We start from the raw sequence: 72,089 nt of genomic DNA, 5'->3' as shown, positions 1-72,089 counted from the left end.
CAGTCACTTCCTAACTCGTATAGTGAGTTCGTAAGAGAGTACTATATGATGAACCACGACGTGACACTTATAGATCTCACCTACATGCTTATTGCTGCTGAATCAACAATGGTTTGGCGCAATAGAAAAGCAAAGTTGATTGGTGAATCTGCCTTCAAGACCTCTATGGATATAGACAATGGTAATGAAAGACATGCAATGATCGAAAAGTTTGATCATAAGAGAAAGGCGATGTCTGAAGTAGTTCCATGTGGTTCCAAAGGAGTCAATTTGCTTTTATTGCCAAGAGAAGGGGCATTGGAGACGAAGTTGCCCTATTTACCTAAGAGATCTAAGAGATGGGAGAGTCAAAAGTATGACTACGCTTTAGGTAAGAATCCACTATCTAACTCCATTAAGTTCCTATTCATTGATTCTTAATACATGATGTGATAAGATTGCATTTGAATGTTTTGAAGGATCGGTGAAAAGAAAGGAAGCTTGATAAGAGAGCAAGATGAATCTAATCACAAGTGATGGATCTCGATCGCATGGACTTGAAGATTGGATTTTGAGCTTAGATAGTTATGATAGAGTTGTTAGAAATTTTCTTTTACATAGTTTTCAATAGATTTTGCATTGTAAAGACAAATGTTTTTCCGCTGCTTTTAATAAATAAAATAAATTTGGTTTGACTTATTTATTTGTTTACTTCCTTGCAATGAAATCGTTATGAAAATTGATGTTTGCATATTTCTACAACGAATGGATATGATTCTTAGTTATGTTATTTATGGAAATGTCAAGAATTTACCAAATAGGGAGAGTTTCTCATCGCCCAAGTTTCAATTGGACAGAAACTTGGAATCACGCAACTTGGTTGCATGATGACTGAGAAATTTCATATTTGGAAATTAGACTAATTCATTGACAAAGTGTCAAGTGAAGGACTAAGATATCGAGTACACAAAGTTGTGTGTTGATCGAGTTCACCATAAGAGTAACAAAGATATTCGTCATGATTTACTAAAGGCTTAGTAAATATGATTACACTTACAAGATTAAGTGTAATTTTGAATTGATTAAAGGGTTTAGATCAATAGCAAAACGAATAAGAAGAATCAAGTAGGCAGAAAGATAAGAGTTTCTCCATTCTAAGAAGAAGGGAGAGTAGCTTTTATGCTTCATGATAGGTCTTAATGATTAAGAACCATATCTCAATTGATCCTCTAAGTGAGTCTTGGTACAATTGTATGTCCAAGAAGAGGAATCAAAGATTAATGAAATGGTCAAATCAAGAAGACAATCATACTTCGTTCCAATAACAAGTCTTAAAGTTAAGATTGTGACAATGAGTGAAAAGTATTAAAGGTTTATAACATTCATCAAATGTGGAAAGTTGTGATGTCTTGGATAAGACAAAGACCAACTATGACCAATTTATGAAGTGTTTTGATACAAGCTACACTAACTCTTGAAAATTTGTTTGTCAAGAAATGTTTATTGACAAAAGAATCTTATATGTCAAGGAGTCAGTGGGAGTCTTAATGGTCTCGAAAAGTTTCAAGAACAAATCAAATAAACCTTATCGACCATCACTAGCACACGAGTTGAGGTTTACAACCTATCGTGAAGACATTATTTTGTTTCTGTGCCAATCCAATCGAGTTAATTATGCATGTGAGTCCTATGAGTTCTCATTTGAATGCGTAAAAGGCAGGGACCTTGATCAATGAAAGGTGCATTGATAGGAAAAAGGTAAGATGCCTAACTACTTGGAAGACGTGGTGGGCAGCTGTGCTACCATAAGGCAAGAAATCAAGATTAAAGGAAGTTCGATCCATATGAGTTTGAATTTGTCGTAAACTTTGGTTTTAACAAATTCACATGGATAGGAACACATACACCGTTTAAATCTAAGTGTCATAAGATTTCCTCCTTCATGAAAATGATTGTGAGAAAATGCTTTCACTAAGAAAGATTTTAAAAGATAGTGATTGTAAAATTGCATTCTCGAATTCGATCATGGTTACGGCATCCCTTTCCATAATTTGAATTGTGAGGTTTGGAAATTAGTCTTAATTGTTAAGACACACATATGAACTATCTAAGGCAAAAGTGTATAAGTTCAAGAAGTCTTGATAAAAGATTATCAAAGCACTAAGTATTAAAAACATGGACTTAATAAATTTAATAGGTATTGTCTTTCTGGAAGTTAAGATGTTTATGAATACATCTCGAAGCTAGTGGGAGCATAAGTGTTATGTTTTATAATAATCATCATGATAGTGGGAGCATAAATGTTATGATTGTATGATTATTAAGGCAAGTATTGCATAGTTGGCAATATTAATTATAGAAAACAAGAGTCATACTTTGCAAAGTTGTAAGAGTTGAAAGGTTGTTTTGCTATAATTAAAGGAGAGAATATTATGCTTCATTTCAAATCTAAAGGATTAGGTTGTGAAATGTTAATAAACTTAGTCAAGGGTACATAGCATGTTCTTAAAATTTCGATTATGATTACGACATTCCTCTTCACAATTCGAATTTTGAGAACATAGAAAATAAAACATTGTGCGTCGTGTCCCATACGCTTCAGGTATAGGATCGATTGAAAATGCTTTAATTTTTGACCATTCTAAAATTTTCCAATTGTGAAAAGGGACTAGAATCGGTTTTGACTAAAATAATTAAACAACTATCAAAGGACAATCCAAAGTTCGACGAGGATTGGTCGCTTGTGAGTAGTTGGAAGTATAGTATTAGAAATTATGGAAATGTTTCCATATTGAATGGACCATATCGACCTAATTATGAATAGATAAGATTCTATTAAGAATGAGTTGTCATATGGAAAATATGGAAGCGTGTCCATATTGGAAAGTAAATATTGAAAATCTATGTCTAGATTAGAAACTTTTATGCAAAAGGATGTTCAAAGGAATGTACTTTGAGAGAGAGACATCATATCTAAGGAATTGTCTTGTAACATTCTACGTTAGAGGAATTTGTAATATCATTGGCAAAAGTCTTTGAGACTTTGGTGCAGTGACATTACAAAAGGAGCATTGCATAAAGTGTTAGAATCTAGTATATTCTATAAGTAACAAGAATTTGATATTCTTACACTTAAGAAAATGGATTTGGAGTTGTAAAATGAGAATGATTGGAAATGTGTTCAATTTGTCTACTTCACAAAAGTAAGAACCATAGGTAAACATTGTGTGCATGCTAGGAGCATGGGACAAGTGTTGGAATTCAAGTAAGAAGTTGATTACCCGAAACGACAAATAATGAATAATCGATACGGTGATAAATAAAACGTGTTTTGTTTATACTCAAAGGTTTGAGGCCATATGGGATTAGTATTATTCTTGTGTTTCACCTTGCATGTTTTGACTTCCTGAATAATTGAGTTTATTAAGAATAATCGAACTATTCAAACGGGCCACAGTCGTTCATATGTTGGAAGTAGATATGAATGAAGACTGTCGTGAATTGGTGTGTGGATTGTCTAGAAGAGTATTAGACATAAGCAAATGTTTGTTGCAACGTTCATGAGTGCTTATGAATATGATTTGAGCATTGGATTAAACCCACGCTCACTTGGATCACTATCTTGAGTGATTAGTGAGACGATAACATCTTATATTCTTGAAACCGAGATGTGTGAGTTGTATCTTGCGAATCGGTTGCACATTGATAATATGTAAACGCACTAGTAACTTGGTGTTATAAAACATATTGTTGTGTGTGATTCGGTATGTGAGTGCAAGCAAGCATTGTATCAAAGTTTATCCGTTCCTTTTATTCAAAGAATAAAAGCGATATCTTTGGGCCCCTCGATGGTTTAGTGATGACATACGTAAATGCTCGGCCGGGCTAGGGCTAATTTGATTTGTTCAATTAGTCTGTCGTCATAAATCAGAAATCGAGAACTAGTACAAAGAGAATGATTAGAAATCATATCTCATACGATATCTAGAATGGAGGAATATATGATCCCTTATCTAAGGACACGCGTATCTGATATGATCAGAGTTGACAGCGGCTTTGGAAAGCTACGATTGCAGATCAGGATCTGAAGTCATACGCAGAATAGTTGTTAGAATTATCCAAGTGGGAGACTGTTGGATTAGTGTCTAAGTCCATAACTATTTTGGTATGTACTTGACCCGATGGTGCATGGTCCTTTTGGGTTGCCTTCACCAAAGCAACTTGATAGGATGAATTATGGAGAGTAAGGATTAAATATGATTTATTAATATGTTATGGGAATAATATATTAAAGGAGAAATCATATTGTTTAATTAATATTAGTCAATAATTAATTGGTAATTAGTTTTGTGACTAAAACAGATTAATTAAACTTAAGGGACTGGAATTGTAATTATAAGATAATTGCAATTTGGGCCATGGATTGCCTTGTATTAAAGGATGGACGAATTCTAATGGGAAACCCATAAGGAAATCGTCCATGGGCTTAATTAAAGGAGTCTATGGGTTGCTTAGGGCTTAAGCATCCAAATTAGGGTTTCCTTGTTAGATAACCCTAATAGCCCAACTATATAAAGACCCCTTAAGGCTCAAAAACGTGGCTAAGCTTCTTGTAAGGGTTTACACACGTTTTTGGCAGCCTCCATCCTCTCTCCTATTCATCCTCTTGCTTATGGTGTTTGTGAACCATTAGAGGAGTGACACTTGTGACTCTAAGCATTCCAAAGTCAATCCAAGGTGGAGTTGTGATTGTTATTGCTATATAACAATCAAGGTATATTCTTAAACCTAATTACATATTAATATGATTACTTGTATGTTAGAATTAGGGTTTATAGTCTTGAATTCAAAGCATGTACAATAGAGAAACCTAGATCCAAGCATTAGGGTTTGTATGAGCACATAGGATGTCTTATGACCAAAACCCATCAATTAGTTGATTGTATGGTATTGTATGTGTCATGTTTGGGTGGGTATTGGTAGTATTGTTTAATCATTGAGTGAGCGTCGTAAGGGTCATACGTAGTTTAAATTAGATGGCCTGAGAACTCTGGTATGGCCTTACTGTATGGTTCTTGTTTGATATATTGCTTTCAGGCATGATCATATGTTTGACTGTCTATATTATTTACTAATTATGTGTGATTATAAGGTGATCGTTAATATTAGTAATAGCCTTGGTATGATTATGGGATGACTGTGTGACATCCCCATTTTCACGGCCAGAAAAACCGATTTTGTTTATGCTTTATAAAAAAATCAGAGTACTTCTTTTAATAAAAATGTTGCGGAATTTGTTCACAGTAAAACATCATAAATACGTTATCAAAACATTTTCGAAGGAACGTATTTTATTTATCTTAAAACGTTTGGGATGTCATGGTCAATACAGAAACATAAGCATAAACGGAACTTACATTTATTTACACTAGTGATCTACATCTCTTTAATCTCTCAGTGTAATGTGACTTCATATCAATGTTGGAATAGTGTCTAAGGCTACAACTATATTAGGCAAGTATTTGACCCGATTGTGCATGGTCCTTTTGGGTTGTCTTCACCATAGCAACTTGGTAGGATGATTTATTATGAGAGAATAGGTATTATTAATATATTATGAGAATAATATAAAGAATAATGATATAGTTATTTGATTAATATAAGTGATGGATTAATTGGTATTAATTTGGTGACTTAAAGAGATTAATTAAATAAGAGGATATAAACTGTCAATTGTTTGATAGTTAAACTTTAGACTGTAAATCCTTCTTGGATAGGGGTTGGACGATTTCTAGGCTAGGATAAGCCTCAAAATCGTCCAAGGCATTTTCTTGGGAAGGATTGGGATTGCTTTGAGTAATAGTTATCCAACTAGGGTTTGAGTTATAACCCTTAAGGAGTCTACAAGTATAAATAGACCCTATGGCAAAGGGAAATCGGTACTTCATGCCGAATTCCTTCCTCTCTCCTCTCTCTCAAATCATCCTCTTTGCTAGTTGGTGTTTGTAAGCCATTAGAGGAGTGACAATTGTGACTCTAAAGCTCTAAGAACAAGAAGATCAAACAAGTGTTTCAAGGTATGCTTCTAACTCTGGTTTAATTTGTTTTGTTCTTATACCTAATAAGCCATTAGGATTCTTGGATTCAATGCATGTTTAATTAGAGAAACCTAGATCCAAGCATTAGGGTTTGTATGCGCACATAGGAAAGTTCTTATGTACAAAACCCATCAGTGGTATCAGAGCCTAGATTGTTTTCTATTAAATTGATGCTTAATTGTATGAATGCTAACTGCAAAATTTGAATTTTGTGTTTTTGAGTCATGGACTCGGCGAGTCCAATTTGGGTACTCGGCGAGTCCGAGCGTCAGGATTAGCCAAAAACGGGATTTTTCCATGTTTATCTTATGGAAACTTACCTTAATCATATTAGATCAACCCAAATCCGATTTTGTGATATATATGACTATATTTTTGATCTAATTGAAGATATTTATCAATTACTAAAATATTTAATTTCCTTATATGATAATTATTAATTATTTTAATTAAGTTGGTAAATTGTTTTTCAAGAAATCAAATATGGATAATTATGTGGTTAATTGCTAATTTGAATTATTTGTTATTTGATCCTTTATGTTTTAAATGTTTAAAACTTGCCCTCAAGTTTTGAAATTTGCGTTTTGTGATTAAAAGTTTAATTTAGACAATTTAAATTTCAAACCCTAGAATTTTACAAGTTTAAAATCCAACCCTATACTAATATAATATTACTAGATTAATATTTATATATGTATAACTTAAATGCTAGTCTTACCGTTAGTAGGCCTCATTCACAAAGCCGGTCTATAAGGTGGGTAGAAGGTTGCGGCCTATAAAATGGTGCTTAATGGGTGTACACTCACACCCACCGCTTGCTTGATCGGTGGAGGGTCGTTAGCTGAACGGGTAGGATAGGGCAAGCTCATCCTCTCATTAAAAGTATAATAAGAAATACAAAGTAACTACATGTTTTCTTAAAATTTCCCAATCTGAGTTACTTTAGGAAAAGTGAATTGATGCAACCCCATGAAATTACACTTTGCACCTTGCTAAGAAGTTAGTGGAGCGTGTGTGGTTTACCGGCACACTAATTGGTTCTAAGCGAAGGTGGCAAAGGGTGATTCATTGTTTATCATAGTTCGATGGAGCGTGTGTGGTTTACCGGCACATCGAATAAGTGATCGTTACAATCAAGGCACCATGTGAATTTGCATGGTAATTCACACTCGCTTTGTGATCATCGGTATCCCAGTCACAAACAAGAGGGGCATATAGAGATTTAAACATGCCATTGAAAAGTCTCAATGAATCTCATCCGAACCTAGGAATTCTCAATACATTTAGGACTTAAAGTTATGTTTTTCATGGTGGAGAATTAGTGAATCGTCATTCACTTACCTTCAAATTGTTTGCATATTATATTACGGCATCCCTTTTCTAATGTGTAAATATTGTTGTTGGATCCTAACCCTAATTTTTCTTATTGGGTGATGATTAGGGATTCATATTCTAATCTATCTTTGTCCTTTCTATTTATAGATGTCGAACGCCAACAATGCTGCTGCGAGTTCTTTCACTTTGATGAGCCTTTGTCAAAAGGTCACCTTTGATGGAAAGAACTTTAGCGAATGGATAAGATACATTCGCACGATTGCTCGCTATGAGGATAAGGAGTATGTCCTCGATGAGAAGCTCGAGAAAATCAACCCCAAAATTGCTACTCCCGCCGAAATAACCGCTTTGGAAACTCACGAGCGTGATGCAACGAAAGTGCATTGCATCATGATCGCGACAATGAACTCCGAATTCCAAAAGTCCTACGAGGACATGTATCCGTACAAAATGCACCAAGACTTATTGGAGAGATACCATCAAAACGCGAGACAAGAGCGTTATGAGATTTTGACTAACATGATTTCCGCTAAGATGGGTCATGGAGAGTCTCTTACCGTGCACTTGCAAAAGATGCAAAGGTATGTCGACCACCTTCGCAAGTTAAATGTTGACTTTGGGGAAGACTTGGCGATCGACATGGTGCTTCACTCTTTGCCTCCAAGCTACAATCAATTTAGGATGACCTATCACATGAACAAAGAAGAGGTCACCCTAAGCAAACTCCAAGGTCTCTTGAGGGTCGCTGAGAGCAACTTCAAGGACAAGTCTGTTGCACCAACTCCCAATCCGCCTGCTGCTCCTATCTTGGCAATTGGACAAGGAAAGGGAAAGAAGAGGAAGGCTTCGTCAAAGAACTATCGAAAGGCTAAAGCCCGAGATGGTTCCTCTTCTAGTGGGACCAAAGTTGATCCCGCTAAGCCCTGCCCTAACCCGAAGGAGGCAGAGTGCCACCACTGCCACAAGATAGGACATTGGAAGAGAAGCTGCCCGGAGTACATGCAAGCCATCAAGGAAGGAAAGATCAAGCCATCTTTCGCAGGTATATATATAATTAAATCTAACGGTTCATCTCACAATACTTCTTGGGTTCTTGATACCGGTTGTGGTTACCACATTTGTTCTAATGTGCAGGGACTAAGAAGAAGTAGAGACGTGGAGCATGGAAGAATAAATCTAATCATGGGGAACAGAAGATCGTTGCATGTGACCAAGATTGGAGTGTATTCTTTAGTGCTTAGGAATTGTTTATCTTTAGATTTGAACAATTGTTGCTATTCACCAGAATGGATAGAAACATCATTTCTTTTCACGGTTTGTTTAGACAAGGTTTTATATTTTCTTTTAATAATGAGAATGGTTCTATTCTAGCTTATATAAATGGTGTCTTTTACTTTGAAGCTATACCATGTAATGGAATTTATGAAACTGTTATGATTGTTGATAACTTAGGAAATGATGTTTTGTACTTGGATTCTTCCAATAGTATGGATAAGGCATCCTTATGGCATTGTCGTCTTGGACATGTCAACAAGAAACGCATAGCCCAACTCCAAAAGGATGGAGTGTTGGAGTCATTCGACCTTAGGGAAGATGACACATGCGAGTCTTGTTTACTTAGAAAGATGACTAAGTTACCCTTCGCTGGTACGTGCGAAAGGGGTGAGGGTCTATTGGACCTCATACATACCGATGTGTGTGGACCATTTAGATCTACCACGAATGATGGTAACCGCTTCTACGTGACTTTTACCGATGACTATAGTAGATATGGGTATATCTACTTAATCAAGCAAAAGTCAGAAACTTTTGAAAAGTTCAAAGAGTTCAAGAATGAAGTAGAGAATCAATTGGGCAGGAAGATCAAGATGCTTCGATCCGATCGAGGAGGAGAGTACCTAAGTCTTGAATTCCACGATTATCTCTAGGAGTGTGGAATAGTTTCACAATTGACGCCACCTAGGACACCACAATTGAATGGTGTGGCGGAAAGGTGTAATCGAATCTTGTTGGACATAGTTCGCTCTATGATGAGTCGTGCTTCACTATCTATTTCTTTTTGGGGGTATGCCTTAGAGACTCCTGCCCATATCCTTAACCGAGTCCCTACTAAGAAGGTTGCCAAAACACCTCATGAGATGTGGACGGGGAAAGCTCCTTCGTTAGCACATATCAAGGTTTGGGGTTGCGAGGCTTTCGTAAGAAGAGATACTCACGACAAGCTCGAACCTCATAGTGAGCGATGTATTTTCATCGGCTACCCGCATAAATCCTTTGGATATCTCTTCTATAGACCGAAGGACAATGTTGTCTTTGTCGCGAGGAGAGGAGTTTTCCAAGAGCGGGAACTCATAAGCCAAGGAGACAGTGGGAGGCAAATCGATCTTGAAGAGATTCAAGAGTCGATAGATGAAGGAACCTCTACCGCTGGCGCTCAACCCGAGGAGGAAACTCCGGTTGAACCAATTGACGTATCATTACCTCTTAGACGTTCCGAATGAGTTATAGTTCAACCCCAGTTCTATGGTTTTCATATTACTACTGAAGGGGACACGTATATTAGTGATATTACACTAATAAACCTTGATGAACCTAATAGCTATAAGGAAGCCATGGCAGGCCCGGAGTCTGCGAAATGGAAAGAGGCAATGGATAGTGAGATCCAATCCATGTATGATAACCAAGTTTGGAATTTGGTTGATAATGTACCCGGACGTAAGACCGTTGGGTGCAAATGGATCTTCAAGAAGAAGACCGACGTGGATGGAAAGGTACACACGTTTAAAGCACGATTAGTTGCGAAGGGCTTTACTCAAACTCCCGGAATTGACTATGAAGAGACCTTCTCACCAGTTGCAAAGATAAAATCTATTAGAGTGATGCTAGCTATTGCCGCATTTCATGATTATGAGCTTTGGAAAATGGATGTCAAGACCGCTTTCCTTAACGGGAAGTTGGTTGAGGATGTTTACATGGCTCAGCCAGAGGGTTTGTGGATCCGAAGCATCCGAATAGAGTGTGTAAGCTTGAGAAGTCCATTTATGGACTAAAGCAAGCGTCTCGCAGATGGAATCTTTGCTTCGATGAGAAAGTCAAAGAGTTTGGATTTGTACGAAGCAAAGATGAATCGTGTGTATATGTCAAAGCCAGTGGGAGTGTAGTAAGCTTTCTCGTTCTATATGTCGATGACATATTACTCATAGGAAACGACATCCCGACTCTGCAGGAGGTTAAGTCCTGGCTCGGGAAGTGCTTCGCTATCAATGACCTCGGAGAGGCTTCCTATATTTTGGGAATAAGGATAGTAAGAGAGAAAATTAAGAGACTAATAGGACTTAGTTAGAACACTTACTTAGAGAAGGTACTAAAACGTTTTAGTATGGAAAACTCGAAGAAGGGAGAATTACCGATACAAAGCAATGCCAAGTTGAGTAAGACTCAAAGTCCGAGTACTGAAGCCGAGATAGCTGAAATGAGCCGAGTTCCATACGCTTCCGCAGTTGGCTCAATCATGTACGCTATGACTTGTACTCGCCCTGATGTAGCCTTTGCTTTGAGCATGGTTAGTAGATATAAAGGAATCCAGGCAGAGCCCATTGGATTGCGGTGAAGAATATCCTTAAGTACCTTCAAAGGACGAAGGAATGGTTCTTAGTCCTCGGAGGGAGTGATGACTTGAAGGTGCGAGGGTATAGTGATGCCAGTTTTCAGACCGACAGGGACAACTACCATTCGCAGTCGGGCTGGGTCTTTACCCTGAATGGAGGAGCAGTAAGTTGGAAATTTTCCAAGCAGGAAACCATAACTGATTCAACGTTCGAATCAAAGTACATTGCAGCGAGCGAAGCGTCGAAGGAGGCAATATGGCTAAAGAACTTCATTGGTGATCTTGGAGTTGTACCTGCCATAAAGGAGCCCATGGAGATTTTCTGTGATAATGAAGGTGCGGTTGCCTTGACCAAGGAACCGAGAGATCATGGTAGATCACGACATATCGACAGAAAATATCACTTTATTAGACATCGTGTAGAAGAAGGACAACTCGTAGTGAAGAGGATATCATCAGAAGATAACCCAGCAGATCCGTTTACGAAGGGACTGAGTAGGGTTAAGCATTTGCAGCATGCTAGGAGTATTGGGCTGAAGGATGATATTAGCATAGATTAGATAGTATTAGAAACGTGTAATAGATAAATGTAATTAACATTTGATGATTAAATAAAGGAGTTTTATTTATAAGTAATGTTACTATCTTATGTTAATTGTTTAACTATTGTTTCACTTTGCATGTTTTGACTTCCAGAATAATTGAGTTTATTAAGAATAATCGAATTGTTCAAATAGTCCACAATCGTTCATATGTTGGAAGTAGATATGAATGAAGATTGTCATGAATAGGTGTGTAGAGTGTCTAAATGGTGTTAGACATAGCAAAAGATTGCTGCAACGTTCATGAGTGCTTATGAACTAGTTTTGAGCATTGGAACAAACCCGCGCTTGTTGGAATCACCTTATGGAATGTGATAGTAAATGGGTGATCGCAAGACGATAATATCATATAGTCTTAAAACCTAGATATATGGTTTGTTATTGGTTAATTGATTGTACATTGATAATGCGAAAAACGCATTGGTAACTTGATGTTATAAAACACATTGTTGTGTGTAGTTGGTTAATGAATAAGTAAATGCATATAAGTCGAAGTTTATCTGTAACTTTTATCCTAAGAAGGAAAAAGTGATATCTCGGCCGCTCGATGATTTGATTTGACTTATGTGTCAGGCCCGGTCAGAACTGAATTGATGTGTTCGATTAAGTTCTATGTCAAATAAATCGGAGATCAAGAAACCAAATGCTAGACTAATCATTCCATTGAATTGTCAACATGATATCTAACAGAGGATTGTACGATCCCTTATCTGAAGGAGAAGATTGATTAGATCAGAGTTTGACAGCGTCTTTGAGAGCTACGATTGCAAATCGGAATGTACCTGCGCATATAGTTACTAGACTTATCCAAGTGGGAGATTGTTGGAATAGTGTCTAAGGCTGCAACTATATTAGGCAAGTATTTGACCCAATTGTGCATGGTCCTTTTGGGTTGCCTTCACCATAGTAACTTGGTAGGATGATTTATTATGAGAGAATAGATATTATTAATATATTATGAGAATAATATAAGGAATAATGATATAGTTATTTGATTAATATAAGTCATGGATTAATTGGTATTAATTTGGTGACTTAAAGAGATTAATTAAATAAGAGGGTATAAACTGTCAATTGTTTGATAGTTAAACTTTAGACTGTAAATCCTTCTTGGATAGGGGTTGGACGATTTCTAGGCTAGGATAAGCCTCAAAATCGTCCAAGGCATTATCTTGGGAAGGATTTGGATTGCTTTGAGTAATAGTTATCCAACTAGGGTTTGAGTTGTAATCCTTAAGGAGTCTACAAGTATAAATAGACCCTATAGCAAAGGGAAATCGGTACTTCATCTAAAGTAGAGAACCCCTGGCCGAATTCCCTCTTCTCTCCTCTCTCTCAAATCATCCTCTTTGCTAGTTGGTGTTTGTAAGCCATTAGAGGAGTGACAATTGTGACTCTAAAGCTCCAAGAACAAGAAGATCAAACAAGTGTTTCAAGGTATGCTTCTAACTCTGGTTTTGTGTTGTTCTTATACCTAATAAGCCATTAGGAGTCTTGGATTCAATGCATGTTTAATTAGAGAAACCTAGATCCAAGCATTAGGGTTTGTATGCGCACATAGGAAAGTTCTTATGTACAAAACCCATCAATCAACACCTGTGATATAAATAAACTGAGTGGGTCAGGTTGGGAAACCTGGTGAGTACATAGGGTTTTCAACCCACAATAATATAATTATTATGTTTAAACAATCAAACAATCAACCCAATTACCCATCCCCGTTATCTTCTTTAGTCTTAAGGATCTACCCTAAGAATCAACTATTCCTCGTTTATTTATTCCTAAGGATCATCCTAAGGAATCGGCACGAAGTCCATCGTTACCAAGGCTTATAGATTATAACTGGTGAACACATAGTCCAAAACATCTGGTAAACACTTAGTTCAAAATACCTAGTGAACACACTCAGTTCAAAAATACTTAGTGAACACACTCAGTTCAAAAATACCTAATGAGCACCTAGTTCAAAAACACCTACAGGTAACGAGCCTACTAGCATTCCACTGGACTGTCTAGTATCGTCCATGGTCGTCATCTATACTCCACTAGATGACTAGGTCACTATCAACATTGATGTCTTTCATCGTGTTGTCACACAACAACTATTTCATCTACCCATGTTTTACCCAACACATTTTGTAGATATAAAATACATATACAGTTTAAATCATTCAAAACATGTATAAAAATATTTCACCCGACATAGACAGCAAGTATTCAGACAATATGCACACATAGCACGTAATTTATATTAAATACTTCATATCTATGTGTAAGATGAAAGGGACTATGCACTCACCTGAAAGGTGGTGACTTAGCACTTGGACGGCGCTTCGATACCCTCAAAACAAATTTTCCTTCGATAAAACCTAGTATCAATACCACTAGGGTTTAGTCTAACGATAACCGCGAGAAATTAATAGTCTGACTATTATTACTATTATATAAGCGTTAAATAACGCTCAATATAACTCATAATAATAGCCCAAATAATTATTTTAAGGACCTAATAACATTACTATAATTATTTGAAAGCTATATTAAAAATTGCGTAAGCGTAGCTCACTTACAACGGATTTTAAAGAAAACCAGGCTTTGCTCGGAGCAGCGTTTCGAAACTGAAAGACCCGTTTTTTCTCGGGACTCCGGAACCTCAGGGCTTCCTTAGGGTGCTAGGGGTTTTACCTAGGGTTTAGGGGAACTTAGGGGAGCTAGAGAGAGAAAGAAATTATAGAGAGAGTGAAGAAAGGTGTGAAGAGAGTGGCTGCCTTCGCAGCCTTTTATAGGTGCTCAGCTTTGGTTACGCTGGGCGTTCGGACTCAGCTACGTTGGGCGTAATGCTCAGATAAGGGTGCCAGGGAGCCTCCAGTTGTCTGGCATTCGGAAGGGATAAGAACCGAAGTAAGTTGGGCGTACCCGGCCTCGGACGCGGGGCGTAGATGCGAGGCGATGTGTCACTCATCCGAAGCGAGGCGTGATCAGTAAGCGACGGTCCAGGTCATGCCACGTCCTCATTATTGCATCAGGCTTCGCAAATTCATGCTTCAACTTTAAAAATTTGTAAATTTCGCGTACGAGCTCCGTTTTTGGCATTCTTTATATCCATGCAAAGGCGGGAACGTACTCTACAACTTTCATTTAGACTATGTCGTCTAATTTTGACTTTATTTTAAAAGTTATATTATTAACAGGCCGAGACAAGATTGGTCCGTTAAAAATTCATAACCTCTTCATCTGACGTCTGTTTTCACCCATCTTTTTCTCATTCCGCTACTCTTAATGAGATCTTCGATTCTCGTTTAGGTCGTGTCGGCTAAAAACCGCTCGATCTAATAATCAAATTTTGGGATGTACATTGCTAATCCGAAACTTCGAAAAACCATAACTTCCTCATACGAAGTCAGATTTGGGTGTTCTTTTTATGGACGCTCTTGGTTTAATGTATTCTACGAATTTCGTTTAGATTGCCAAGGCTAAATCTCTTTCTATCGTAAATTCACTATTTACGCTTCCCGATATCGTGTCGGTTCCGTCGTGAAACTTCGACGGGTCATAACTTCTTCGTTATAGCTCGGATTTCGGCGCTCCTTATATGTACAGAAACCTTGTAACATATACTAAAACTTGGTTAAGATTATGTATTCTAAATAATATTTCACCGAAAAGTCTTTTTCGACACTTATTGCCTCTAATTTGACTAGCCCGGATCTACGGGCGTTACAATTATCTCCCCCTTAGGATGATTATGTCCCAGATTCATCAACGAAACATGGATCGTATAATGACTCCATACGTCATCTCTTCATCCTAGGTAATAATTATAACTTATGTATTCCTTCAAGTCTATCTCTAAGACTTATTGACTGTAAGCAATACTCGATCGTGCACCTGCTTTCTATCTCAGGTTAGACTCCAAATTAAGACCTACCATCATGTAATGCACGTTTAGACTCAGGTCTCTTATAGTTATATTCCAAACCAGACTATACCTTCCTTCATGTTCTAATCACATCTTAAAAGGTTGCATTTCTAGCAACCGTCGCGATACTTCCACTGATCGCTTTGATTAATTCTTCCGGCTCAAGCCCGTGCTACATAGAACTTGATTTTCTGAACCATGTAACATACTCATGGTAGTTGGACTCAATTCGATATGACCACTCGGGTCGGAATATTAACAATCTTTTTAGTCATTCCCGAAATGATGGTAACGGCATACTTGAATAAAACGGTATAAATTACTAGCTTCTTGGTAGCCTTGTGACTTTTCCTGATCCAAGCATGAGTCTTGTGCTTCCGGTAGTATATGCATCTACTACCTTTCACACCTACTCATACTCATCCCAAGTATTGTCTCGTAGTTTTCCAATTCACCATATAGGAAAATCACATAACAGTTTAACACATCAGATAACAAAACGAAGGCTTTATTATTTCTTGAAACTATTACATAGGTGTTCAAGTTCATCTAGAATATGTCTCTAATAGGCTACATCATACGATATTATGGCTACTGCATAACTTGATCTTTGGATATGAAGTATTCATCCTTGATTCCTCGCGTGGTTTTCTGCTTCGTCAAGGATCATGTGAAATGCCCTTGGCCTTGGTGGCGTGTTTGGCCATGCTGCTTCATTCTTCTTTGGGCAATTCTTTGAAAGATGCCCCCCTTCTTTACATTCATAACACAACCTCTTGTAGGATGTACACTCATTGGCGTAATGCCCAGACTTTCCACACTTGAAACATGTCACCTCATCGCTGCATTTTCCAAAGTGTTTCTTCTTGCATTTATCACACCATCTTGCTTCACCTCCTCCTCTAGGATTTGAGAATTTTCTCTCCTTGTTGGACCTTGAAGATCCTTCAAACTTCTGCTTCTCTCTTGTCTTATCTTTTTCTAGACCCTTTTCTCTTATCTGGGTCTCTACGTTCTTAGCTGCCCTAACAGTTGTTTTCAAGGTAGTTTCCATTTTGACCATTGGGCTAAAGTCTGTGGGCAATCTGTTAGCAAACCTATCGATCTTTGAGAGTTAAGTAGGTACCAAGTGGGGAATAGCTTCATCCTCTCGGTGAATGTGGTGGCGTACTCATCAACACTCATCTTCCCTTTCTTCAGGTTCTGAAACTCGTTGTTCAAATCTATCAAATCTATCTCTGAGCAGTACTACATTTTCAACTATTCCAAGAACTCTTCACATGACATCCTTAAGGCTTCTCCTTATGGCATCGTATCTGCCAATAGCTTCCACCAGCTCAAGACTCCAGTTTTCAGTTGTCTTATAGTGAAGACGGTCTTCTGTATCTCGCTACAGTCGCAGCTCTCAAACACCATCTCCATCTCGGAGATCCAATCTATAATCTCAACAGGCTTTGGGTTTCCTGAGAGACCTGGTGGTTTCGCATCCCCAAGAAATTCTGGTTCATTCGCCCATCCTTTTCGTTTCTCCTCTCCAGGCCATCCCTTCGTTCACCTGGAGTCCCCACTTGACTCGCTTGGCGGCTGTAGTTCCCTTCCTCAAATTGTTCAGGAATTGGCTCGGTCGGCTCAACATGTATGGTAGGTTCGTTCCTATTTTCGTGGAACATCTGTCTCATTTTTTCCCTTTGTTCAGCTAGCATAGCCCGAATCATGGCTTGAACACCAGCCATGGTGATTGGCTCGGGTACATCTTCTACTACAACAAGTATTTGGTGAATCACCGGGGGTTGATTCCTATTCCCATTTGTATTCCCAGCTCCACTACGGGTTCTTTCCATTTTGATCTATACATCGAATAAGGTGAATCTAGACCTTTATTTAGGATTGACATTTAAATCATCCTTATCACTCCGAAACGTTTACATGCTAGTTCTAATATCGTAGTCGTACGTTTAGAATCCTAAACAAAAAAGGTTTCTACATCTGATCGGCAACAGACCATAGATCCGATCAGACTATAAAGCATAACAAATCATTTAGCACGTAAAAGGAATTTAGGCATCATTCATAAAACATGCTAGTGCCTGTGTCTATTCAGGTGTATTACCTAAATCTATTAGAGACACTCCTCACAATCATTGCTTAGCATTCTAAGTTTAAGTCTAGAAATAAATCCATATTCCTAGTTCGCTTAAACTAATGATCTGATACCAACCATGACATCCCCATTTTCACGGCCAGAAAAGACCGATTTTGTTTATGCTTTATAAAAAAAATTAGAGTACTTCTTTTAATAAAAATGTTGCGAAATTTGTTCCCAGTAAAACAAGATAAATACGTTATCAAAACATTTTCGAAGGAACGTATTTTATTCATTTTAAAACGTTTGGGATGTCATGGTCAATACAGAAACATAAGCATAAATGGAACTTACATTTATTTACACTAGTGATCTACATCTCTTTAATCTCTCAGTGTAATGTGACTTCATATCAACACCTGTGATATAAATAAACTGAGTGGGTCAGGTTGGAAAACCTGGTGAGTACATAGGGTTTTCAACCCACAATAATATAATTATTATGTTTAAACAATCAAACAATCAACCCAATTACTCATCCCCGTTATCTTCTTTAGTCTTAAGGATCTACCCTAAGAATTAGTTATTCCTCGTTTATTTATTCCTAAGGATCATCAGTGAACACACTCAGTTAAAAAATACCTAGTGAACACACTCAGTTCAAAAATACCTAATGAGCATCTAGTTCAAAAACACCTACAGGTTACAAGCCTGCTAGCGTTCCACTGGACTGTCTAGTATCGTCCATGGTCATCATCTATACTCCACTGGATGACTAGATCACTGTCAACATTGATGTCTTTCATCGTGTTGTCACACAACAACTATTTCATCTACCCATGTTTTACCCAACACATTTTGTAGATATAAAATACATATACAGTTTAAATCATTTAAAACATGTATAAAAATATTTCACCCAGCATAGACAGCAAGTATTCAGACAATATGCACACATAGCACGTAATTTATATTAAATACTTCATATCTATGTGTAAGATGAAAGGGACTATGCACTCACCTGAAAGGTGGTGACTCAACACTCGGAGAGCGCTTCGATACCCTCAAAACAAATTTTCCTTCGATAAAACCTAGTATCAATACCACTAGGGTTTAGTCTAACGATAACCGCGACAAATTAATAGTCTGACTATTATTAATATTATATAAGCGTTAAATAACGCTCAATATAACTCATAATAATAGCCCAAATAATTATTTTAAGGACCTAATAACATTACTATAATTATTTGAAAGCTATATTAAAAATTGCGTAAGCGTAGCTCACTTACAGCGGATTTTAAAGAAAACCAGGCTTTGCTCGGAGCAGCGTTTAGAAACCGAAAGACCCTTTTTTTCTCGGGACACCAGAACCTCAAGGCTTCCTTAGGGTGCTAGGGGTTTTACCTAGGGTTTAGGGGAACTTAGGGGAGCTAGAGAGAGAAAGAAATTAGAGAGAGAGTGAAGAAAGGTGTGAAGAGAGTGGCTGCCTTCGCAGCCTTTTATAGGCGCTCAGCTTTGGTTACGTTGGGCGTTCGGACTCAGCTACGCTGGGCGTAATGCTCGGATAAGGGTGCCAGCGAGCCTCCAGCTGTCTCGCATTCTGAAGGGATAAGAACCGAAGTAAGTTGGGCATACCCGGCCTCAGACGCGGGGCGTAGATGCGAGGCGATGTGTCACTCATCCGAAGCGAGACGTGATCAGCAAGCGACGGTCCAGATCATGCCACGTCCTCATTGTTGCATCAGGCTTCGCAAATTCATGCTTCAACTTTAAAAATCCGTAACTTTCGCGTACGAGCTCCGTTTTTGGCGTTCTTTATATCCACGCAAAGGCGGGAACGTACTCTGGCGTTCTTTATATCCACGCAAAGGCGGGAACATACTCTACAACTTTCGTTTAGAATCCGTCGTCTAAATTTGACTTTATTTTAAAATTTATATTATTAACAGGCCGAGACAAGATTGGTCGTTAAAAATTCATAACTTCTTCATCTGACGTCCGTTTTCGCCCATTTTTTTCTCATTCCGCTACTCTTAACGAGATCTTCGATTCTCGTTTATGGATGCTCTCGGTTTAATGTATTCTACGAATTTCGTTTAGATCGCCAAGGCTAAATCTCTTTCTATCGTAAATTCACTATTTACGTTTCCCGGTATCGTGTCGGTTCCATCGTGAAACTTTGACGGGTCATAACTTCTTCGTTATAGCTCGGATTTCGGCGGTCCTTATATGTACGGAAACCTTGTAACATATACTACAACTTTGTTAAGATTATTTATTCTAAATAATATTTCACCGAAAAGTCAATTTCGACACTTATTACCTTTAATTTGACCAGCCCGGATCTACGGGTGTTACAAACTGAGAGCCAATGGTTGTATGATCGCAAAAATTCAGTGGTCATATGATGGTTGAAAGCCAGTTGTTGTATGAGGGCAGGTTGCCTATGGTTGGTATGTATGTATATATGTTACGTTTGAAATGATTGATGGTGGATAAGCATTGAAGCTTAGAGCCTTTGTTTGTATGTATTGTATGTATGGTGGGATATGTGGTATACTGGAAAAATCACTAAGCTTTATGTGTACATTGTTAAGTTATATTTTTTTCAGGTTGTTCGAGGGAAGAGAGCGGTGTGATTGTACGTTCGCATCGAAGCCATATTGTTATTTGTAACATACACGTTTTGAAATCATGTTTTGTAATGAATAATATTATGAAATATTATATGATATTGAGTATTGAGTTCTAACAGATAGTTTTTACTATAAATGAAGTAAAACTATGTTTAGAATAACTCGAAAAATATTGGAAGTCTTATGAGATTCCAATCAAATGTCAAATATTGAAATTTAACAAAAACATAAAATTTTAAATAAGTAGAATTTTATTATTGAAAGGTTTGAAGAATCTCGTTAGAAACATTTAGGCAAAAACATCATCGAAATCCAAGTTATAACGAAGAAGTTATGACCAATCGAAGATCCGCGACAAAACCGGCACGACACCGAATGACATAATAAGTGGGTTTTTGATAAACTACTTTTTGTCCTTGCTGATCTAAATGAAAGTCGTAGTATTTGTTAAACCGAAAATTTTCATAAAAGAACATCCAAATCTGACTCCGTATGTGGAAGTTATGATTTTTCTAAGTTTCGGAATAGTAGTGGACAGCTAAAAACTCAAAATAAAGATCGAGTGATTTTTAGCTGATACAACCTAAACGAGAATCAAATGTCTCGTCAATAGTCGTACAACGGTAAAAAGACTGATGAAAATGGACGTCGAATGAAGAAGTTATAAATTTTTAACGGATTTTCCCGCCCCCGGTCTGTTAAAAATAATAATATTAAAAATAAAGTCAATATTAGCCGACGAAGTCTAAACGAAAGTTGTAGAGCATAATTTTACCTAATCGTGCAAATAAAGAACGTCAAAAACGAAGCTCGTATGCGAAATTTATGGATTTTAGAAGTTCAGGGCACAAAAATCGAGAAAAATGCGAAATCCGAGAAAATTCGCATGGCTGAGGTTCATCCACGTCACCTCGCTCGCGAAGCCGCCTCGTGTCCACCACGTGCCCGCTGCTGATTCGACCGAAGATGCGGCCCAGTGAGAAGTCGACGCGCCTTGCACCCGAAGTCACCACATACCCTCCCTGTGTCAGCCTACGAACCGAGCCACCTGTCTTCCCTCCTTCGCATGCGAGCCACATGCTCGCTTCTCCTTGCTTCGGATCCGAGGCTCGCACCTATATAAAGGGTGCGAGACCTCCCGGGTACTTTTGTAGTTTTGCCACTTTTTCACCATTAATTTCATATTTTTGCTATTTTAACTTCCCCCGAAGCCCCGATATCATGTTTAACACCTGAAATACGTTCCGAAGTGCCCGAAGAGCCCGAGAAATTTATCTTTTCGGTTTGAAACTCAACCTTCACAAGACCCGGTTTTCAATAAAGTTCCCGGTTTTCAGCGATGAAAGCTATCTATTATAACGAAGTGTTGCACAAATTACTATTTTAACCCCCGATTAATACACAGTGAGTTCAATATATAGGAACAATTGTATGTAATGTGTTATACATGTTACGTGCTTTTCCGTTGTTCTTATTTCTGGTATTTATGATAGCAAAGTTATACCTTTGACTATATGATCAGTGAAAGGACTTAGATTCACATTAGTACCGGTACGTAGCCTCTGGCCATGTAGAGCATGTCTCCGTAAGAGAATGACTTCTATTCTATGGCATTGGCAGATGGTTAGAAAAGGCTATAAGACCGAAATCTACCAAAATGATAATCCGAAATTGTATGTCTTCTGTGCCATTTGGGCCAAAGCTTTATGGGTGTATATCAAGTATGGAAATTGTTATGTATTATTGATTGTATATCATTGATTGATATGGAAAGCTTGTCACATGATTCACATATGCCTTTGTTGTTCCTTGTTCCTCTTTGTTTCTGCCATATTGAAGTGTGTGTGTGTATATATATATATATATATATATATATATATATATATATATATATATATATATGGCATAACGTTATATTGTATCTATTATTGAACTCACTAAGCGTCACTACTTACCCCTCTCAATGTTTAACAATTGCAGACAATAATCAACCAATATAGTTATATACTGATAGAAGATTTTGAATAGTTTGAAACTATTGTATTTAGTAATCATGTATGTATAAAAGTATACTATCCTGGGTAGTTGTATATTATATAACACTTTGTAATAGTCAGTTTGTATTCAGTCGTTTGTAATCACTTTTATCAATGTAAAATATTGTTTTTATGAATATGTGTGTAGCATGTTTTGGAGTAACAATTGTTAAATATGAAAGTGTGGGTCTATCAATCATGGTATCAGAGCAGTAGTTTTAGCGAACTAAATGTCACGGATTGGTATTTAGACTTAAACTATTGGAAGTTCAATATATGAACTGATTCATTGTAATTATATGGATACAAACCTTAGGAAAGACTTAAGTAGAGTATTAGGTAGTGATAAACCCTGATGTTCTAAAATACAATGTTACTCCATATTGCAGAGCAATGACTGAACAAGTTAGTAGCCATACCCCTGAGGTGGGTGGAGGTCCTCAACCTGATGAAGTAAATACTCCAGTATCTCCTCGTGAGGAGCGACTTTTGGGTAAACTTATTGGTGTTATTCGGCAAACCCTCGAAGAACACAAAAAGAGTAGTGAGAAAGGAACAGAGAATGCCACTGGAGAATCTTCAAAAGGAGAGGTGAAGCGTCCTTCGTACAAAGATTTCAAGAGTAGTGGTGCTATAGAGTTTTCAGGTGTTCTTAATCTCATTGTTGTTCTTACTGGGATCCAGAACACAAAGAAAGTGTTTCGTATTTCTCATGTGGATAATGAAGACAAGGCTAATTATGCTTCTGCAATGCTCATCGAAGAAGCCTTAGTCTGGTGGGAAGCAACATATGAAGCTCTCAGCGGGTATGACCATGAGATTTTATCTGGGGAGATGTTTAAAACTCGTTAATTTACTAGAGAAGTATTGTCCTCTATAAATGAGGAGGAGATTGGAGAAGGAATTCCTCGAGCTTAAACAAGGAGGAATGACTGTGAATGAATATGAAACTTAGTTTAATCAAAGAGCAAGGTTTGCTACAAAGTATATTCCAATTGAAGACGAGAAAATTCAGATACTTATGGAGGGACTACGTCACGAAATCCAGGATTTCGTTTTCAATCGAGATGTTTTGTCATTCGATAAAGCCGTTGAGTATGCTCGAAGGCGCGATCATGACTTAGAAATACATGGTGCCACTTTTACTGTCCTGAAGCATCCACATACTGAAAGAAATGTTCATGTTCCCTTTATTCCACCAGCTCAATCCATTCAATCTGAATCTAACAAGCAAGTGCAATCTCAGAGTGTTTTTCATGGTCGTGGTAGATCACAATCTTTTTCTATTCAATCGCCTTCATGTCGCGTTTGTGGAAGGAATCATCCGGGCCAATGCAAAATAGACAAGGAATTTGTTGTCTGTTATGGATGTGGAGAAACAGGTCACATAAAGCCAGCTTCCCAAGAAAGGATGTTACTTGCTATGCATGTGATATTACTGGCCACAAGAAGCGTTTTTTCCCTACTCTTACTAATCAGATGAGGGGAAGTCAAGTTTTTATTAAACAACCGGCAAGAAGTCAAGCTTCTGTTCAACAATCAAAGGGTACTCCAACTAAAAAGGAGGATGTGCCAAAAGTTATGGGTTGTGCATTCCAAATGACCACAGAGGAGGCACGCGAGGACTCGAATGTTGTGACGGGTAAATTTCTTGTCAACTCTAGACATGCTCACATCTTATTTGATTCTGGTGTCTCAGATTCTTTTGTGTCTTATGAATTTGTGCATTCTTTTCAAACTGCTTGCTATGCACTCGCGCAACCATTTCAGATAGATACGGCAGGAAGTATATCATTACTTGCTAATAAAGTCTATAGGGATTGTGTCATAGAAATTGAAGGCTATAATTTTCTTGCTAACTTGATCCCTATCTCCTTGACCAACTTTGATATTATTCTTGGCATGGAGTGGTTGTCAAAGAACCACGCGGAACTCTTGTGCTATGAAAAGATAGTACGCATTCCTATTGAAGGGAAGAATCCTATCTTTATCTACGGTGAACAAAGAATCATAAAAATAATCTCTTTCCTCAAAGCTCATAAATTCATATCGAATGGATGTTCTATCTATCTGGCCTACACAGTTGATATCTCAAAAGAGGAGAAGAAAGTTGTAAATGATGTTCCCTTTGTTAAAGAATATCCTGACGTTTTTCCCAAAGAATTGCTTGGACTTCCTCCGGACAGGCAAGTAGAATTCTGAATTGACCTTGTGTCTAGCGTTGCTCCGATTGCAAAGACTCCTTATCGTCTTGCACCAGCTGTGATGAAAGAAATGATGATTCAACTGCAGGAATTACTTGACAAAGGCATTCTTCGACCGAGTACCTCTCCTTGGGGTGCTCCGGTATTTTTTGTCAAGAAGAAGGACGGATCGATGCAGATGTGCATTGATTATCGTGAGCTAAATAAGGTGACTATCAAGAACAAGTACCCACTACCTCGCATTGACGAATTATTTGGTCAACTTCAGGGTGTTAGCTATTTCTCAAAGATTAATTTGAGATCTGGCTATCATCAGTTGAAAGTTCACGATCAAGATGTACCAAAGACTGTTTATCATACTTGATATGGACATTAAGAATTTCTTGTGATGTCGTTCGGTCTGACAAATGCTCCTGCTGTATTCATGGATACGATGAATCGGGTATGCCGCCTAATGCTCGATAAATCTGTCATCATATTCATTGATGATATTCTAATTTACTCCAAGTCTGAAGCTGATCATGTCATTCATATTCATGCGGTATTATAACTTCTTCGAAAGGAGACACTATATGCTAAATTTTCGAAATGTGAATTTTGGCTTCGCCGAGTTCAATTTCTCAGCCATGTTATTTCAGGTGACGGTGTATTCGTAGATCTTACTAAAATCAAAGCCATTCAAAATTGGGAAGTGCCCCGTAATGCTACCGAAATTCGCTGTTTCTTGGGTCTCGCAAGATATTACCGGAGATTCATTAAAGACTTTTCTCGTATAGTCGTACCTCACACGAGTCTTACACGAAAGGAAGTGAAATTCGAATGGAGCGAAGCCCAAGAAAAAGCTTTCTCAACTCTAAAAGATCTTTTGAATCATGCTCCAATCTTATCACTTCCAGAAGGTCATGATGATTTCTCCGTATATAGTGATGCTTCAAGATTGGGACTTGGTTGTATATTGATGCAACATGGTAAAGTGATAGCATATGCCTCAAGACAACTAAAAGAGTGTGAAAAGAATTATCCCACCCATGATCTCGAACTCGCCGCAGTGGTATTTGCCCTAAAACTTTGGAGGCATTATCTTTTTGGTACAAAATGCCAATTATTTACCGACCACAAAAGTCTCAAGTATATATTTAGTCAGCAAACTTTAAATATGAGACAACAATGAGCCATGGAGCTGATTAAAGATTATGACTGTGAAATCATGTACCATCCTGGAAAAGCCAATGTAGTTGCCAATGCACTTAGCAGAAAGGTTTATCATAATAGTATGTGTTATACTATTACTCACACTATAGTAAAGTTCACTATTCTTGATGAACTAGAGAAATGGCAAGTAGAGGCCCTAAAGCCAGAAAATGTGAAGAAAGAAGAGATGGTACATTACGCTGATGTTTTACTTGATGATCCACGAGAATTGAAGGTATTTAAGAATCGACTATGGATTCCAAAGATTGGTGGATTAAGATAGAAGATTTTAGATGAAGCTCATAAGTCTAAACTGTCAATACATTCTGGTACAAGTAAAATGTACTATGATGTTTGTGCTGACTAGTGGTGGCCTAGATTAAAGAGACATTGGAAGATATGTACAGGAATGCTTAGTATGCTTACAGGTCAAAATAGAGCACCAAAAGTCGTATGGAACTCCAGAAAGTCTTAGTGTTCCTATATGAAAATGGGAAGAACTGTCCATGGATTTTATTACCAAATTGCCAAAGACTGCTGAACAGCATGATAGCATTTGTGTAATCGTCAACCGCCTGACTAAGAGTGCATATTTTCTCATCGTGCGTGAAACAGCTCCAATGGAGAAATACGCACAAGTATACTTGGATGAAATTGTTGCAAGACATGGTGTGCCACTAAAGATCATTTCTGATCATGATACTCGCTTCACTTCTCACTTTTGGGCGAGTATGCAACGTGAATTGGGATCTCGAGTTGCCCTCAGTACAGCTTATCATCCCCAAGCAGATGGCCATACGGAGAGAATAATCCAAACAGTATAAGATATGCTTCATCCATGTGTCTTGGGTCGTAACTGGGATAAATACTTACCTCTTGTCGAATTTTTGTATAATAACAGTTACCACGCTTCAATCAAAATGCCACCATATGAAGCATTATATGGTCGCAAATGTCGTACGCCATTATGTTGGCGTGATGTAGGACAAAAGATCCTTGGAGGCCCTGAAATGATTCAAGACACCACCTACAAGATTCAAATTGTACGAGAAAGAATGAAAGCGGCTCAGGATCGACAGAAGTTCTATGCAGAAAAGAGGAGACAACCCATAGAATTCCAGATGGGTGATTTAGTAACGTTGAAGGTATCCTCGTGGAAGGGTATTATGCGATTCGGGAAGAAAGGAAAACTAAGTCCTAAATTTGTTGGTCCTTTCAAAATCACTCATAAACAAGCATACCGCTTGGAATTACCGGAAGATTTGGCAGGTATTCATGATGTGTTTCATGTTAGTTATATGTGTAAGAGTTTAAGCATATATGATGAAGCGATTCCATTATCCGATGTGAAATTGGATAATAAGTTAAAAAATGTAGAAGAGCCTGAAGAAATTGTAAACGAGAGAACGACTAATCTACGTAATAAAGAAGTGGAGTTGGTGCTTATCAAGTGGAAACACCACTGAGGCCCAAATTATACCTGGGAAAATAAGAATGAGATAAGAGCGAAATATCCCCATTTATTTTAATCGATGTAATTTCGGGGACGAAATCCTCAAAATGAGGTATTTGTAACATACACGTTTTGAAATCGTGTTTTGTAATGAATAATATTATGAAATATTACGTGATATTAAGTATTGAGTTCTAACAGGTAGTTATTACTAGAAATAAAATAAAACTATGTTTAGAATCACTCGGAAAATATTGGAAGTCTTATGAGATTCTAATCAAATGTCAAATATTGAAATTTAACGAAAATATAAAATTTTAAATAAGTAGAATTTTATGATTGAAAGTTGTAAAGAATCTCGTTAAAACATTTAGGCAAAAACCTCATCGAAATCCGAGTTATAACTAAAAAGTTATGACCAATCTCCACGACAAAACCGGCACGGCGCCGAATGACGTAAAAAGTGAGTTTTTGATAAACTACATTTCTAGCCTTGATTATCTAAATGGCATTCATAGTAAAAACTTGAAATAAAGATCGAGTGGTTTTTAGCCGACACAACCTAAACGAGAATCGAAGGTCTCGTCAATAGTAGTACAACGGTAAAAAAAACTGACGAAAACGGACATCGGATGAAAAAATTATGAATTTTTAACGGATTTTCTTGTCCCTGTCTGTTAAAAATAATAATATTAAAAATAAAGTCAATGTTAGCTGACAAAGTCTAAACGAAAGTTGTAGAGGATAAATTTCCCTATGCGTGCATATAAAGAACGTCAAAAACGGAGCTTGTATGCCAAAGTTATGAGTTTTAGAAGTTCGGGGAACAAAAATCGAGAAAAATGCGAAATCCGAAAAAATTCGCATGGCTGAGGTTCATCCACGTCACCTCGCTAGCGAAGCCGCCTCGTGTCCGCCACGTGCCCGCTGCTGATTCGACCGAAGATGCGACCCAGTGAGAAGTCGATGCGCCTTGCACCCGAAGTCGCCACCTGCCCTCCCTATGTCGGCCTACGAACCGAGCCACCTGTCTTCCCTCCTTCGCATGCGAGCCACGTGCTCGCTTCTCCTTGCTTCGGATATGAGGCTCGCACCTATATAAAGGGTGCGAGACCTCCCGGGTACTTTTGGAGTTTTGCCACTTTTTCACCATTAATTTCATATTTTTGCTATTTTAACTTCCCCCGAAGCCTCGATATCATGTTTAACACCTGAAATACGTTCTGAAGTGCTCGAAGAGCCCGAGAAATTTATCTTTTCGGTTTGAAACTCAACCTTCGCAAGACTCGGTTTTCACTAAAGCTCCCAATTTTCAGCGAAGAAAACTATCTATTATAACGAAGTGTTGCACAAATTACTATTTTAACCCCCGATTAATTCACAGTGAGTTCAATATATAGGAACAATTGTATGTTATGTGTTATATGTGTTATGTGCTTTTCCATTGTTATTATTTATGGTATTTATGATAGCAAAGTTATACATTTGACCATGTGATCAGTGAAAGGACTTAAATTCACATTAGTACCGGTACGTAGCCTCTGGCCATGTAGAGCATGTCTCCGTAAGAGAATGACTTCTATTCTAAGGCATTAGCAGATGGTTAGACATGGCTATAAGACCGAAATCTACCAAAATGATAATCTAAAATTGTATGTTTTCTATGTCATTTGGGCCGAAGCTTTATGGGTATATATCAAGTATGGAAATTGATATGTCTTATTGATTCTATATTATTAAATCAAATCATTTATTGATATGGAAAGTTTGCCACATGATTCACATATGTATTTGTTGTTCCTTGTTCCTCTTTGTTTCTGTCATATTTAAGTGTGTGTGTGTGTGTATAGGTGACGCTTAGTGAGTTCAATAATAGATACAATATAACGTTATGGCAAATATATATATATATATATATATATATATATATATGTATATATATATATATATGTATATATATATATATATATATATATATATTTGACATAACGTTATATTGTATCTATTATTGAACTCACTAAGCATCACCGCTTGCCCCTCTCAATGTTTAACAATTGCAGGCAATAAACAACCAGTATAGTTATATACTGATAGAAGATTTTGAATAGTTTGAAACTATTGTATTTAGTAATCATGTATGTATAAAAGTATAGTATCCTGGGTAGTTTTGTGTTATATAACACTTTATAATAATCAGTTTGTATCCAGTTGTTTGTAATCATTTTATCAATGTAAAATATTGTTTTTATGAATATACATGTAGCATGTTTTTGAGTAACAATTGTTAAATATGAAGGTGTTGGTTTTTCATTATTCGACTTCCATTGTTTTTTGTAATTTAACTTTGATTAAACCTTATGCTTTGGGAACTACCGGATGTTATGATATGTTTTAAAAATGAGTTTTAATTGTTTAATCGGGTTTTAAATAAAAATTTTGATTTGAAATTTGAGACGTTTCAATTTTGTATATAACTTTTAATTAAAAAAAATGTTGATGGGTAAAATGCCCGCCTTATGTACCTTTAGTATCGTCCCAATCTGTATGATGTAGCCATGATATTCAAAATTATCTATTATTATCTTGTCATGACTACTCACTTGGTATAGAAGGTTTGACAGCCAAACCTATTTGATACCATCTTTTTTGGGTCGACCGGTAATATATGGATTGATTTTGTTTAGTATAAATTTGACGGCCTGGTTAAATGTATCATACAATTTTAATCGTTTTGGGGGTTATCTTAATATTATTAGCACCAACCAACATCAAACATTTACAATCTTAGTTGATAAATGTCCTATAAATATACGGTTTGTGATTCTATATATAGTTTAATAAAAGTCGATCAAATACTTAAAATGCACCTTAAGAACACTTGATTAATAAAGAGTTACTCATTAAATTAAAATACCCATAAAGAGAGAGTTTATATTTTAATATACCGTAATTTAGGGATTTTAAAGAAAGACCACTAGTGTTATGAAACTAAAGTTGCGAGTTCGTGTGAACTCGCTTTTTTTACTTCTAAACACCCGTGTTGATCAACAAAGTTTGCAATAATACTTTTTTCAATGTAAATATGAACAATTTGACAAAGAAAATATAATAAAAAAACTAAAATTTATTCATTAACAAGTTAATATAAAGATAACGAGTTGTATCGTCAAATTGCGGATGTTATTTCGTGAGTTTAGTGGTTGATTTATGGTCATTTTAGTGAATACTTCATTAATTAAAGTATTAAACCATGATCAAAGAGATTAATATCTTACAATTGTAGTTGAGGACATGAAATAGTTTTTAATAAATCGTATTCCAGCTGCCAAGAGCATGGACTTCGTCTAGATCACCCTCTCATCCTAATTGCATAAAGACAAGTAACAATGCAATTAGATTAGTTAAATCTAGTGTGAAAATATTATTTTAAATACATAATTGAATTCAACATTCAATTAAAGGGTCTACTTGAAATTCGTATCTTCAGTATGAAATGCATCAAAATATAGATGTAGATAGATGTATATTGCTTCCAAAACAACATTCAAATTCAAAGCTATGAAAAACTATAATTCATAGAGTACACTATTACTTTTGAGACTTTGACCAAATAAGGGGACATTTCAAAAAGTGTTTGCAAACAGGAAAAGCTCAGGAAACTTTGGTTTTATTGTAAAAGCAATTCATCGACATACACCCTAGTTTTCTATTACGTGTACGTATATAATCACTGTTGTGTCACACATAGCACTAGCAATATCAATTTCTTCATGATAAGTTGAAAAAAATAAAACAAAACAGAATAAATTTTACCCTATTTATAAGAACTGATTTCATGGTGATAAGCTGATTAGTAACAAATAATCCACATAGAATGCACAAGTTAATTAAAAAATGTAAATGTCGCTTCTATAAGTGGTAGAGTGAAAGAGGCGTTTGTTTAGTAATGGCGGCAATTCAAAGTTTGTAAAGCTGAGTGATGTACTTTTAAAAAATTGCCACTAGCATCAAGATTCCACACCTATGGCTCAGCTGGTTTAGACTCGAATCATAAGTCCATAAGAAAGTAAGAAACTCATGTGAAAGAAAAATAATAAGCCTCGAATAAAATTGTTGAAAAAATATTATAAAACTCCTCACTTTATGTTACTAGTTATTTAATTACATCTAGTAGATTACGAGATACCGTTTCGATCTCACCATATTCATAAATTACTAGAGTTGTACATTATGTTACTAATTATTTAATCCCAAAATCGGTATTGGTGAAAGTTTTGTGGATTCATAAATGGTAATGTGATCCTTTCTACAATGATTTTTAGGCTGGAGGGAATAGTGTCATTGAACGGTTAGGAGAGAGAAAAGAAAAGAAAAACAAAGAAAGATGATTGGTTGAGAGAGAGAGAGAGAGCAAATAAAAGAGGAGAGAGAGAAAGGGAAGTGCAGTCGTAGACTACCGTGGTGCGGCCTCCACCGCTCCCAGACCGTGGTGGAGGGGCGGTGTTCATGCTGGGAGATTGCGGTCTCTACCGCAGTCACTCCCTCAAATCTTAGAATATACATTGAATTGTGTCAAGTGAATTCCATCATTTAACTTCATAGGAAGTAAAGAGTTCCATCCGATAGGAATGTTACTAGTAGTAGTAGCATCAAGATTCCATACCTATGTATCGGTTTGTTTCAAAGCAAAATAAAAAACAAAATCCCTCGAATAACATTTAAACAAACCATTTAGAACCATCGATTTTTGTTACTATTTATTCAATTGCATTTTGTAGATCACTGAGGTGTTGTTTGTTTTTTCTAAAAAATCTCTTCTAACCATTTATTGTTGTGTCGCGTAGCACACGCACGGCACTTGTCCCTTCTGACCTAAAAACGGTTGCGCGTGTGTTGCGTGGTGCAGTACTTGACCATCTGCTTCAAAGCTCTTCACACCTTAGTTTAACTTATTGCAGCAGTCTGCAGATGTTAAAAAACAAACAAATTTTTTATTATATGTTGCAGTCATTTGGTCCCCCTCTTCTGCTACAGAGGGTTGCAGAGGTGGTCTGCAGACTTTAGACATTTTCGCTTTGAAAAAATAAATGGTACCTAAATCCCTTTTTTATCATGCCACATTGGGCCCAGGTCCAACACAGCTTCTTCGAGCCGAAAATCTAGAGGTTTGGCTCGGTTTATAAATCAGTCTATACTCGATTTGGGCTAACGATTCGGGTTGGCGAAAAGCGGTTTAATAAGACTATGAAATGCCATAGTGTGACATGGTTGATTTATAAACTTAAATACGTGCACAAATTTCATTAATAAAAATTATCTTTAAATATAACTGATATATGAAAATGCACTAGTCTATCAGTTTTTTTGAACCAGAACTTTGAAAACTCATATGAGAGTTTTGATTTTTCTCGATTAACCCATGCTTCTTATTCATTCATTCCCTCCACGACACTCATGTATGTTTCCTAGCTTTCAATTTTTTGTGTTCGTTTTTCATTTTTCTTCTTCTTTTTTTTTTTTTTTTTTTTTTGCTAGAATACAGTTTTGTGTCCATTGTTCATTGGCTTTTAACATGTGTATATAGCAATGTTGTAAAACTCGACGAGTTGATCGATTACTCGTCCAAGTACTTACTACTCGGCCCCTTACTGAGGCAAGTTGCAGAATCCGAGTACTCTCTGATCGGCCCCTTATTGAAGTGAGCAGTGTTGTAAAACTCGGTCAAGTCGGTGATTAATATGTATAATATACTTAATGGTTTATTGTTTAACACACATGCATGTGAGTATTACGACATATATCTTAAATTTTCAATAATTATTCACAAAGTGGGACCATTGTGTGTTTTTCAGTTTTTGTGTATTCACATGTATCTAATTTTGTTATATATTTCAATCAACTTATATGATTTTGACAAATATAATTTCCCTAAAAATATTAATACATGAATTACCGAATCTGAGTACTCTACGAGTACTCGCTACTCGGTAGTCAGACGAGTAGGTACCGAATAACGAGTTCTAGAACATGGTATATAGTGGTTGAATAAGGTGTGTAGGACAAAACCGAGTGAATTCAAAAAAAGACAGAGTTAGGTAGGAGTTTTATGAATTCATAAATGACTTTGTCAACTATGTTAGAGTTATATTGGTATTAGATGAGAGTTTGGTGGATTCATAAATATCGATGTGAACCTTTTAACCATACACAAAATTTATGTCAAACGGCTTCCAATATGCAGAGAGTGTGTTGTAAAAATTGCATTCCATTATATTCATCGCATGAGAATTGTCTTTGTACGTCAGTTGCATAATATCTAGTTACTGTCGATAATAATCCGTTCAGACCTTATCTTATCGATTTTGTACTTTTGATACCTCTCCTTTTCATTGCAACAATTGTATAGCGTGTTGCCATTAATCGACTAAAATGACATGTAAACCATTTTCATCATCTTCAAGGAAGTCACTGGTCATCACTACCACATAAACCATTTCCCACCTCCACAACCACCCCTACAATCAATATCATAAACATGAAAGCTCAAATAGCACCCTCCACCATAAAAATCGAATGTCAAGCAACCATCAACTTCACATTCCATTCAATATCACTATGAAAACAAGTTAAAGTTACATAATGATGAGATAGGGGTGAAACTGGTCGTTAAATCTTAAGTTTTAATAAAATAAATTAAAGATATTAATACCACTTTACCCGGTTCAAATTGGTGAAATTGAAACAAAAAAAAATTGCTTACATGCCTATTGAATACAATCAAACAAATTAGTGACTTAAAATGCATGAGAATAAATAATAGTTGCTCTATATAATCGCATTAACCCTAAATAACACAGATTATTACATCATCATAGAGACTCTATATCTCAACTCAGTGTACAAAGCAATCACTCAACCAACAAACACCCTCTTTGATTGCTAACCATAAGAAAAGCCCACAACAAGCATAATTTTGAACCTATGTTTTTTTTGTATATGAGCTCTCAAAGCAAATCATTATTATATCCATAATAGTAAATATCGATCACATTAATCCACCAAAATATGAATTAATTGAACAAATTAACTAACGACTACCCCATTTCCACCTTCTCCCAACTTCCTCAAGTACCTTAGTCCTTGCTTGACCCTTTTTTGCTTCATCCTCTATCCAAGATCTGCACAACATATGACATGACATGACATGACATAACATAACATAACAAAAAAGATAAGGACATGTGATGACATGACATGACATGATATGATATGACATAACATGAAGGTTTGCGTATGTATACCTGAGTATACGAAGGGCTTCTAATTCAGCTTCAAGTATTGACTTTGTGTCAAGAATTCTTTCATATTTGACCTCTAATTCACCAACATTACTACGTGTTTTATGTTTCTCATCAACAAAATTCTTCCTTTCATATGAAAGTCTCTCATTCATTTCATCAACTTCTTTCTCCAAACTCAAAAGCAACTGTTTTTGACAATCTAAAGCTGCTATTTCCTTCAAATAAGCATTCACAGCATTATCTTGACTTATCTTTTGATGCTCTAAATCTTTAAGTGTTTTAAAATAAGCTGCTTCCACCTCCAAACGATGCCTTTTTTCATCTTGTATCTTTTTCTCCCAAAATCTTCGTATCTCTCCTCTTTCAAGAAGCTCAGATTTTATCTCTTTAATTGCAAAATTTCGTGAGGAGTTTTCAGATTTTAGTTTTGAAAATTCTTGGTGAATTAGTTTGGTGAATTTTCCACTTGTGAGTGCCACTGCTGCTTGTGCCTTGGTGCAGGGTTTCCCAGGCTGAAACCGCTTCACTTGACCTAATAAATGAGGGCAAAATGGTAAATTGTCAAGACTTAGTGAACTTAATGTGCACAGATGTATAAAGGTGTTGCATTTTCTTGAAGATTAGTGAATTTGATTTTATATGGGTAGCAAGAAAATTTGTATCTTTATCTCAGAAGGGTAAAATGGTAATTTACTCATATTCAGATGGTTCATTCAATCTGAAAAAAAAAATAAACTATCTTGTTGTATTTGCTTGAAGATTAGTGAAATTGATTTTATATGGGTAGCAAGAAAATTTGTATCTTTATCTCATAAGGGTAAAGTGGTAATTTACTCATATTCAGATGGTTCGTTCAATCGGAAAAAAAGAAAGTATCTTGTTGTATTTGCTTGATGATTAGTGAAAATGATTTTATGTATCTTTATCTCATAAGGGTAAAATGGTAATTCACGCATATTCAGACAGTTCAATTGATCTAAAAAAAGAAAGTATCTTTGACTTGATACATACAGATATATAGAGTTGTTTCTTTTTAACTTAATACATATAGAAAGTCTTAAAGGCCAAAGTCATGGACACTACATTTTACCATATTACCCTTTACGATAAATAACTGTGTCTTGGATGTGTAGTGATTGCTTGAAGACTAGTGAAACTTATTCTATGTATATAGGTAACAAGAACATTAGTATCTTTATTTAAGAAGGGTAAAACGGTCATTTACAATAATAATTCAATGCATGTGAGAGAGATTAGAAAAGAAAAGAACCAAAAACTTTTCTCATTATGCTTTTGTCATCAGCCATCATGTCCATGAAAAGAGGTGGCAATATATCTGACTTCAGCTCCCTTGCATCCAGAAACCCTATTTTGTTCCTTAATATCTGGACTGTAAAAATGTCAGTTCTTAAAAAAAAACAAAAAATTAATTAATTAATTAATTAAATGATCTTTATATTATTCCTACCTCTTCGTTTAATCCTGCCATAACTTGGTATTCTAGTTTAGCTCTCCAACCAATAAGATCCTCCCGTGATATAAATCTAGAAACAAAATAAGATAAATAAAATGTAAAAAGAAAATTTTAAATCAATAATGTTAAAAAAATAATACCTCTCTGGGAAAAAACTTGTATCCAGATCAGAAGTTAAGTTTTCACTGGACAACTTGCTCAGAACAACACCAGCTTCAGCGAGAGCTATTGTACAAATATTCAAAACAAAATAAAAAATATATATATTAATATGTTGAGGGAAAATACATGTGTAATTAATTAATTATAAATTTATATTATTAGCATGTTTAATCTTACCTTGAATGTAAACAAAATCAGGATCTTCACTCTTAATGTCATCAAAAGCATTAATGGTGGATCCAGCCAATGAAACATATGGGGATATCCTATTCTTTGGATTCCTGAATCCCGAAAAAAAAAAATATTATGTATAAATTAATTATTTTAAAAAAGAATTATAGAAAATAAATCATGAGTTGATTACCTTTCAAGTGTGGAGTTGAGTAGAATCAGCCATCTTGCATATTCTCTTCTAGAACATAACTCATCTGCCATGACTTCATCTTCAATTATCTGTGTACTTTAAATGACAGGTTATTCAGAGTTATTTATCAAATAATTAATTTATATTTTTGGAAAAACTGTATAACACAATACCTTCAGATTCTTTAACCATATTAAAGCTTCTTGTTGAGTAGGATCTGCAGAAACTGAAACTACTATTCTTCCAGGCTTTTCTTTTCCTTTCTTAATATGATCAATTACTGTAATGTAAAAAAAAATGATGAACAACATGTATGCATATTCTGCTATGAATTTATGATCAATGAAACAATCTGGGAACTATGATGTGTACCTTCTTCTGTTGTTGCATCAACTTCTTCAGAAACGGTTTCCATCAATGGCTTAGTAACAGCTTCATCTACCTCTGATGTATCTTCTGAACTCGATGATTTATGATCAACAGAAACATGAAATGGGGTGGTGAATCGCAAAACGTAACCTGAAAAGAAATTATTCCCAAAAGATCGCATCATCCAGCAGCTAGAAAGTAGAAACACAATCCTCTGATTCAAACTAATAGGAGTGATAGAAAAGAGTAATGTTTAGTTATTTACCTTTTCTTGATAGAGTAAAATGAGCGAACACAGCGAGTAAAGCCACAACTGAGGTCCCAATACCAAACAGTAGAAATGTAGGCAATCCTGATTCACGAATGACTTGCTCAATAAAATTTCACAAATTTTGAAGTTTAGAAGTACAGCAGGATTGAATGCAGTTATCAGATTGCTTTGAAATAGATCAAACTCCATGTAAGTAGCTTGTTTCGTACGCAAAGTAAATGGAGCTTTCAGCAAGGGGGAAATACGAGGGTTTAAACGTTCTACCTTTTTTGTGTTTCTTTGGAGTTTCAGATTCTTCAAGAATCGCCCAACCATTGTAGTCTTCAGCATCCCGTCTATTAGGAGACGACAATTCGAGGTTATCCCGGGTAATTGAAGCAGATAGAGATATTAATCTTCGTCTTCTAGGGTTTGCGTGTCTGAAAACACCTTCATCGTTTAAAATTGGAAATGGAAGTGAAAATTTAAGAAAGAGGCGATTTCTGCTAGGGAGATGAAGAGGCAGGAAGTTGGCTGCAGAGGAAGAAGAGCACATTGTCTTCCTCATTAGAAGAACAATTTAGGGTTTTTTAGATTTTGAAGCTGAAAGAAATCCGACCTCATGTGGGTTTAACTTGGATTGTTTCATACTTTCATTTCAACTTTACGTCTTTACCATAGTTTCAAGGATTTGCCTCAGTAGTCGGTAGAATCGATTTCCTCATTTTTCTAACACCTTATCTTGTTCTTTTTGGTGTCGGGTTGAAAGAAAAGAAAGAATAAATTTTTAGTTACATAAATAGTCCTTGGGCCGTTGATAAAATCTATAGCAAATTAGCAAGGCTCTAAATGGAGCGGATACGTATATTATTACTTTAGAGAGCATGGTCCTAGTCAAAGATCCCGAAGTGAATACGTATATAACGTGGTGTTCAAAGTGTCCAAGAAGTCTCTTTGTGGAGTCTATGGAGTTCCTAACGTTTTGTTCCGAGTTTTTTTTGTAAATTCAGCAAAGAAAATGGGAGGAAAATGTTGATAGGGAAGGGAAGGAAAATATTTATTATTCTGTGTTTCCGAGTTTGAAGGAAATGAAAAGAAATAAAAGAACAAGTTTTAGTTTTTGTGTTCCCGAGTTAGGAGGAAAAAAAAAATTTATTTTTTTTCCCTTCACTTTCTTTCCTTTTCCGCCCAATTTAGAAGGAAAATATGACTCCAAAATCATTTTCCTCTCCTCGTTTTCCCTCTGTATCCTCTCATTTCCCTCCTTAAGTAGAATTTGAGAACAATGTATAAAAGTTTCGCTCCAAAGTTACAAAAAACGTGTGAGTTGACATTGTGAGTGTAGGAAATACTTAAATTTTATATAGTATTCTTCAACAGTAAAATAATTACTATAGTTTGCACGTGAACATAACTTGATTATCTTGATCAAGTGAACCACGTTAAATCTTCTTGTGTTTTTATTTTATCTTTTGAGCATCATCACCCATATTGTATTCTTAAAGTTTGTTGAGTGTTGGGGATATTAGTTGATGGTGGAAAATCGGATTCCTTATGGATCGTATATGTCCACTTTCCAAACTAATATTTCCACCTTATGCATGGGTTACAGGAAATCTAGTCTATGATGATCCAAAATGACACTTGTGTATCTAGACACAGAAACACAAGTCAAATCGTTAGAGAATTATGAGTCCGTTCAAAAAGAAAAAGAGTAGGGTTCTTTTTACGGCTCAAAAGAGGAGTCGTATATGTACATGACAGTTTAGGGTTGTGATCCTCAAATTTAGTTAAGAGAATCTTGAATTTAATGGCATAATCAATGGTTTCGAAAATTGACAAGATCTGTCAATCTTACAACGATCACCCACTAGAATTCGGTTTTACGGCTCAGTGAGCTCTACCCCTTGGACCCCGCTAAGGGTGCTGCCCTAGGACCTATAAAGGGGTACGACCCCCTTGACCCCCGATTCAAACAACACTAAAGCAGGGAATGAATTCAGTAGAAATGTATCTAACATAAATATAAATGTAAGAAAATACAATATAACTTTGACAGAAATATAATTAGGCACATACTAGGAGCCGCCCTGGCCTCCTCTGTTGTCAACTGATAAGCATGACCCCTGACCTCCGGGGCCTCAGCTCTCCCCTAACATCCATATGTGATCCGCAATGTAGTGGTGCATGCACTAGTTTGGTAGTAAGCAATAGACAATTGGCCTTCACACGGCCCAACTGATCATAATGGAAATAGACTTTGAAGCTTTAAGAATAATTTTTTTCCTAGTGACCCTCTTTCCCACATTTAAAACACCTAGACCCCGCTCTGCAAAAACCCTCGTGAACCTTCCCGCACTTGCTGCAAACACGGGCCCTCTGGTCTCCAAATCGAGAATCAGTGGGCTTGAACCGCTTCACTGCAGGCTGTGTATGAACTGTATTTTGCCTCTTCTCCGTCTTTTGTGCCTCTATCTCAATCTCTCTCCTTTGGGCGTGTGACTGCAAATCAGTCAGGGTCCGATACGGGGTGGTCGACACAAACTCTCTAATCCCTGTCTTGAGCATGCTTAAATATCATGACATCTGCACCTGCTCTAAAAATGCATGCTTAGGGAAAATAGGGCCTTCTCGGCGAATATCTTGGTGATATCGGTCACCGATCATATCGTCTACTTGAGCGGTAGGTACTCTTGGGTCAATCGTTCTCTCTCCACGGCCTGCACTACAGGAGAATAAGTCTATATCACATCGCAAACTTTCACCAATCCGTCGCCCCCAAGCGAATGAGATTCAATGTGAATCTAACCTTCAGGTTATCTGGACAAGAACAGGTGTAGAAACATCCATCCACATCAAAGATCCATGTCATAGCAACGATCGAGTCCTTGACCCTGTCGAACTTCAGGGGCTTCGTGTTACTGAACTCTCAATACTGCATCGATCCTCCCCATGAGGTTCTGCAGCAGCAACAACTATAATTGTTGCGGCATAACGCTTGTCAAACAAACTCAATCAGCGCAGAGACCCGAAAAGCTCCGGAATCGCATCCCTAATCACTAAGGTCACATGAGTGGATATCAAACCGTGGATCTCATCATCACTCAATCCCAACCTCTCCTAACCACTAGTGTCCACACCTGAACCTCTGGTCGTCACCATACTGAGAACCTAAAGAAAATAGGTCAGAATCAGTCACTAACTTCTTAGAAGTTTGCGACTTCTTCTAACACTCGTACGGATCATGTGTTTCAAGTAGTACAAGTTCATACTACCTTTCGCGTATATTTGTATTTGTCTCAAGAGTTACCTCAAAATTCTAAGTCACACTACGTAGCTATTGCTAAATGTTGTAATGTAATCTTCATTTTGTGTTTTGATATGCTATTTGCTTCATTTGGTACATAAGAAAAAAAGGATCGCAACTACATCACACGGAATAATAACTATTGAATACTTTTACAAATATTATTGTTAATTTACACCGAAATGAAGTTGGGTTCAAGTGGTATGTATTGAAAATGAAGTAAAAATGGGATTTGTAGTTGGATTAGTCAATAAACATACTTGTCTTGGCATTCTAAAACTTGTAAACCTTAAATTGGCATTCTAAAACTTGTAAACCTTAATCAAAAAAGTAAAAACACACCGAATAAAACCCAACCTACCACTTGTTGACAGAAATTAAACCTCCACCATAATCAACCTATAGTTTGAAAGGGAGGGAAACTAAACACTTTAACATACAAACAAATATATCCTCCTTTCATTTTTCCCTTCCATAAAAACAACTGAAACATTACAGACACTCTAAAACACCTTTCATGCCTTTTGTTATATCTACAACGGTTATTAGTAATCACGACTTTGATTTTGACTTCTTCCACCATAGCTGTTGTATCCTCCACCCCCTCTCCGCCCATAACCATAATAACCACCACCACCTCCCCGCCCATAACCACCACCACCTCCCCGCCCATAACCACCACCACCTCGTGAATAACCTCCTCCCCGGTACCCCCCACGCCCACCTCTACCTCCTCCTCGGTATCTAGAGAATTCTCCAAATGTCTGTCACCAAACAAAAGTTACAAAACACATGAGCATGCCAAAAGACGAAAATACCCCTCTCATCGTTATTAGTTTACCTCTGTATCGAGTTTCATCTGCTCAGAGAACCGTGTCCTTCCGTTATTCGATTGGTTGTCAAGTGAGTTGCAAGATAACGTATCGAAAAAATCATCCTTGCTATAAACACCATTCTGTATTATCGGTCAAATAGTCAAACATTAAAATAAACATTGCAATTTTCATGGATAAGAACGACTAAGGTCTAAGAAGGGGTAAGATAGGAAACTTACCTTGGCTTCCACCTTTGATAAATGTACATCAGCTCCATTTTCATTCTCATCTTCATATTCATCATCATCATCATCATCATGAGCACTAACATTTCCATCATTCGTTTTTCCTAAAGTTCCCCAAATTTCATCCTTGTTGAATTTCTCATTCATTGCATTAAAATCAAACTCCTCAGTGAATTTAACCACAGATCGTGACCCCTGGATCATAAATGAACATTTTTTTTTAAAACAGGGATGTATTTGAAAAGTTTTGTAAAATGAGAGGCTGGAACAGAAAAATTACCCCATATCCTCTGCCTCTCTCACGCCCTCTGTAATTATAACTCTGTCGATTCTGGTAAGAACCTCCATTCACCTAAAACAATATTATTAATAATAATAATAATAATAAAAACAATAATTAAACATTTACAAAACAAAAAAATTACCTACCTTTGGGGTGATACGTGCTTGAGGTGGTAAAGGCAATATCGGAGGCTGAGCTGGAAACGGAACCGGAATCGGAATAGATGATTCCAATTCCAATTCCAATTCCGATGATGATGTAGGCGCCACCTGGACAACTTCTTCCACATCCTTATGAACAGTCTGTGTGACTTGAGATGAAAGTGAAACAACAGCAGTTGTAACTCCAGACTGAAGCAGCTGTCCTGGAGTTACAAGTGATGGTGTAGGTAATGATTCCATGGGTGCTGTGGGACCCACAGACATGTTTAAGGCGCCACCTGGCAAGGATCCATTATAACTGGGATACTGCATATGTGGTGGTGGTGGTGGTGGTATTAAAGATTGTTGATGCAGCTGTGGGACCCCATTTGGAGGTGTATAGAATCCGGGCCAATACATTGGCATTGGAAGCCCAGTAGTGTTTGGATTTGGAGGAGGTGGCATTGGGGCCCACGATCCTAAATTTGGGCCAGGTGGATATAAAGGGGGACCACTTTGCAAAGTTGGTGGATTTTGGATGCTAAGATCAGGCAAAGTGTTGGTAGGAGCAGAAGATAATGGAGGTGGTCGAGGGTAGTGAGACTGTGTAAAGAGTAGCAGGAGTTTAATAATTTAAATTAAATGAAAATAAATATATATATATATATTCGGGTTGTTAATTGTTATATGATTTATAAATTACCTGAATAATGGCGGGATCGTTGTTTATTATAGGTTGTGTTGGCTGAACAGGTTGAGATGATTTCACCTGAAGATCCTGTGAAGGAAAATAAATAGCTAAAAGATATTCCTACTATAAGGAAAGAGCTGTATGAAGTTCTTTAAAAAGATAGGAGTTATTACAATAAACTGAAATTCAACAGCTTTACCTTGATGTCACTTCCACGAAACAATATGTATTCATAAACTTTGTCACTAGGCATGAGTTGGGGGCCATCTTTTTTTCTCCCTTCAGTTCCAAATGATCTTACTACAAATTGATATATAATAAGTAATTAGTAATTACTTACTCCGTTAATGGAATCTAATGATGCAGAGGTTGAAGAAGTTAGAAATTGGCATGGTATGCTGTGACAATTAACTAAATTTTGGTTATGGAAGCAGAAGAATTATAGTTCGAAGCACTCAATTTGATTGATGTCTCTCGTTAATAAGCATTTGCACACTTGAATGCCGCAACAGAAGCGAAACAAGTCTATCCTCATGTTCGAATTTATGTTAACATATAGAAAAAAAAAACCTAATCACGAAACTTGGTAAGCAGTTCACTTATGCGAATTACGATCTATTTCGTTTCTACAAGTCTAGAACCATACTCACAACAGAATTTAAGAAGAAAAAAGCACAAAATTGAAGAACCGAAAGGCATTTAAAAAATAAAAAAATAATAAAAAAAAACAAAGATCGGATTGAAATGGATACCGTTACGCAATCCGATTGAGGATTCTTCAGTGTTTATGTTATACAAAATGCCTTCATATCTGATTTCACTCTTGGAAGTCAAGCTAATCAAACTACCGATATACGAATCGGCTGACGAACTTGACGATCTAGAACTTTCTGTCGCCATGATTCTCCGTTTCTACACACTTCAAAGTAGGGAAGTATAGATAGAGATAAGAGAGATTCAATTTCTTGACTTGCTTGAAGTGATGCTTTTGTAAAAGATAATGGTTAGGGTTTTCTTGCAGTTCTTGTGCTTACATGCTTTCCCTTTTGGGCTCTTTTTGGTTTATCGACTTCGAGGCGCAGATTCGCAAATCGGACCTTTTTTGCTAAAATTGGCTTATCTTAACCATGCCAACTTGTAAGACCGTTAGGTATGGGAAACTAAGCCGTTGGGTATGGGTAACGGCTTCGGTCGATTTTATGATGTAGAAAAGTGGTAATACAGGTTGATCCGTTTGCCCCGTCCAACGATGATGACAATGATAATATATTTATGACTATGATGTACAGGTGTTGTATGTGTTGGCTAGGAAATGTCACATCATCAACTTGTGACCGTTACAAAGAATTTGTATGGTTCAAGTTGTTAGTAGTGTCCTAGTTTTATGCTTATATGCACGTTGAATAAAGCTCGTAGAATCAGTAGAAGTTAGTTCCTATTTTTTTGGTTTATTTTCATATAAAAGTCATGTACTTTCCAGTTGTTAAACAAGAAGTGAATGCAACTTTTCATTCCAGTACTTTACATATCTCTTTCTATCATGTTTTCTTAGCTAGTTGTTTCAAATTTTCATCTTGTGAAAGTTAACAAGTGGTATCATAGCTTTGCTAAATATGTCAGAGTTGCTACTGGTGGGAAGAGTCAAGAAGTTAGACCATCAAAACTACAAGTCTTAGTCTACCTATTTAAGTTCGTATCTACAGGGTTAGGATCTGCAGGAAGTGGTAAATGGTAATGATACCGTTCAACCTGCAAGAAAGACACAAGATGGAGCCTTGAGAAAGTGGAAGATACGAGTCGGTAAAGCCTTGTTGTTTGGATACGAGTCGGTAAAGCCTGTGTTTCCTTATCCACAACAGAAGCAGAATACATCGCTGCCGCATCATGTACCTCTCAGGTTGTTTGGATTCAAAGTCAGTTAAGAGATTATGAGCTGAGTATGAAAAAAATCCCTCTATACTGTGACTCTGAAGTGCAATCAGGATTTGTCATAATCCAGTGCAACATTCGAAAACCAAGCACATTGCACTTAGGTATCATTTCATCAAGGATCACGTAGAAGACGGGAACATAGAAGTACATTTTGTTCGTTCTGCTGATCAACTGGCCGACATCTTTACTAAAGCCTTACTAGAAACAACCTTTAATAAAATCTTACAAGGCTTGGGTATGATGGAAGGAGAGTCGGTACCGAATCCTCAAATCTCTCTTTAAAATTAAGACAACCGAGATAGACAGACCGCTCGGTCTATCTCTGCTCTAGAATTTTGGGAACCAACATAGACAGACCGCTTTTTATATCTCGGCTCCGTAAATCTCGGCTTCGCTCGGTCTACTTTCATTAATAAGACAAGGTTTTGGTTGTATATTTTTTACGTTCTTTCTGTTTCTATTTCAAAAAATCTCCAAAAATCCAAAAATATTTTATCTTTCTGTTTTTATTTTTTTTCTCAGAAAATCTCCAAAAATTCAAAAATATTTTATCTTTCTCTTTTTATTTTATTTTTTTAAAAACTACTTAGAAATATTTTATTTGTTTCAATTGCTTGTTTGTTTTGTTTGGTGTCTATCATTAATAGGTAAACACAAGTATAACCGTCGATAGATCTAACGCAGGTATGTTTTCACTTTTACTCAACCTAGTTAAGTGTCCCTAGAAGCATGTTGTTGTATGTTGTCTTAAGCCTCTATGATCTTGAGTACGCCTTAATGATTCGATACCCATCGTTTCTTCCAAATCAGGCTATTTTACCACACTCGGTCTAGAGCTACCTTACTCTTCTCATTTGAGTTAAGAGTTTCTCTGCTCTGTCACGCTTATCTAGCAGAAGGTACATTCGGTTCTTTAACCACCTCCTTATATTCTCCATCTACTTTCGGTTCACTAACGTAACCCTTGAGACTCTTGGTCTTTACAACTGAAGTTTATGGTTACACAACATCTGTGTTTATGATCTTAGATACGATTACCACGTTCTAAGTGAAACCCAAAATCCGACACCAAAAATGAATTGACGATGAGTGATACACTCAAGCATTAACTGGTTACCTAAGGAAATCTCTTTTTATTTTGCATGATCTTTTACGAAATCGTCTACAGCTAAGACATTTCTTCCCAAAGAGGTCCAATTTATTTTTTTGAGATTTCTACTTCCTATAAGTCATAAACATAATATATCACACCTACCTGTTCAATAGATCACATCGGTCTCACAGGTACCTCTACCAACGATCGGTTTTATGTTAAAACTCAATGTTCGGTTGGAGGAAAGCCACCCAATGCCTATGATCAAAAGAAGCCTTTCAATGTTTATTAACAAACAGTTGATCGTATTTTTCGGGAAACCACACAAGCACTTCAAGTCTCTCTTGACTTTGAAGGAAGTGATTCTTTCCCGGAATCCTCTGTTTTTTGTCTTCTAAAAAGACATCACTCACGTCCCATACACACTTGCTTTATTTCTTTATCTTTCACACTCTTATGCACGAAAATTAAAGTTTTCCAACATTCTCATTGTTGTTTGGTATAAGTTTTGTGGTATAAGTTTTGGTTATCAGTTGTAACCAAACAAGGGGATATAGGGAATTTCAAACAGTACGAAGATAAGATTTGGGCGCGTGAATTTGATCCGTTTCAAACCCACGCGTGCTTACGTTTTCCTGGGATTAACCACACTGTCAAATCGCGCTTTTTCAGGCGACGTTTTAGCAACCTCATCATCACGTTTTCTCTCTCCATGCAACTGTATAAATAGGAGTGATCGTTTTATTTGTCATTTACCAATCTCAGATTATCTCTCTCATACGAAGTTCAAACTGTTCATCTTCTTCTTCGTTCATCAATGGCGACCTCATCCTCCGCACATGATCAAACTGCAACATCCTCCTTGCTTACAAGCAAACCCAACCAAAATATGATAATCGAAATGAGTCCATTCCTATATGACTCGTATATGTTGCATGTAGTGGAATGTCTGAAGTATTCCCCCTTGTTATTAGCCCTAACCCAAGTCGAAGCGGTTCCAATGTCGCTGCTATCTCAAGTCTACTCATCAGCGACGTATGACAAGAATAAAGATCGCATCTACTTCACCATTCATGATAAGAAATCTTCGATTTTAAAGACGAAGTTTTGTTCACTTTTAGGGCTCGCATTTGATTCTTCAATCATCTCGCCTGATTTCATCACTACAACCCAACTATTCACAATGATGTGCAAGATGGGATACACAGACGTGCTTACATCGATTGCGAAGGTCAAGAAGTCATGTTTACCATCGCAGTGGAATGGGTTGCTGACACTGATAATCAAGGGTCTGGCGGAAAGAAGTGGTGGTTCAGATACCACAAGTAAAGGCTTTCTTACCATTCTTTATGGTTTATACAACGAGATCAATCTAGATTATGGCACGATAATCTGGTCCCAAGTGGTGCAAAGTTTGAATACAACGACCCGTCATTCCGAGATTTCTTGTGGTCGTTTCTGGACCTTGATTACAAGGAAGGCCATGGATTCTTTGGAGATACCAGTTATGAAGGATGCTCTTCTTGCCTCTATCGCTACATTCCACACCAAGAAGATCATTTTATCCGATCCACGTAAGTTTCTCCATTATGGATCAATTCCCGATTCAATGTACAGGTGTGTCACAGCACAGAGCATAGTGATGGAAGATTACCGGAAACTTTCTCCAGTTGGTCCAAGGGTTCTGTCTGAAGAACAACAAGCAACACTAGATGCCTTGGATCAGCCTGCTAACAGAGGCAAGCGGGTGGTAAAGAAAGAGAAAGAAGAAACCAAGGAGACAAAGCCAAAATCTTCAAAGCGAAAGGCTGGTGAGGGAGCTTCTTCTCAATCAAAGTCGAAGAAGATTAAGAAGATGGCTAACAGGCCCAAGGGGAACTTGTCTCCTGGACCTGAAACTGTTGACGATCAGGAAGCAGAAACTGAGCATCCTCAGGCTTCCACCAGAGAGCCCACACCTCCACGATCTCCAACCCCACCTCCATCTCCTAAAGATACTCAAATTCTAACTCCACCAGCCTCTCCCGAAACTACTAAACTTCCAACTCCTCCACCATCTCCTCAACTTCCAAAAATTTCCACTCCACCCCCATCACCAAAACAGCAAGCTCCACTTTCTGTTCCTACAGATATACCACCCCTTCATACTGAACCTACTTCTCTACCAACTTCAACCATCAATACCTCTGTTCCTATCTCCACTACACCCATCTCAACTCCTCTCACAACCGAGTCCATCACCACCACCATCAATACCAAAATCCTAGTAGCAGTCAATGTATCTGATACAGGGGCTACTACTGTGATTGATACTCCTGTTGTCAATCTACCACCATCCCCAACCCCATCCTCTAACTCTGGTGCTACTCTAGGTGGCGATGATGAAGATTATGATTCTTTATATTTTAGTCCTTACCGACTTCCAACTGATACCGATGCTGATGCTCCTGCCACCAGTCAACATCTCCAGGACATCAATGAAAAATTGGACCGACTACTTGCAGACAGCAAAGCTTATGGCAGTGTTGTTATGAAAGCTTTCGTGGAGACTGTTGTTCAGCAATACACAGAAGCCATTGATAAATCCACAGCTGCAGTTGAGAAATCCACCGCTTCGTGTTCAAAGGCCACAGAGGAGGTTACTGAGGTTGTTCACACAACTCAGATTTTCCTTGAAGCCCTTCGTACTGATCTCAAAACAGAATCCACATCTTTTCTTCAATCTTTGGATTCTCATTTTGCTTCTTTAACTGCAGAATGTACATTGAAGGAGGACTTGATAAAACAGCAAGCAACTATTGATCTACAGAAAGTACAACTAACCCAGGCTGAAAAGGAGATCTCTCTGCTCAAGACTCAACGGGCAGTTTTTCAGAGTTGTGCTGGTGATGTGAAGAATATCTTGACTACTCTTCTCGAAGCTCATGATCCTATCCTAACCTTGACTATCCAGAAGCATCTCCATACCAAACTCCTTCCTGCCATTTCCCTTTTAAGTGAAATGAAGGGTGTCTCGGAGAAAGTCTTTCTTCCGAAACAAGGGGGAGAAGAGAGTAAAGTCAAAACAGAATCGAAGGTTAAGGTAGCTTCGGTTTCTGGAAAGCAAGTTCTAGCAGATAGTGACTCTGATATTGAAGAGACTATTGCTGATGCTCTCAAAAGAAAGAAGAGAGACAGAGAGCTTGATGAAACTCTGAAGGTGGTGAAAGAGGCAGAAGAGAAAGAGAGAAAGAGTAAAGAAGAAGAGGATGTCTTGCAATGCACGAAGACTCTATTTCCAGAGTGGGACAGAGATACGCTCATTACTCAGGCAATTGAGTTTCCTTCCATGTATTGGTTGGAACCGATTGCTTCATTTGAATGTGAGAATTCAAAGGACTCGTAGTTTGACATGCCAATTACAAAAAGAGCATTTAATTTGCATTGCTTTGAAGTCACTGTTGAGGTTCCTTTTCCCAATCTGAAGGTTGACAGGGAGTTAGTTGATTTTTATTTGAAGAATGGTCAACCGCAGTACTTGACTTGGAGTGCACAGAAGATTACAAGAGTCAAGGTACTGAAATCATCACCTGCTGGGAGATGTATGAATGTAAACTTCAAGATCAACTGTGGTACTGCAAACACGGCATATTTCATCTCTCTGGCAGATCTTCCCAATCTTAATCCACATGATTGGATTTTGCTATACAACATTTTGCTCTCAAATCAAAGAGAGTATGAGCCGATTCTGAAACATCTTAAAAGAATGTTGGCCTCCTATGTCCATGAGCTTGCCACTATGGATCAGGAGATAGCAAGAGTGATGAATAAGAAACCAACAGTCAAGCCAACGTCTAAGCCCGGTGATGTAAATAAAATGAAGTTGGGGCAGATTGATTCAACCAACTTGACTGTCATGTTTCCTAAGGGTGAAAGGCATAAGTTTCTGTTTGCATTGGTTGACAAGCATCTGTTTTCAACAGACTGTCTGGAGCATATAATCAACATCATTCATCGATGCAAGCAGAACTCAGCGGCAGACAAAAAGAACTTCACAGATATGCTTCGGTGGTATATAACGTTTAGACAACATATTTTGGCCATTATACCGAGGATATTTGAAACGGTGAAAAAGCCCACTGCTGTGAAAAGAGAATATAGTTTCTGCTCCAAAGACGCAAAGGGGGAGATTGTTGAGTATTTTAGTGTTGCTTCTTGGGCTTTTTGATTTGTAATCGGATTGGGCTTGTCCATCCGTAGTTATCTAGAATAGTTTCCTTTTATCTAGATAAGTTGTTAGGGTTTTGTTATAAATATATGCATGCATGTATGCGTATAATATAGTCGTTCACGTTGATTCTTGTAACCCTGATATATACGTCTACAGATTGAAGTTCTTTATCGAGCTCTTCTGGGGTATTTTGCATTAATCATTCGACATATTCAGTGCAATACTTGTGTTCTTAATTACGTTCATATTTATATTTTGCTTAGAATCATACGATCCTGAAAGAACTTTGTTCTAACATTCACGAAAAATTTAAACTTTTTAAACAGCCTAAAATCATCATTTGTTTACAAATTAGTTTCCCAAAGCCTGTCTATTATCATAGTTTTCCCAAAATCATAAACAAAACACGAGGAGGTGCACGATCAAGCCTTCACCTTTCCACGATCATCTGAGGTACCTGAAACATAACCCAAAACTATAAGCCCAAAGCTTAGTGAGTCCCCCCCCCCAAGTACCAATCCAATACAAAACCAACATAATAAAAATAAACAACATGCATATAGATCCTTCAGTCTGAATGGAATGCCCCACAGGCCTGCAGTCTACCTGGTACACTCACAAAACCTTCAGCATGACTGGTATGCCGCACCAGGCCTTCAACCCATCTGGACCATTCTCCGGACCTTCGGCCTAACTGGTAAACCCCAATGGCCTTCATTTTTTCTGGGATGCCCTGGGTCTTTTGGCCTTCAGCACAAAGCATGACTGCCTTAACCCAACCACACATACACCGTGTCAACACACAAACATATATATATATATATATATATATATACATATATATATATATATATATATATATAACAGACAAGCATACAAATAACCAACCAATAACAAGTAGACAGATCCTACAGATCATTAAGCATAACATCATCCTATCTACTAGGATACAAATCACTACAATACTCGATCATACGATAATCAGGATAACTATCCAAAGGGTTTCCTTAGCGCCTTCAACCCATAAATACAATGAGGAAAACTCACCTCACATTATTGAATCACATTGAAAGTCTCTGACTGCTAGCACACTAGAATCCTTACACTATCGCAAAGAAAAGTCATCTAATTAATACTTGGATTAAAATCTAAGCTAATAGTCCAATATCAGGGTAAATGGCCACTTTACCCTTTTCCTTAGTTGGGCTAAGACCAAGGCCTAAATCTTGATCCAAAAGGCCTAAACACTAAATAACCATCCAAGGCCCATAATTGGCCCAATTTTCTAAATTGGGCCCAACTCTAACTTGGACCTTACCCCAAAGTCCAATCCTTCACTTGGCCCAAAACATCAATACTCAGATGGCCCAAAGAGGACCCAAGCATCTAAGCCCAAAAATTTGGTCCAAACTTAAAGCCCAAAACCACAAATCCCACCCACTGAGTACGCACTGTACGCTAAGTGTACTCGCATTAGGGCTTGTACGTTGCACGTACTACCTTATACGCCTAACGTACTCCTTTTTTAATCCATTATTACCATTAAGCTCTTAATACTTTAAAATAAGTCCCTAAAAAGTAGATTTGACTTCCATGAGCTGAAATAACACATAAAGTTGCTAACATTACGTTCATGCATGTCACACCCCCAAACCAAGGATGGCGGAAACATCCGGGGGTGGAGGACTTCATGTATAGTATCATGACAACAATTGCAATAGCGATCAAAGTAAACACAACCAACATAAATATAATTGAAAAAGTTACACCATAATATAAGTTTACATGTTTCCAAATCAATTACATTATGTTGACAAAAATGAAATGTTTTGAAATTAACGCCTTAGTGTCCCGTCCTCAAAAGCTGAGCATTTCCTGTTCACTGATTTCCTGAGAATACAAGTAGTTTTGAAAAGTGTCAACAATTAAGTTGGTGAGTTCATAGGAATTTTATTTGAGAAAGAAGTCGTTTTCCTTGTAAAAGCGATAGAGTATGGTTCCAGAAATCCAATATTTTCTTTAAAGTGTGAATTGTAATATGAAAGCTCCTGTGAAATAATGTACCCTAGAAAAACCTATTGTTTCCTTCTATAATCTCCAAGTGTATATAAGTTATATAAAATTAAATTTAAATAAACCGTCGAACGTAATGGGTCTGCCCTAGGCCCACAACCAAACAAGGAACAAGAAATAAGGCGGCCCACCAATTCTAAGTTGACCGTGACTAATTTTATATAACTCTAGCATATACACTTAGTAATTATAGCTGAAAACTAACAATTCTATATGGAATGTAGTCTTAAAACCAAAGACCGAAACTATGTCTATCATAGTTCAACAAGTAGTGGTAGTGGTAGTGCACATAAACTATAACAATTATAGTTTATGAAATAAAGTTAGTGGTAGTGAACATAAACTACACATATCATAGTTCATCAAATAGTGGTAGTGGTAGTGAACATGAACTATGCATATTATAGTTTATCAAATAGTGGTAGTGGTAGTGAGCATAAACTACACATATCATAGTTCATCAAATAGTGGTAGTGGTAGTGAACATGAACTATGCATATTATAATTTATCAAATAGTGGTAGTGGTAGTGAACAAACTATATCTATTATAGTTCATCGTAATGTTTGTAATGCATATGCACCTAACTATACCTATTATAGTTTAGCATATTTATTTGTGGTGTATAATAGACTTAACTATACTTATTATAACTTATTAATATTATTTGTAATGGTAGTAACCCCTTGTATATGACTCATACCTTCAAACTAAGGTAAATAATATGTATTATAAACAAGACGTGTATATATATATATATATATATATATATATATATATATATATATATATATAAAATAGCACACACCTTGCTCAGCAAGCTACAAGGTGCAATTGAAATTGTTAACCATTTTCTAGTTTTAATCATTTTGTTCCTATTCTTACAAAAATCATTTGCAGTTGAAATCAGAATCTGTAAATTATGAGAGTTTGGAAAATGTTTCTAGTTTGTTCCTAAATTTTATTATGATTTTTAAAGACTTTTAATTTGTGTAAAAATGTCCATATTCCCAGACTGGTCCGGATTTACTCTTGAAATGATAGGCAGTTTTGTAAAAATCACCATAAATTGTAGAAAAATCGTATGGAGATGTAGAAGCAGTAATTTTAAAGGTATGAACCTGAACTATTTGCACATAATACATTTTTGAAAATTAAAATGTTTAAATTGACCAAAACAGACCGTGAATGGAGTTAAACTTTTCTGATGAAAGCTGTTGGAAGAGTTTAGTTGTGTTCTTGGTGTTTTAACTTGTATCCCCCTCCCCATAAAACTTAAGAAAACATGAAAAGGTAGGGGTATGAACTTACCTTGTGGGTTTTCAGTGGATGGATGTTGAAGAAGGAAAGTGTTCAACTCACGAACACTTAGAAGATTGCTTGAAGATTCGAAGATCTAACACAAATATGATGAAGTTTGTGTAAGAAACCTTTGATTTGAGTAGAAAGAGGTGGAATATTCATATAAAGGATAATATTACTCACCAAAAGTAGATGAAGAGCTTGAAAATCAGCCTTGAAATCTTGAAATTTAGAGAGAGAAGTGAGAGAGAATGAAGTTTGTTCTTTTGGTGGAGAATGAGAGAAATGGGTGGAGAGATAAGAGTTTTCCAGCCTTTGACCAAGAGTGTGGCTGGAAAAAGAGTGTAAAAAGGACAATGATTGACTAGGTATGGGTGAATAGTGACTAGGAATGGTCATGGAATGGGTATGGGAGGTAACTTGTGTCCTTGCCCAAAGGATAAGTCAACACTCCACCTAAATATCTCACCCACTAGATTTTATTCTTAGAGGGTGTTTGGGAGTGCTTTTTATACTTAAAAAGTGCTTTTTTAGAAAAGTTCTTATTGGCTTATGGCTTTTTTCTAAAAGCAGTTTTAAAAATGTGTTTGGATTGGATTTTAAGATGGTAAAAGCTAAAAAGTCAATAAGCCCTAAAAAGCCACAATTCTCTTGCTTTTTAAAAACTTCTTATTCTCCTTTACCAAAAAGCCCTTTTTAAAAGCACTTTTCACTTACCCAAACACATTTTCAACTTATTTGCTTATTGGATAAGCAAATAAGCTAATAAGCCTTTTTTATAAGCAAACCCTTAATTAAAGATTATACTCAAAACGTGATTAAAATTATGAAATAGGGGGTCTTATATGTTGAAATAAAATTTTGGGTGAAAATGCCACGTAAAAATAATTATAAACGGGCTTAAAACGGAATCGTGGTTGAAAACCGGGTGAAAAATGGGAAAATCCGAAGTTAGGGGCGAGGTTCGGTCTTAGCAGCATTAGAACCGAAGGCATGGTTCGGTTGGTGTATTGGAACTGAGAGGGGGAAGGTTCGGTCCGAGCTATCTCGCAGGCGAAATCCTCAGGAGGGACCGAAGGCGAAGGTAGGAAGAAGTGAAGGCGAAGTTCGTGTGCTCCAGTCTCGGGTTCGGTTCAAAGATTCGGGTTCGGTCCTGGTTACTTCGGTTCAGCAGGGTTCGGTCCCTTAAGGGACCTTCGGCTCTAAGAGGGTTCGCCCCTTAAAGAGGGGTTTCGGTTCCTTAAGGCTATTTTGCCCATTTTTACCCCGTTTTAAGTGGTTTTGATCCGGTTAAGGGTCGGGATGACCCGAATGTTTACAAAAAGTTAAAGGAACTTTGAGAGAGATTTGGGAGATATTTTTAATAGAGAGAGATAGAGTGAAAGAGATTGGGAGAGACTTCTTTTGTGACCTTTTTGATTGTTTGGCTTTGCAACGCAAGGTCCGTAAACCCCGATAAGCCATGATTAAGAGTCCTACACACCCCCGAAGGGTATGTAATAGTGTTTTATCGTTTTGGTACATCACTTACCACCATTAAGGTTTAAGAATTATCAATATACGAACTTTCCAATTGATGATTTCTTATTAAAATAGCGATTTTTACAGTAATTACATAACGTAAACCCTAGTATACAAGGGTTAATTGAGTTGACCGGTTTGACTTGTTGACTTTATTTGACTTTGACTTGACCTGAAATTGATGATTGTTACAATGCATGGCTAAATGAAGATATTAAGCTTATAAATGACTTAGTAAATGGCTTAATGCATGAATGATGACTAAAACCCCATAAAGTTGGCACCTTTATGCCAAGGAAGCCTTTGACAAGGTCATATCTAATGAAATGATCCCTTCAACCCGTCCTAAACCATTAATCCCTGAAAAGGGACCAAAAGTGAGCTAAATCAACCTATAAAGAAAATTAGACATTGACAAGTCAATGTTTGAACTTGATACCTTAGTATACTTGAAATGTGATGGAGGGTTTTAGATCTTAAGTCTCCCACCAAGCTATGAACTTCACTCTCTTCAAGGTTCTTCAAAGATGGACCAAAACAACACAAATTTCTCTTTAAGAGCTCAAAGATGAAAGAATGGAGGCTAAAGGGTCGTTTAGGGTTTTTTTGGAGGTTTATGGACAAGAAATGAGGCCAACCATAAAGGTTAAGGATGAATATATAGGGTGCAACACCCCACTTTAGGGTTTCTGGAAGTCACATGTACGCCCAACGTACACATCCATTGTCCCGATCCAACTCTAGCCATTGTGCTAAGCATACCAAGTGGTATACCCTACATACCAACTTCAAGGGCTAAAAAATGAAACTTTAATAAGCGAATGGAAAAAGCAAACATACTAAGATCAGGGTGTTACAGAACTCACATTTGGAGAATTTAGCATAAAAAATCTCTCTCCTCAGTGTGTCCAATACCTCTCTCAAACATTCCTCGTGTTGCTCCTTGGTCTTGGAGTAGACCAAAATATCATCTATAAACACTATAATTGATCGATCCAACATCTGCCTAGAAACCCAGTTCATGATATCCATGAAAGTTTATGGTGCAATGGTGAGCCCAAATGGCATCACCATGAACTCGTAATTAGCGTAACGAGTCCGGAAGGCCATCTTCTATACATCATCATCCTTGACCCTCATCTGATGGTAACCTGATCGCGTATCAGTCTTGGAAAACGAAGATGCACCTTGAAGTTGGTCGAATAAGTTATTGATCATCGGGAGCGGGTAACGATTCTTCATCGTTAACTTATTCAACTCCCGATAGTCAATGCACATCCTATGTGAACCGTCTTTATTTTTCACGAATAGGTCCAATGCTCCCCAAGGTGAACTACTTAGCCAAATAAATCCCTTGTCTAGCAGCTCCTTAAGTTGCGTATACAACTCCTGCATCTCCAGCAGTGCCAAGCGATACGATGCTTTAGCTATTGGGGTCGCAGCAGGAACTAGGTCCATCCGGAACTTGACTTGCCTCTCAGGAGGCACTCCTGGAAATTTCTCAGGAAATACATCAGGGAAGTCCCGAAAAACGGGCACCTCAGTCAACTCGGTCGTACCCTCAACCCAAGTATCCACCACATAATCCAAAAACCCAGAACAACCATGCTGAAGATATCTCTTGGCCCTCGCAGTTGGATAGAGAGTTGGTCTATGAACAGTTCCTCACCAAGAATAACTAGTCTCCCCCACTTGGGGTTGTGCTCACAGTCAATCATGGCCCCATTGGGGCCCAACCAATCCATCCCGATTTGAACCTTCAACCCTCGCAGGGGAATCAACACCATATCAATAGAGTACCTCTCACTGAACAAGTTCAAAACACAACCACTATAAACCCTTGAAGCACTCACAGAGCGATCATCAACAATCTCGACCTCTAACGGATAATCCAGAATCACAGGATCATCACTAAACTTCTTGCTAAGTGCAAGGGATACAAAGGATTGGGTAGCACCCGAATCAAACAAAACATGAGCAGACATACCATTGACTAAGAAAATCCCTATACATGATCAAATACAAAATAAGCATAATTAAAGAAAGCAATGAAGATATAATTAAATTACATACCCGTAACCACATTCGATGCTGCTCGATCCTTATTAGCGGTCAACTAAATTGCCCTGCTCTTCACCACATGTGTCTCCGCCTTGCCCTTTTAGTTAGGGTTGGCAATTCTCGACACGACCCACAACACGACACAAAATAAATGGGTTTGGGTTGAGTTTTTCAACCCGCCAACCCACCAACCTGCCAACCTATTTATTAAATGGGTCATATATGGGTTTCTCAAAAAATAAACGGGTTGACCTGCCAACCCGTTTATATTTTCAATAAAAATATATTTTTATTTTTAAATGTATTTATGTATCAAGTATCAATATTTAATAAGTATTATATAATAAGTATTATCTATGTTTGTATTAATGTTTAGTTTGAACATGTCTCTATGAATGTTTTTAATTTTCATTTGGATGTTTAAGATCTAAGTAGTTAAGTGTCTAAAATTTGGATATGTTTGCATCAACCATCAAGAATTTATTCATGTTTAATTGTCAATTTTATTTATTGAATCTGACTTACGAACCCGCCAACATGTGAACCCGTATAAATAAGTGGGTTGGCAGGTCATATATGAGTTTATGTTCCAAACCCGCCAACCCATGACCTGTATATATAAATGGGTCGTGTTTAGGTTGGAATATTTTGACCTGACAACCCACTAACCCACGACACGCCAACCTGAATACGACACGATTGCTAGACCTACTATCAGTAATCCTCAAGGTGACTGGTACAGGTGTCGCCACTTCCCCTCCTGATAGTCTCAGATAACTGGCTTTTTTTATGGCTGGTCTGATTGTAATGAAAGTAAATCAGAGCACCTCGGGGGCAGTCCCTACCCATCTGACCCGTCTGACTACATCTGAAAAATCCTAAAACCACAACTCGACATGCCTCACTATGCGGCTTGTCGCACTTGCCACTGTGACCGTGACCTTGTTGGACCCTAGAATGTGAATCATAAGTCTTAGGTCTTTTATCCTAGTTCACGATAGTCTGCACCTGTTCCGGCTTGCACTTCGTTCGACATTCCAACTCAATCTCCTGCTCGTGGGCCCTTTCAATCATATCATTCAGGGTCTTGCACCGCGAATAGCTCACAAATTCCCTGATTTCATCCCTCAACATGTCATGATATATTGTATTCCTTATATCCTCATCCGCATCATACTATAGAACCAAAAGATCCCATTCCAAGAACTTGGTGGTGATCTCTGCCACTATCTCGGTAGTATAGTGAAGGTCCTGAAACTCATTCGCCCATCTGATGCACCTCGATCGTCATTGAAAATTCCCTCTAGAATCTTATAACAAACTCCTCCTCACTCATAGCTGCCACTGATGCAGTCCCCCTAGCTCAGCCAACCTCATCCCACCAGTCACATGCTCGACCCCTTAGCAGGAAGGATGCAAAACCTACCTTTTCCACCTCTGGGAAAAAACTTGTATGCCGACCATTCTCCATGTCAATGATCTAGCTTTGGCTAGCAATGGGGTCCTTAGCCCCGAAGAACTCTAGATCTCCACGCGCATTGAACTCCCAAAATGAGAGAGTTTCACTCTTAACTTCCCCTCAACAATCTCGTCTCGAAAGGCCTTGAATTGCTCATCCATGATCTCCATAATCCCCTCCTTGATGGTACCAAACATCACAGGAGTAGCATCCACGATACCACGAGTGAACTCGACTGTTGTGACATCCCCAAAATCTCGGCCAGAAAAGACCGATTTTCATTTATGCTTTTAAAATAAATTCAGAGTAAATCCTTTTGATTTGAAAGAGTTGTGGAATTTGTTCCCAAAAACAAAATATGATAAAACAATGTTTACCAAAGCATTTCATAAAAGAAATGTATTTTTCATTATATAATCAAAACTCGGGGTGTCATGTTCCGATATAGATCAATAAGCATAAACGATAACATTACAAGTCATTCAACAAATATATACATATACAGACTTGTAAACAAAACAACTTGATGGTTCATCCATCTTACGCCCTTGCGCCACTTCCTGTAATACAAATAAAACTGAGTGGGTCAGGCTTGGGAGCCTGGTGAGCATATAGGGTTTTCAACCCACAATTAATAATTAAATTAATTATTATCAACCAACAATAACCCAGTTACCCATTCCCGTTATTCTCACTTTACGTCCCTAAAATAACTAACACAAGGGACCTAATCTAAGAATATTTTCATCGGGGTGACAACACATGTTGCGGGGGTTCCTCAGCAATATAAGTCAAATAAGGCAACCATGAGGGGGATGGAATACAGTGAATGAACACCCAAGTTCATTAACACCTACAGGTTATGAGCCTGCTAGCGTTCCACTGGACTGTCTAGAAAAGTCCGTGGTCGTCATCTAAATTCTGCTAGATGACTGGATCAAAACAACAACGAGGCCTCTCATCTGTTTATTACACACCAACTATCTACCCATGTTCTACCCAACATATTAGTAGATAAAAACATACATTTTTATGCATATTTTCAAAACCTGTATAGCATGCTTGATCAATACATTTTCCATATAACAGATGAGGCACACACACATAACACGTATTTCATATAGAAATAATCAGATCTGTAAGATAGAAGAAAGTGAATATACATTCACACACATAACAACAAAATATACACATAACACGTATCTCGTATAAAATACTTCATAATTATACGTTAGGAGAAAGTAACAACGCACTCACACGTATAAACAACAATATACTTAATACACTCAAACCATACTTGTATTATTATTGCGTTTATGAAAGGTAGTATACACTCACTTGATCAGAAGATGATCAGACAGCACTACGGCTTGCAAAAGTAGTAATCCGCAGCAGATCTGGAAGATCTCTACAAAAATCGAACTTCTCGCGGGCAGAGCTTCGGCTCGGAAACCGCACTTCTCGGGATATTCGGGATCTCGGGACTTGCTTCGGGACTCGGGAATATTACCGGGGCTTCGGGGTACTTTTAGCACGCAAATCGAGGTAAAACGGGAGAGAGAAGAGAGAAAATAGCAACCCTAAACGGCTGGCCCTTCAAATCTATTTATAGGGCAATTTTGGCCCTTGCCACGTCGTGGCAACCTTTTTCCACATCGTGGGCTTGGTCGTCACTGCATGCGTCATCCCAAGTTGCATCTGGGGGCCTCCCGGAGGTGTCAGGACACTTGCCACGTCGTGGCACTGCTTTCCACGTCGTGGTCTCTGACAGTTTTGGGGTTTCGCGCCCCGAACTTCAGAAATTCATAACTTTCGCATACGAACTCCGTTTTCGACGTTCTTTATATCGCCGCGAAGGTGAGATCATGATCTACAACTCTAGTTTAGACTCCATTGGCTAATTTTGACTTTATTTTTAATATATTATAAGTATATTACTTATATATTATTTTTAGTAGGCCGGGACATGAAAACTCCGTTCGAAATTCATAACTCCTTCATCTGAACTCCGATTCCGTCCGTCTTTCCGTCGTTGCAATACTATCGATGAGATCTTCAATTCTCATTTTGATCACGAAGGATAGATATCTATCTACCTTAAATTCACTATTTACATCGCGCTGGGTCGTGCCGGTTCTGCCGCGAAACTTCGACAGGTCATAACTTCTTCGTTATAACTCGGATTTCGGCATTCTTTATATCTTCGGAAACCTTGTTTCAACTACTACAACATTATCTAAAGATATCGAGTTTATTTTACACATAAATTTTGACGCTTATTTTTATTCTTAATTAATCAAACCACATAATTAAGCAATTAAGCACAAAACACATAATACTCAAATAATACACTTCTATTATTTCAAAACGGGTTACAAAGGTTAACCTAGACCATTACATTGCTAAAAATGGCAAGCCCAGAAACACAAGCGTTACAACTATAATGAACTTGCGCAACCTCTCATCAATCAGTTTTGTACCCGAGCCAGAACCAGAACCAGAACTAGAGCTAGAACCTCCTCGAGTGATCATCACGATACTCAAACTGAAATACAAACATCTAAACAATCAACATAAAACTCGAGGGAATTCTCAATATACAGGTCTACGTAGATTCTCCAGGTACATTCCTACCTTGAGTACAGATCCTATGCTTCCAGTAGTACGGGCCCAATACTACCTTCTACACCTACATGTACCCTTTTCAAAAGGCGTCCTGATTCCTCTAAGTCACCACACTAAATCTATATACCAATCATATGCTATACAACAAACCAAGCCTACTATGGATTACCTAGGCTCTCCTAGGAATTTGTAATATTGGTCGCCTCTACCATACAAATAATCTCAATCAACACGGCAGGTTGCCTTATGCATGAAAGTTATACACAAAATGGGATCACATAGACTGTCAAATAATGATTATACCTAAGTCCATAACCAAACAAGGAATAGGGAACAAGGATAAATCAATCATTCTAGAGCTATATGATCCTAATCGAATACAACTTTTAAAGTATACACTTAGTAATTAACTAAGCTGATATCAATTCCAAGCAGTACATAGCATCCAAATCCCTTAGGGTATAAGGCATAAAACAAATCAAGCAATCCTATCTTACGAATCCAGAAGGTATCCTTACCCCTACTCTAGCATGCAATTCATATCCCAAGCATACTAATCATAACACATAGACATGGGTATTGTAACAGCCCGGAATTTCCAGGTATCTATATTGGAATTATTTATGAAAATTGTGAGTGGACTCGGCGAGTTGGAGCTCAAACTCGCTGAGTAGTATCGCGGATTTGGGCACGGGTTCGCATCCGGACTCGGCGAGTCCACGCTGTGTGGTGAAACCCTAATTTCCGGGGTTTGAGGCCTATTTAAAGGGCCTTATGGCCGTCATTCGTGCTCACCCAACCCTTAGAGAGAAACCCTTGAGTTCTTGAACATTTTGAGAGAGTAAGGAAGCATTCTTGACCTTGTGTGTGTCATTTAGCAAAGAAGGAGAAGATTCTAGGCAAGAGGAAGCAAAGGAGGTTGCTATTCCGTGGATTTGAAGCTTAGATCATCAATCTAGAGGTATGATTTCGGGTTATCCTCAGTTTTGTGAAGTATTATGGGATCTAGGGTTTCTTATGGACATTTATGGGATGATTTGATGCCAAATAGTTCCCTTCTTGTGTTGAGGCTCTGGATCTGGATCCATAGAGGTCCAGAGAGCCTCACTCATCAAGCTTTATGTATAGTAATGGAGTTTATGAGCTTGTGTTGTAGTATTTGAGTCAAAAACCTCATATATGGTCATATAGAGATTGTATGTGCATCAAGATTGTGGCTTTACGTGCTAAATAAGCTTGGAAGGACTGGATCTATGGTTAATGGACTGGATCTGACCTTATGAGTAAGTTTGAGTCATTGCATGGCACAGACTCACCGAGTCCAAAGAACAGACTCGGCGAGTAGTATGAATAATGCCCGACCACACAACGAGTGGTCTTGCTGAGTAGGGGAGGGTTGACTCAGTGAGTCAGGGGGGAATCAGAGTAGACAGGTGGACTGAGTCAAGCTGGACTCGCTGAGTTGTTCTTGAGACTCGGCGAGTTGAGTCGTGGTGGCCCCACAACTCATGCCAGGTGGAACTTATCGAGTTAGGAGAATACTCGACGTGTCAAGGGAGGACTTCAGGGAAGTCAGTATATACGCTCAGACTCGCCGAGTCGCTATAGTGCACTCGCCGAGTCCGGTCAAAGTTGTCGTTGACCGTTGACCAGCATTGACCTAAGTTGACTTGTTAAAGAGTAGTCAATCTTAGTTGGGAAAGTGTTAATTAGAGATGTATTGTGATTTAGGAGGACTATAGCTCGGGAGATCGAGCACTAGTGATTTCAGGATTTACGACTTACCGAGACGCGCAAGGTGAGTCTTCTCACTATACTTTACCTTGAGTAGGTAACCAGAGTTATGTGATAGAGTGTTTGTATGCTATGTATGTTATGTGTTGTACTGCATTATTTCTATGTGATTTATGTTGTGCATGTTTACAGAGTTAGAACTTGAGGGTTCACAGAGTTTGGGTGCACGGACCCACAGAGTTATAGCCTCGAGTGGCTAATATGTGTTATATGTGGTATTTTGGGGAACTCACTAAGCTTTGTGCTTATAGTGTTTGATGTTATTGTTTCAGGTACTAGTGACGACCGCGGGAGGGCGTCGGCTTGATCCGTACACACGCACGGAGTTTATACATTTGTGATCTTGGGATTTTGTATTTACTTGAATTGGATAATTAATTATGGTTGTTTTATGAATATTAAATGAATTATGTTTTATAAAAATTTGCTTTGAAATTTACGGTGTTACAATTTGGTATCAGAGCCTTGGTTTGAGGGATTCGAGTACACCTTTGGGAGTATTTGAACTCAAACTGAGGATTTGGAAAATATTTTCAAAAGAAAATTTAACTTTTCTAAGAGTAAAATATTTTTAGAGAAATTCAAGGAAGAAACGTGTGTACGATCAGTCAGCGCCCGAACGGTGATTTCCCAAAATACCCTTATATTATATGTTTATGATGTATTCTCTTGCTAGAGTAGGCTAGGTATTCTTATTAGGACTAGAGTGCCCTGATTTGTGATGCCTTAGCCTAGGGAGTTGTGAGCTGCTATGAGATGCTTGAGAGCGACTAGGTAGCAGCGAGGAGCTTATGAGAGATATGTTAGAGAGTGATAGAGTACTTGGGATTTGGGATCTGAAAAGGAGGATTTGGGGTGTGTACTGAGACAGTGTGGATAGTAGTATTAGGCCCGTACTACTGAAAGCACCGAGGCGGTGCACTGTCCAAGTAGGAATCTTCGGAATACCAAGAATCAAGGAGGGATGGGTTGTCGAGTGTGAGTATGCTCGAGCGGATTCTAATTTATCATATGTTGTATTTCAGAGGTTGATCATGGTGAGGACACGTCATATGCCGGAGGGTGTCGGGGATAGTGATGAGGAGATCAGACAGATCATTCATGAGGAGGTGGTTGCGGTCATCAGGACAGAGATACCAGAGATGTTCGGGTCTATTAAGACCGCGTTGATCGAGACTTTCGATGAGCATTATGCCGCTCTTTCTGAGGCTACGGTTGCAGCGGCCACTGCAGCTGTTGTTGCTGCTAGGCCACAGGGTGGTGACGCGTTGCTGTTCCGGGAGTTCAGCAACACGAAACCACCAGATTTTGATGGGACCCAGGACCCAGTGGCGGCCATGAGATGGATTTCTGAGATAGAGGGGTGTTTCTTCACTTGCTCATCTCCTGAGCATTTGAGAGTACGGTTCGCACTGAACCAGCTTCGCTTGGGAGCCAAGGACTGGTGGAAGTTTGTCACAGCACACTTTTCGCCTACTGAGCTTGCGGCAGTGACCTGGGAGAGGTTCACTGCCATGTTCTGAGATGAGTATGTTCCCCAGGTGGAGAGGGAGCGTTTGGCCCAGGAGTTTCTGACCCTCAAGCAGGGCACTGATTCTGTTACGGTGATCACCAAGATGTTTCACGAGAGGGCGATGTTCTACCCTAAGCACGTGTCCACTGAACAGGCACGTATGAGTCGATATTTGAGTATTTTGAGACGGGACATTCGGGAGTTCGTGGCGAACTCCTCATATCGGACATTTACCGAGCTTCAGGAAAATGCCCGAAAGAGGGAGATTGAGCTGGAGACCCAGGCTAGGGAGGAGGCTGAGTCTCATGGGAGGGATCGGCGACCGGTACAATTCCAGCCGGCAGCCAAGCGGGCCAAGCCCGCTGATCCCAAATCAAGGAGCCAGAAGGGCCGCACTTGTGGAAAGTGCGGCAAGGGTCATGATGGAGTGTGTAGAGCGGGATCTTGCTACAAATGTGGCAAGGAGGGGCATATGGCCAAGGACTGCCCCAAGGGGTTTGCAGTATGTTTTAACTGCAACCAGACCGGACACCGGAAGGCGGAGTGTCCCCAGTTGCGGGGATCAGCTCAGGGATCTTCCCCTGCCACCATCAGAGCTACCGGGAGTGGGCCAGTGAAGGCCGAGGTGCCGAGGGCACGTGGGAGAGCATTTCAGTTGACCGCGGAGGAGGTCCGCACAGCGCCCGATGTCGTGGTTGGTATGTATTCTTTCGTGTATTTATTATAATGTTGAAATATTATGCTTATATCATGTTATGCGTAGGTACTTTTCTTGTGAATTATGTGTTGGGTTTTGAGCATTCTAACACTTCCTAAGTGTACATGCAACCCTAATAAACCTTGGATCTATGTTTGTCTAAGATACATGCATATAATTAATTTTTCCAAGGTTTATATCCTAGCTAGCATGGCATGGGGAACATGAATCAAATAAAGCTAGAGGAAATACTTACCTTGTAGTTGTAGTTGATTGCTTGGAGTTTTAGAGCCTAGCACCAATAGTGTGGATGCCTCAAATGAAAGTCACAAATCACCACAAACTTGGAACTTTGAGAGAATAGTAACTACTATCTTGAAATTGCCCTCACCTCAACAAGTGTCAACTAGTGTCATTTCAAGAACCAAGACCTCCTTTATATAGTGTGGTGGATTAAGGTTACATCCATGTAAACCCTAATACCCATGTCTCTTCATTTCCATGAGATCCATGGGTTATAGCTCCATGGAGTATCCATGGACTTTTCCATGCAAGCCTAGCCCATTCCAAATAAGCACAAGCCCACACTATATAAATATAGAAGCCTATATTTAATTAGTAATATCTTTGATCTCTAAATTAATCCTAAATTAATTATAGATCACTACTAATTAAATAATATGATCTTATATTAATATATTAGAACTTATAATATATTAATAAATCATAACTTGTACTATTCTCAAATATTATCCATAATCTGTTCGGGTGAAGTGCAACCCAAATGGACCATGCCGGTTCGGGTCAGGTACATACCAAATATAGTTGTGGACTTAGACACTATATCCAACAGTCTCCCACTTGGATAAGTCTAATAACTATAGTTGCAAGTATGACTTCAGAAACCGATCAACAATCGTAGCTCTTTAAACTCTGTTGAACTAGAACACACCATTTAAGATAAGTGATCATATAATCCTCTGTTCTAGATATCAGCCGGACAAATACATGGAACATGGTCTTGCTTATTGTCCAGCATTTGTTTCCCGATTTCCGATTTGTTTGATAAAGAACTTAATTGAACACATCAACTTAGTTCTGACCGGGCCCGGTACATAGGTCAAAACAAACTCATCGAGGGGCCCAGATATCAGCTTCTAATCTAAGAAGGAACAGATAAACTTCGACTCATATGTTTGTTCTACCACTCATTGAATTACACACAAAAGCACGTTTTATAACATCGAGTTACCAATGCGTTTTTGTACAATCAACGCATAACCAACTTGTAAGTAACAAATCATATCTCTAGGTTTGAAGACTTATATGATATTACCGTCTCACGATCACTCGAGATAGAATTCCATGAAGTGATTCTAGTGAGCGTGGGTTGAGTCCAATGCTCAGAACTTATGAGCACTCATGATTGTTGTAGCCTTGTCCAACACCTTAGACCTCTGCAACCAATCATGACAGTCTTGATTCATACCTACTTCCGACATATGATCGACTGTGGAGGTTTGAATAACATGATATACCAAACATAATTATTCTGGAAGTCAAAACATGCAAAAAGAAATAAAGTAAACGATCGACAAGAGATAGCAACACTTTACTCATAAATAAAACACCTTTTATTCATAATCAAATGTCAATTATACTTTACAAATTTCATAATTTATCTAACTACTAAAACTTATATCACCCTTCAGCCCTATACTCCGAGCATGCTATAGATGCTTAACCCTACTCAGTCCCTTCGTGAGGGGATCTGCTGGGTTCTCATCCGATGATACCCTCTTCGCCACGAGGATGCCTTCTTCTATTCAATGTTTGATGAAGTGATATTATCTGTCAATGTGTCTGGATCTCCCATGATCTCTTGGTTCCTTGGCTAAGGCAACCGCACTATTGCTGTCACAGAAAATCTACATCGGCTCTTTTATAGATGGTACAACTCCAAGGTCTCTGATGAAGTTATTTAGCCATATAGCCTCCTTTGCTGCCTCGCTTGCTGCTATATACTCTGATTCACAAGTGGAATCAGCCACTGTCTCCTGCTTGGAACTATTCCAAGTGATTGCTCCTTCGTTTAAGGTAAAGACCCAGCCCGACTGAGAGCGGAAATTATGCCTATCAGTCTGGAAGCTAGCATCACTATACCCTACAACTCTCAAGTCATCACTCCCACCGAAGGTAAGGACCCAGTCCTTAGTCCTTCGCAGGTACTTGAGGATATTCTTTACCGCAATCCAGTGTTCCTTGCCAGGGTTCCCCTGATACCTGCTAACCATGCTCAAAGCAAAGGCTACATCAGGTCGAGTACACGTCATAGCATACATGATCGATCCTACAACTGAAGCATAAGGTAGTCGACTCATTTCTGCTATCTCAGCCTCAGTACTAGGGCTTTGTGTCTTACTTAATCTGGCATTACTCTGAATGGGTAACTCACCTTTCTTGGAGTTGTGCATGTTGAATCTTGTCAACACTTTATCCACATAGGTGCTTTGACTAAGTCCAATTAGTCTTTTACTCCTGTTTCTCAAGATCCTTATCCCTAGGGTATAGGCAGCTTCACCAAGGTCCTTTATAGCGAAACACTTCCCAAGCCAGGACTTTACTTCCTGCAAAGTTGGGATGTCATTTCCTATGAGTAGTATGTCATCCACATACAATACCAAGAAGCTGACTATACTCCCACTAGCCTTGACATACACACAAGATTCATCTTCACTCCTAGAAAAGCCAAATTCCTTGACCTTTTCATCAAAGCAAAGATTCCATCTACGAGGTGCTTGCTTTAATCCATAGATGGATTTCTCAAGCTTACACACTCTATTAGGGTACTCGTTGCTGACAAAACCTTCTGGCTGACTCATGTAAACATCTTCAGCCAACTTTCCATTAAGGAAAGCGGTTTTGACATCCATTTGCCATATTTCATAGTCATGAAATGCAGCTATGGCTAACAGAACCCAATTAGACTTAATCTTGGCTACTGGAGAAAAGGTCTCATCATAATCCACTCTAGGAATTTGAGAGAAGCCCTTTGCAACCAGTCTAGCCTTATAAGTGTGTACTTTACCATCCATGTCGGTCTTCTTCTTGAAGACTCATTTGCACCCTACAGTCTTACGACCTGGTACATTCTCAACCAAGTTCCAAACTTGATTGTCATACATGGATTGTATCTCGCTATCCATAGCCTCTTTCCATTTCGCAGACTCGGGGCCTGCCATGGCTTCCACGTAACTATTAGGTTCATCCATACCTACTAGTGTCTCATCACTAATAAGTGTCTCACCTTCCACAGTAATATGAAAACCATAGTAGTGCTCAGGTGCATTCCTAACTCTCGTGGAACGTCTCAGAGGTACATAATCGTCAATTGGCTCAACAGGAGTTTCCTCCTCAACTTGAGGGCTAGAGTTTGAAGTTCCTTCACCACTTGACTCTTGAATTTCTTCAAGATCAATTTGCCTCCCACTGTCTCCTTGGCTTATAAACTCTCTTTCTCGAAAGACTCCTCTTCTTGCTACAAAGACCACATTGTCACTAGGTCTGTAGAAGAGGTAACCAAAGGATTGTTGTGGGTAGCCGATGAAAATACACCTCTTGCATCGAGGTTCGATCTTATCATGAGTCTCGCGTCTCACGAAAGCCTCGCAACCCCAAATCTTGATGTGGTCTAGTTTAGGTACTTTACCAGTCCACATCTCGTGAGGAGTTTTGGCAACTTTCTTTGTAGGGACTAGATTAAGAATATGGGCGGCAGTCTCTAAGGCATACCCCCAGAATGAAATTGGTAGCGAAGCTCGACTCATCATGGAACGAACCATGTCTAACAAGGTTCGATTACGCCTCTCAGCCACACCATTCAACTGTGGTGTCCTGGGAGGTGTCAATTGTGAGGCAATCCCACATTCCCTTAGATAGTCGAGGAACTCTGAACTAAGATACTCACCACCTCGATCGGATTGAAGCATTTTAATGTTCCTGCCCAATTGATTCTCAACTTCCTGTTTAAATTCCTTAAACCTCTCGAAAGTCTCTGACTTATGCTTGATTAAGTAGACATATCCATATCTACTGTAATCATCAGTAAAAGTCAAATAATAACGATTAGCATCCCTTGTGGCATGTTTGAATGGTCCACACACATCCATGTGTATAAGGTCCAACAAACCTTCACCCCTTTCACACGAGCCTGTGAAGGGTGACTTTGTCATTTTTCCAAGTAAGCATGATTTGCAACTATCATCTAACTTTAGGTCAAACGACTCCAAGACTCCATCCTTTTGGAGTTGGCCTATGCTTTTCTTGCTTATATGTCCAAGACGACAATGCCATAATGATGATTTATCCAAGTTATTAATATTAGGAGAATCAATACACAAAACATTATTTCCTAAGTTATCTACAACAGATACAGCTTCATACACACCATCACAAGGTAATGCTTTAAAATAAAGAACATTATTAAAGAAATCATTAATCGAACCAACTTCATTATCAAATGAAAAGGTGAAACCTTGTTTATACAATGCATGAAAGGAAATAATATTTCTTGCCATTTCTGGCGAATAACAACATTTATTCAAATCTAAATTTAACCCACTACTTAGCGATAAAGTATAAACTCCAATCTTGGTGACAGGTGTAACTTTCCTATTCCCCATGATTAAGTTTATTCTTCCTTGCTACACATTCTCACTTCTTCCTAGTCCCTGCAAGTCACAACAAATGTGAATACCACAACCGGTATCAAGGACCCAAGATTTCGAATGGGGTGAGTTATTAGAAATGATAGTGTAAATACCTGCATGGTTGGGTTTAACTTTCCCATCCTTCACATCTTGCTGGTATTTTGGGCAGTTCCGCTTCCAATGAGCCTTTTCATGGAAATAGAAGCATTCAGCCTCTTTTGGGTTAGAAGAAGGAGTGATGAAACCTTTCTTGGTTCCACTTGAAGAAGATCCATCAAGGGTCCTAACCTTGGTACCCTTCGAAGAACTCTTTCTCTTCTTCCCTCAACTTTTCCCGATTGCCAAAACCGGAGTGGAGTTTGGAGTAGGAGTGTTAATAACCGACTTCCCCTTAAGACCTGATTCTGTGGTCTTGAGAAGTCCCTGAAGTTTGCTGAGTGTGACCTCTTCCTTATTCATGTGATATGTCATGCGGAATTGATCATAGCACAATGGTAAGGAGCGCAAAATTATATCTATTGCAAGCTCCTCAGGGAAGTTCACATTAAGCTTCAGCAATCGATCCACATACCTTTGCATTTTCTGCATGTGGCTCGTGATGGAATCCCCGTCCTTCATCATGGTTGTTATCATGGAGCAGATGATTTTGTACCTCTCTTGTCGTGCACTTTGATGGTATCTTTCCATCAAATCTTGGTGCATTTCATAAGGGTAGAAATCCTCATAGGACTTTTGGAGTTCTGCTGTCATTGTGGCCATCATGATGCATGCTACTTTCGTAGCATCCCTTTCATGTGCCTGAAAGTCAGCGATCTCCTGAGGAGTTGCAGTGGTCTCATCAATCTCCTTAAGCTCCTTGTCGATGACATATTCTTTGTCCTCGTAGCGGGTAATAATCCTGATGTGTCTGATCCACTCATTGAAGTTGGATCCATCAAAAGTGACTTTCCCACACAAGCTCATAAGAGTAAAGGAGCCATTAGGATTCGAGCCAAAAGCAACATTGTTTGAAGACATCTGAAGGAAGAGGACAAGATTAGTTTAGATATTAAGAGAGTCCTTAATAAAACACCCAAATGTAATATTAAGGCTAGGATCCATTCACAATATATTATAACTTAGAAGAGGTATACCGTAATCCAAGCTATAACATATTTGAAAGGTAGGTGAATGACGATTCACCAATTTCCACCACGAAAACCGAAATATTAGATATTAGGTTTTATGATTGGTTCTTAGAAATTCCTAGATTCTTTGAGATTCAATGAACTTTTCAAAGGCATGTTTCAATCTCGAGTGTGCCCTCCAAGTTTTGTGGCTGGGATGCCGAGGATCACAAAACGAGGTGTGAAGTAACCATGCAAATCACTTGGTACCCTTAAAGTTTATCACTCAATCGATGTGCCGGTAAACCACACACGCTCCACCGATACTATAATAAACCTCAAGTCACCCTTTACCTACCTTGTTAAGTCCAAGTTAGTGTGCCGGTTAACCACACACGCTCCACTAATGACTTAGACAAAGTGTAAAGTGTAATTTCGTGGATTAGCACCTTATTCACATTTTTCCTAAAGTAACTAAGATTGGGAATTTAATAAAACATTTAGTTACTTTATAATATTCATCATACTTTTAATGAGAATTTATAAGTCCTTATCTTACCCGTTCGGCTAACGACCCTCCACCAATCAAGCAAGCGGTGGCTGAGAGTAGACACCCATTAAGTCACCATTTTATAGGCAACAACCTTATACCCACCTTATAGATCGGCTTCGTGAATGAGGCGTACTAGCGGTAAGACGACTTTGTTCTTATACATATATATAATTATTAAATCATCATAATATAAGTATAAGGGTTGAATTTTAACTTTTAAAATTCTAAGGGTTGGAACTAAAGTTTTAACTTAACTTTACTTGTTCCAAAACTTGAGGGCAAGTTTTGTAAACTTTCAAAACTTTTCATTTCTTGTAACTTATGAGTTTAATAGAGTAATAAAATGAAGACTCTTCATTTTTCTAACTCTTGTGTTCTTTTAATGGTTTTTTAATCCAAGAGACTTTTGGTTTTCCATAACTTGAGGACAAGTTATAGACTCCATTAAAACACATTATGATCAAGAATTAATCTACCACATACGTTACAAGTAATTCATATGATCATCTAAACATCATAAGAACAAGAGCATGAACATGAACACTTTCATACATCAAAATCACACTTAATCTTTGTAATTTTGATAACTAGTTGTTGTAAATGAATTAGAAAAGACATTACACCATCTAAAACAAGTTTTCAAGTACCAAAACAGTTTAGGGTAATGTTTCCAATCCATTTCCAGCAACTAAAGTCGAAATTCTGCACTCTGTCGACCCTACTCGCCGAGTGCATGAACCTACTCGCCGAGTAGGTTGAAGATACAAGTGAACTCGACGAGTCCCCCCATGGACTCGACGAGTCCATTCGTCAGACAGCAAGATTTTCGACTTTTTTCAACTTATTGCATCAAGTATCAAACAAACAAGCCTAGGCTCTGATACCGTTGTTGGGT

General features: G+C 38.0%; 2 protein-coding genes across 2 annotated transcripts; both read right to left on the bottom strand.

Moving 5' to 3' along the window:
- Positions 1-33,956: 33,956 nt before the first annotated feature.
- Positions 33,957-37,862, bottom strand: LOC145011197 (SLH domain protein). Its single transcript, XM_078969856.1, has 11 exons — positions 37,352-37,862; positions 37,082-37,168; positions 36,820-36,966; positions 36,621-36,727; positions 36,448-36,536; positions 36,261-36,364; positions 36,062-36,146; positions 35,916-35,991; positions 35,718-35,832; positions 34,448-34,979; positions 33,957-34,324 (listed from the first exon to the last, which is right to left on the bottom strand). Exons 1-11 carry the CDS (start codon positions 37,632-37,634, stop codon positions 34,234-34,236), a joined length of 1,716 nt encoding a protein of 571 aa, XP_078825982.1. The 5' UTR covers positions 37,635-37,862; the 3' UTR covers positions 33,957-34,233.
- Positions 37,863-40,667: 2,805 nt separating this feature from the next.
- On the bottom strand, positions 40,668-43,658 carry LOC145011399 (protein decapping 5-like). The gene is made up of 8 exons (XM_078970108.1): positions 43,300-43,658; positions 42,747-42,847; positions 42,560-42,634; positions 41,863-42,459; positions 41,714-41,785; positions 41,428-41,628; positions 41,215-41,328; positions 40,668-41,137 (listed from the first exon to the last, which is right to left on the bottom strand). The coding sequence occupies exons 1-8, from the start codon at positions 43,445-43,447 to the stop codon at positions 40,919-40,921; spliced, it is 1,527 nt and encodes a 508-aa protein (XP_078826234.1). The 5' UTR covers positions 43,448-43,658; the 3' UTR covers positions 40,668-40,918.
- Between the last annotated feature and the right edge of the window lie 28,431 nt (positions 43,659-72,089).

This window comes from Lactuca saligna, chromosome 8 (assembly GCF_052625555.1).
Source record: "Lactuca saligna cultivar CGN05327 chromosome 8, ASM5262555v1, whole genome shotgun sequence".
NCBI lineage: Eukaryota > Viridiplantae > Streptophyta > Magnoliopsida > Asterales > Asteraceae > Lactuca > Lactuca saligna.
The sequence above is the reverse complement of the archived record's forward strand: the minus strand, read 5'-3'. Positions and strand labels throughout refer to the sequence as shown.

What these genes read in the sequence shown, in the direction of transcription:
- LOC145011399 (XM_078970108.1), bottom strand. Translation starts at nt 43,447, where the DNA reads ATGGCGACAGAAAGTTCTAGATCGTCAAGTTCGTCAGCCGATTCGTAT. An exon ending in CTCAATCGGATTGCGTAACG is followed by an intron (nt 42,848 to 43,299) that starts GTATCCATTTCA and finishes ATCAATTTGTAG; the next exon opens with TAAGATCATTTGGAACTGAA. An exon ending in TTCGTGGAAGTGACATCAAG is followed by an intron (nt 42,635 to 42,746) that starts GTAAAGCTGTTG and finishes TTTCCTTCACAG; the next exon opens with GATCTTCAGGTGAAATCATC.
- LOC145011197 (XM_078969856.1), bottom strand. Translation starts at nt 37,634, where the DNA reads ATGAGGAAGACAATGTGCTCTTCTTCCTCTGCAGCCAACTTCCTGCCT. An exon ending in TTTTACTCTATCAAGAAAAG is followed by an intron (nt 36,967 to 37,081) that starts GTAAATAACTAA and finishes ATTTCTTTTCAG; the next exon opens with GTTACGTTTTGCGATTCACC. An exon ending in CTCAACTCCACACTTGAAAG is followed by an intron (nt 36,365 to 36,447) that starts GTAATCAACTCA and finishes TTCGGGATTCAG; the next exon opens with GAATCCAAAGAATAGGATAT.